Below are 70,894 nucleotides of genomic sequence, written 5' to 3' on the forward strand. Positions count from 1 at the left end.
CAAATTTCAACAAACACGGCCAAATTTCAACAAACACGACATATTTCGACGAAATTTAGACGTTTTTTACATGAATAAAATGAACGGAAAAAAACCATAAACTACGGGCCGAAGTAGGCGCTGAGCAGGGCGTAGTCGTCGTCGGCGTCGTCCTCCTGCTTCTCCTCCTTGACACGGCCGGCGCCGCTGCTCGACCCCTCGCCCCGGCGCGCTGCTTCACGGCGGCGGTGTTCGGCGATCTCCTCCAGAGCGCGGCGCTGGCGGTCCAGCTCCATGCGCGCGTAGTCCTCGCGCGCCCACTTCAAGGCGGCCTCTTCTTCGTCGGCCTCCTCGGCGAGAGCAGGCTCCGGCTTCAAGGCGGTGAGCCCCGGCTCCGGCTTCACCGTCGCCAGCCCTGGCTCCCTCTTCGGCTTGACCAGGCGAGGAGGGCCCGAGGAGGAGGAGCCACGGCCGCCGTCGTTGATGACGAGGCCAGCGTCGCGGGTGCGCCTACTGAGCGGCGTCTCGGACGGCTCTGAAGGAAATATGCCCTAGAGGCAATAATAAAGTTATTATTTATTTCCTTATAATCATGATAAATGTTTATTATTCATGCTAGAATTATATTAACCGGAAACGTAATACATGTGTGAATACATAGACAAACAAAGTGTCACTAGTATGCCTCTACTTGACTAGCTCGTTAATCAAAGATGGTTATGTTTCCTGACCATGAACAATGAGTTGTTATTTGATTAACGAGGTCACATCATTAGTTGAATGATCTGATTGACATGACCCATTCCATTAGCTTAGCACCCGATCGTTTAGTATGTTGCTATTGCTTTCTTCATGACTTATACATGTTCCTATGACTATGAGATTATGCAACTCCCGTTTACCGGAGGAACACTTTGGGTGCTACCAAACGTCACAACGTAACTGGGTGATTATAAAGGAGCATTACAGGTGTCTCCAAAGGTAGATGTTGGGTTGGCGTATTTCGAGATTAGGATTTGTCACTCCGATTGTCGGAGAGGTATCTCTGGGCCCTCTCGGTAATACACATCACATAAGCCTTGCAAGCATTACAACTAATATGTTAGTTGTGAGATGATGTATTACGGAACGAGTAAAGAGACTTGCCGGTAACGAGATTGAACTAGGTATTGGATACCGACGATCGAATCTCGGGCAAGTAACATACCGATGACAAAGGGAACAACGTATGTTGTTATGCGGTCTGACCGATAAAGATCTTCGTAGAATATGTAGGAGCCAATATGGGCATCCAGGTCCCGCTATTGGTTATTGACTGGAGACGTGTCTCGGTCATGTCTACATTGTTCTCGAACCCGTAGGGTCCGCACGCTTAAGGTTACGATGACAGTTACATTATGAGTTTATGCATTTTGATGTACCGAAGGTTGTTCAGAATCCCGGATGTGATCACGGACATGAAGAGGAGTCTCGAAATGGTCGAGACGTAAAGATTGATATATTGGAAGCCTATGTTTGGACATCGGAAGTGTTTCGGGTGAAATCGGGATTTTACCGGGTTACCGGGAGGTTACCAGAACCCCCCGGGAGCCATATGGGCCTTCATGGGCCTTAGTGGAAAGGAGAAAGGGGCAGCCCAAGGGGGCTGCGCACCTCCCCCCTCACCTAGTCCTATTAGGACTAGGAGAGGTGGCCGGCCACCCTTCTCCCCCTTTCCCCCTTGGGAATCCTAGTTGGAATAGGATTGGGGGGGGGGAGTCCTACTCCTTTCCTACTCCCGGAAGGAGTAGGACTCCTCCTGCGCCCTCTCCTTGGCCGGCGCCCCCCTCCCCCCTTGGCTCCTTTATATACTGAGGTAGAGGCACCCTAGAACACACAAGTTGATCCACGTGATCTATTCCTTAGCCATGTGCGGTGCCCCCTGCCACCATATACCTCGATAATACTGTAGCGGAGTTTAGGCGAAGCCCTGCTGCTGTAGTACATCAAGATCGTCACCACGCCATCGTGCTGACGGAACTCTTCCCCGACACTTTGCTGGATCGGAGTCCGGGGATCGTCATCGAGCTGAACGTGTGCTCGAACTCGGAGGTGCCGTAGTTTCGGTACTTGATCGGTTGGATCGTGAAGACGTACGACTACTTCCTCTACGTCGTGTCATCGCTTCCGCAGTCGGTCTGCGTTGGGTACGTAGACAACTCTCTCCCCCTCGTTGCTATGCATCACATGATCTTGCGTGTGCGTAGGAAATTTTTTGAAATTACTACGAAACCCAACAGTGGCATCCGAGCCTAGGTTATTTATGTTGATGTTATATGCACGAGTAGAACACAAGTGAGTTGTGGATGATACAAGTCATACTGCCTACCAGCATGTCATACTTTGGTTCGGCGGTATTGTTGGACGAGACGACCCGGACCAACCTTACGCGTACGCTTACGCGAGACCGGTTCCCTCGACGTGCTTTGCACATAGATGGCTTGCGGGCGACTGTCTCTCCAACTTTAGTTGAACCAAGTATGGCTACGCCCGGTCCTTGGGAAGGTTAAACCGGAGTCTATTTGACAAGCTATCGTTGTGGTTTTTGATGCGTAGGTGAGATTGGTTCTTACTTAAGCCCGTAGCAGCCACGTAAAACATGCAACAACAAAGTAGAGGACGTCTAACTTGTTTTTGCAGGGCATGTTGTGATGTGATATGGTCAAGGCATGATGCTGAATTCTATTGTATGAGATGATCATGTTTTGTAACCGAGTTATCGTCAACTGGCAGGAGCCATATGGTTGTCGCTTTATTGTATGCAATGCAATCGCGATGTAATGCTTTACTTTATTACTAAACGGTAGTGATAGTCGTGGAAGCATAAGATTGGCGAGACGACAACGATGCTACGATGGAGATCAAGGTGTCGCGCCGGTGACGATGGTGATCATGACGGTGCTTCGGAGATGGAGATCACAAGCACAAGATGATGATGGCCATATCATATCACTTATATTGATTGCATGTGATGTTTATCTTTTTATGCATCTTATCTTGTTTTGATTGACGGTAGCATTATAAGATGATCTCTCACTAAATTATCAAGAAGTGTTCTCCCTGAGTATGCACCGTTGCCAAAGTTCGTCGTGCCCAGACACCACGTGATGATCGGGTGTGATAAGCTCAACGTCCATCTACAACGGGTGCAAGCCAGTTTTGCACACGCAGAATACTCAGGTTAAACTTGACGAGCCTAGCATATGCAGATATGGCCTCGGAACACGGAGACCGAAAGGTCGAGCGTGAATCATATAGTAGATATGATCAACATAAACGATGTTCACCATTGAAAACTACTCCATCTCACGTGATGATCGGTTATGGTTTAGTTGATTTGGATCACGTAATCACTTAGAAGATTAGAGGGATGTCTATCTAAGTGGGAGTTCTTAAGTAATATGATTAATTAAACTTAAATTTATCATGAACTTAGTACCTGATAGTATCTTGCTTGTTTATGTTGATTGTAGATAGATGGCTCGTGCTGTTGTTCCGTTGAATTTTAATGCGTTCCTTGAGAAAGCAAAGTTGAAAGATGATGGTAGCAATTACACGGACTGGGTCCGTAACTTGAGGATTATCCTCATTGCTGCACAGAAGAATTACGTCCTGGAAGCACCGCTGGGTGCCAGGCCTGCTGCTGGAGCAACACCAGATGTTATGAACGTCTGGCAGAGCAAAGCTGATGACTACTCGATAGTTCAGTGTGCCATGCTTTACGGCTTAGAATCGGGACTTCAACGACGTTTTGAACGTCATGGAGCATATGAGATGTTCCAGGAGTTGAAGTTAATATTTCAAGCAAATGCCCGTATTGAGAGATATGAAGTCTCCAATAAGTTCTATAGCTGCAAGATGAAGGAGAACAGTTCTGTCAGTGAGCATATACTCAAAATGTCTGGGTATAATAATCACTTGATTCAATTGGGAGTTAATCTTCCGGATGATTGCGTCATTGACAGAATTCTCCAATCACTGCCACCAAGCTACAAGAGCTTCGTGATGAACTATAATATGCAAGGGATGAACAAGACTATTCCCGAGCTCTTCACAATGCTGAAAGCTGCGGAGGTAGAAATCAAAAAGGAGCATCAAGTGTTGATGGTTAACAAAACCACTAGTTTCAAAAAAAAGGGCAAAGGGAATAAGAAGGGGAACTTCAAGAAGAACGGCAAGCAAGTTGTTGCTCAGGAGAAGAAACCCAAGTCTGGACCTAAGCCTGAAACTGAGTGCTTCTACTGCAAGCAGACTGGTCACTGGAAGCGGAACTGCCCCAAGTATTTGGTGGATAAGAAGGATGGAAAGTTGAACAAAGGTATATGTGATATACATGTTATTGATGTGTACCTTACTAGAGCTCGCAGTAGCACCTGGGTATTTGATACTGGTTCTATTGCTAATATTTGCAACTCGAAACAAGGACTACGGAATAAGCGGGCACTGGCAAAGGACGAGGTGACGATGCGCGTGGGAAACGGTTTCAAAGTCGATGTGATCGCGGTCGGCACGCTACCTCTACATCTACCTTCGGGATTAATATTAGACCTAAATAATTGTTATTTGGTGCCAGCGTTGAGCATGAACATTATATCTGAATCTTGTTTAATGCGAGACGGTTATTCATTTATATCAGAGAATAATGGTTGTTCTATTTATATGAGTAATATCTTTTATGGTCATGCACCCTTGAAGAGTGGTCTATTCTTATTGAATCTTGATAGTAGTAATACACATATTCATAATGTTGAAGCCAAAAGATGCAGAGTTGATAATGAAAGTGCAACTTATTTGTGGCACTGTCGTTTAGGTCATATCGGTATAAAGCGCATGAAGAAACTCCATACTGATGGACTTTTGGAACCACTTGATTATGAATCACTTGGTACTTGCGAACCGTGCCTCATGGGAAAGATGACTAAAACACCGTTCTCCGGTACTATGGAGAGAGCAACAGATTTGTTGGAAATCATACATACCAATGTATGTGGTCCGATGAATATTGAGGCTCGTGGCAGATATCATTATTTTCTCACCTTCACAGATGATTTAAGCAGATATGGGTATATCTACTTAATGAAACATAAGTCTGAAACATTTGAAAAGTTCAAAGAATTTCAGAGTGAAGTTGAAAATCATCGTAACAAGAAAATAAAGTTTCTACGATCTGATCGTGGAGGAGAATATTTGAGTTACGAGTTTGGTGTACATTTGAAAAACTGTGGAATAGTTTCGCAACTCACGCCACCCGGAACACCACAGCGTAATGGTGTGTTCGAACTCGTAATCGTACTTTACTGGATATGGTGCGATCTATGATGTCTCTTACTGATTTACCGCTATCGTTTTGGGGTTATGCTTTAGAGACGGCCGCATTCACGTTAAATAGGGCACCATCAAAATCCATTGAGACGACGCCTTATGAACTGTGGTTTGGCAAGAAATCAAAGTTGTCGTTTCTTAAAGTTTGGGGCTGCGATGCTTATGTGAAAAAGCTTCAACCTGATAAGCTCGAACCCAAATCGGAGAAATGTGTCTTCATAGGATACCCAAAGGAGACTGTTGGGTACACCTTCTATCACAGATCCGAAGGCAAGACATTCGTTGCTAAGAATGGATCCTTTCTAGAGAAGGAGTTTCTCTCGAAAGAAGTGAGTGGGAGGAAAGTAGAACTTGATGAGGTAACTGTACCTGCTCCCTTACTGGAAAGTAGTACATCACAGAAAACTGTTTCAGTGACACCTACACCAGTTAGTGAGGAAGCCAATGATAATGATCATGAAACTTCAGATCAAGATACTACTGAACCTCGTAGATCAACCAGAGTAAGATCCGCACCAGAGTGGTACGGTAATCCTATTCTGCAAGTCATGCTACTAGATCATGATGAACCTACGAATTATGAAGAAGCGATGGTGAGCCCAGATTCCGCAAAGTGGCTTGAAGCCATGAAATCTGAGATGGGATCCATGTATGAAAACAAAGTATGGACTTTGGTTGACTTGCCCGATGATCGGCAAGCAATTGAGAATAAATGGATCTTTAAGAAGAAGACAGACGCTGATGGTAATGTTACTGTCTACAAAGCTCGACTTGTCGCAAAAGGTTTTCGGCAAGTTCAAGGGATTGACTACGATGAGACCTTCTCACCCGTAGCGATGCTTAAGTCCGTCCGAATCATGTTAGCGATTGCCGCATTTTATGATTATGAAATTTGGCAGATGGATGTCAAAACTGCATTCCTGAATGGATTTCTGGAAGAAGAGTTGTATATGATGCAACCGGAAGGTTTTGTCGATCCAAAGGGAGCTAACAAAGTGTGCAAGCTCCAGCGATCCATTTATGGACTGGTGCAAGCCTCTCGGAGTTGGAATAAACGTTTTGATAGTGTGATCAAAGCATTTGGTTTTATACAGACTTTCGGAGAAGCCTGTATTTACAAGAAAGTGAGTGGGAGCTCTGTAGCATTTCTGATATTATATGTGGATGACATATTGCTAATTGGAAATGATATAGAATTTCTGGATAGCATAAAGGGATACTTGAATAAAAAAATTTCAATGAAAGACCTCGGTGAAGCTGCTTACATATTAGGTATTAAGATCTATAGAGATAGATCAAGACGCTTAATTGGACTTTCACAAAGCACATACCTTGACAAAATTTTGAAGAAGTTCAAAATGGATCAAGCAAAGAAAGGGTTCTTGCCTGTGTTACAAGGTGTGAAGTTGAGTAAGACTCAATGCCCGACCACTGCAGAAGGTAGAGAGAATATGAAAGATGTTCCCTATGCATCAGCCATAGGATCTATCATGTACGCAATGCTGTGTACCAGACCTGATGTGTGCCTTGCTATAAGTTTAGCAGGGAGGTACCAAAGTAATTCAGGAGTGGATCACTGGACATCGGTCAAGAACATCCTGAAATACCTGAAAAGGACTAAGGATATGTTTCTCGTATATGGAGGTGACAAAGAGCTCACCGTAAAAGGTTACATTGATGCAAGCTTTGACACTGATCCGGACGATTCTAAATCGCAAACCGGATACGTGTTTACATTAAACGGTGGAGCTGTCAGTTGGTGCAGTTCTAAACAAAGCGTCGTAGCGGGATCTACATGTGAAGCGGAGTACATAGCTGCTTCGGAAGCAGCGAACGAAGGAGTCTGGATGAAGGAGTTCATATCCGATCTAGGTGTCATACCTAATGCATCGGGTCCAATGAAAATCTTTTGTGACAATACTGGTGCAATTGCCTTGGCAAAGGAATCCAGATTTCACCAAAGGACCAAACACATCAAGAGACGCTTCAACTCCATCCGGGATCTAGTCCTGGTGAGAGACATAGAGATTTGCAAGATACATACGGATCTGAATGTTGCAGACCCATTGACTAAGCCTCTTCCACGAGCAAAACATGATCAGCACCAAGCCTCAATGGGTGTTAGAATCATTACAATGTAATCTAGATTATTGACTCTAGTGCAAGTGGGAGACTGAAGGAAATATGCCCTAGAGGCAATAATAAAGTTATTATTTATTTCCTTATAATCATGATAAATGTTTATTATTCATGCTAGAATTATATTAACCGGAAACGTAATACATGTGTGAATACATAGACAAACAAAGTGTCACTAGTATGCCTCTACTTGACTAGCTCGTTAATCAAAGATGGTTATGTTTCCTGACCATGAACAATGAGTTGTTATTTGATTAACGAGGTCACATCATTAGTTGAATGATCTGATTGACATGACCCATTCCATTAGCTTAGCACCCGATCGTTTAGTATGTTGCTATTGCTTTCTTCATGACTTATACATGTTCCTATGACTATGAGATTATGCAACTCCCGTTTACCGGAGGAACACTTTGGGTGCTACCAAACGTCACAACGTAACTGGGTGATTATAAAGGAGCATTACAGGTGTCTCCAAAGGTAGATGTTGGGTTGGCGTATTTCGAGATTAGGATTTGTCACTCCGATTGTCGGAGAGGTATCTCTGGGCCCTCTCGGTAATACACATCACATAAGCCTTGCAAGCATTACAACTAATATGTTAGTTGTGAGATGATGTATTACGGAACGAGTAAAGAGACTTGCCGGTAACGAGATTGAACTAGGTATTGGATACCGACGATCGAATCTCGGGCAAGTAACATACCGATGACAAAGGGAACAACGTATGTTGTTATGCGGTCTGACCGATAAAGATCTTCGTAGAATATGTAGGAGCCAATATGGGCATCCAGGTCCCGCTATTGGTTATTGACCGGAGACGTGTCTCGGTCATGTCTACATTGTTCTCGAACCCGTAGGGTCCGCACGCTTAAGGTTACGATGACAGTTACATTATGAGTTTATGCATTTTGATGTATCGAAGGTTGTTCGGAGTCCCAGATGTGATCACGGACATGACGAGGAGTCTCGAAATGTTCGAGACATAAATATTGATATATTGGAAGCCTATGTTTGGACATCGGAAGTGTTCCGGGTGAAATCGGGATTTTACCGTGTTACCGGGAGGTTACCGGAACCCCCCGGGAGCCATATGGGCCATCATGGGCCTTAGTGGAAAGGAGAAAGGGGCAGCCCAAGGGGGCTGCGCACCTCCCCCCTCCCCTAGTCCTATTAGGACTAGGAGAGGTGGCCGGCCACCCTTCTCCCCCTTTCCCCCTTGGGAATCCTAGTTGGAATAGGATTGGGGGCGAGTCCTACTCCCGGAAGGAGTACGACTCCTCCTGCGCCCTCTCCTTGGCCGGCGCCCCCCTCCCCCCTTGGCTCCTTTATATACTGAGGTAGAGGCACCCTAGAATACACAAGTTGATCCACGTGATCTATTCCTTAGCCGTGTGCGGTGCCCCCTGCCACCATATACCTCGATAATACTGTAGCGGAGTTTAGGCGAAGCCCTGCTGCTGTAGTACATCAAGATCGTCACCACGCCGTCGTGCTGACGGAACTCTTCCCCGACACTTTGCTGGATCGGAGTCCGGGGATCGTCATCGAGCTGAACGTGTGCTCGAACTCGGAGGTGCCGTAGTTTCGGTACTTGATCGGTTGGATCGTGAAGACGTACGACTACTTCCTCTACGTCGTGTCATCGCTTCCGCAGTCGGTCTGCGTTGGGTACGTAGACAACTCTCTCCCCCTCGTTGCTATGCATCACATGATCTTGCGTGTGCGTAGGAAAAATTTTGAAATTACTACGAAACCCGACAGGCTCTGGCTTGACGCTGACCAACGTCGGCGCGCCGGAGGAGTGAGAGGAGGATCGGGAGGAGGAGGAGGAGGAAGAGGAGGATGATCATCCCATCATCCTCCTCAGCAGCCACGCGCCGCCGCCCCGAGCGGTCGGGTACTCGAACGGCGGGTCGTTGCCGCCCTCGAGGTGCGCGAGGACGCCGCTGAGCGTGCGGCCTGGGACGCCCCACCACAGGCGGCGGCCCTCGCTGTTGTTGCGGCCGCGCGGCGTCGGCGCGTTGTTGGTGGAGGCGAGCCGCTCCTCCTGTCGGCGTCTGAAGTACGCGGCCCACGCCTCGTAGTTGTCGGTGGCGTACTCCGGGAGCGCCCGCTCCTCGGCCGTCAGGGACGCCCGCGCACGCTCGATCTCGGCGTGGAAATAGGCGGGCGTCTCGGGGACGGGCAGAGGAGGGACAGGGACCCCGCCGGCTCTGAGCCTCCACCGCGACGGAGCGCGTACGTCGGGCGGCGCGGGGTAGTTGGCCTCGTGGAGGAGGTAGGCCTCCCACTCATGCAGCGAGCGGCGGCCGAAACCGTTGGCCGCCGCCGCGTCGCCGGGGTACCTCGCGCTCATGGTTGCCAGGGGAGAGAGAGGGGCTCGAACGGCGGAGAGAGAGAGAGAGGGGGGAGGAAGTGCGGCGGCGAGGAGGAGGAGATGGGTGCTTCACCGGCGCGACCAAGTTCGCCTTTTATAGCGGCTCGGGGGCGGCCGCGTGCGAACGCGTGGCGTCGCCGCACTTCGCCGCCCGTGAATCAATGGCAGGCTGACCGGCAGCAGCCTTGGCATTGATTCCCCGCGGGAAAACCGAGACGATGAGGACGACTAGCCTTCGTCTCGTTGACGCGCCGGTCCCGCCATTCTTTCGCGCCAAAACGTTCGCGCCGGCGCCCTCGGGCGCCGCGCCGGGTTCGGGTTGGGTGCGCCGGCACCAATTTCGGCCCAATCCGACAAAAAACAGGCTCGTGGGGGCGCGACTCGATTGATTTTTCGACACCGGCGCTAAAAAACGGCCTTGGGGGACCTGTTGGGGGCGCGGCTGGAGATGCTCTAACCTATATTTGCTTTCACCCAACTAAATCAGATTTGATCGGTAGAGCGATAGATAGGTTGGATATTGACAACGCGTGAAAAGAGGGGGTTTAGGAAAAACTGGATGAAAAATCATGAATCAAATCAAAAAGATTAAAAGACAAATATCTGCCAAATATGTCCTAATCAGTATATTTGTTTCTTCCGTTGTGGTGCACGAGCCTTTTCTACCTCGTATAAACCAAAAATGGCGTTCAATTGCAATCACATGGAGAGGTGGAGGAGCACATCGCTGACGGCGGCCGGCTGTAGCACGCCGAGGTCTGTGATCAGAAGCTCCAGGTACTTCGACTGGGTGTAGTCCCTGGCCGGCGCCTCGACGTCCACGCCGGCCGGCACAGGCACGTCGCCGAAGTCCACGTCTCGGCCACCGCCCTGCTCGATGTCTTTCTGTCCCAGCGGATACAGCCTCGCGAACTTGTAGCTCTCTGCTGCCACATAGACAGGCTTGCCCATGGCGCGAGCCACCAGGGCGACCTGGTACGTGCCAACGCCGCCGACCACGCCGCCCGTCTCGGCGACTAAGTCGGCGCCTACCAGCACCACGTCGACCTGGCCCATCGAGTAGGCCACCGCCGAGTCGAGCAGGACCCTCGCCGGCACCCCGGCCGCCGCGAGTTCCCCGGCCAGCCTCAGCCCCGCGCCGTCCGGCCTACCCTCTGCATGCAAGACGAAAACAAATTAGGCTCCAAACATTATTGGCAATGTTACGAAGTCTTGGTTATTCCGCGAGTTAATGATGCGTGCGTAGCGTACCGGTGCATAGGACTAGGAGGCGCTTGCCGCGGGTGGCGGCCAGCCGGAGAGCGTCGAGCACGGGCGGCGAGTGGCCGTGCACCAGCACGGTGCAGCCGTCCAGCAAGAAGTCCTGGCAGAGCGTCGCGATGGCCCCGCGCGCGCCTCGGCAGATGTCCCCGAATCTGGTGGCGCGGCCGACCAAACGGCGTTTGAGGGCGGGGAACTGTGCGGGCTGATCATCGGCGACGCCGCCACGACGCACGTACCGGACGAACATGTCGCAGGCCGCCGAGAGCGCGCCGTACGGCTCGCTATCCAGGCGCTGCAAGTTTTCATCCATCAGCGTGTCGTCGATCAGGCATAAAACTCGTCTACATACGGTTGGCGTGTGCAAAAATTGACTAGAAACTGGATCAGAACGTAGAGATCAAGAGCTCAAGAGCTGACCTTGAGTTCCTCCGCGGCCGCCTTGACATCGGCTTGGAGCCCGGCGATGGTCTCGGCCTTGCTGGACCGGACGGCGTCGAGGAGCGCCACGGCCTCGTCGGCCCCCTCTTTCGTCCACCGGTCCAAGCACCCAGCGATTCCTGGCGTCTCCGCCTCGGCCATTGTCGACGCGGCGGAGGTGGAAGCAGTAACGCGATCTTGCAGGGAAGCAGCGGTTATTGTTGCAGCTAAAGGACTCAGGGAGAGGAGCCATGATTGGGGTTGGGCGGACGACGGCGATCGATCCGGCTTACAGCGTCGTGGTTTCCATCGTGAGTTGCGAATCCTATTGCTCCGCTTCCGGAGGGGACACGTTTTATATATATGGACATGTGTGTGTGGGCCATATAAGGCCTGTTTGTTTGGGCCGTGATTCGAATTCCTTAGGCCCGGCCCAGCCCAAAGGAAAGAATCGTGAACTCAACCCTAATAAACGATGTGTGCCACGCAAATCCGCCGCCAGGGAACACAAACAATGGACGTTCCACTGCCGGGCGGCGGCGGCGAGGTTTCGGAGGACTACTCCCCGGCGGCCACCGTGGTGCCCTTCGACCCGCCCCTCCCTCTGCTTCGCGCGCCGGTCCCTTCCTCTTCCTCCTCCGCCTCCACCGAGCCCCCCGTCCTCGCCTTCCGCGACGCCGCGAGCTGGCGCGCCGCCTGGGAGGCCGCCGAGGCCAGCCTCTTCTCCCAGTGCGAGGTAAGCCCCTGCCCAACTGGCAATCTGTGTCTGTCTCGCATGCCTGGATCATCGGAGGCAAAGCGCGCTGTCACATACCTATCTAGGAGACGCCGATTGTGTAGGCTTACTCGACGACGGTTGTTTAGATCTGTTGGGTAGACGCTGATTGCAGATGGCAGCGCAGTTCCTAGCACCGGAAGCATTTGCCCTCTTTTTGTTCTTGCAGCTGGCCGAGCTGCCTTGCGCTAGTCAATGCCAGGCAGCAAGTTTAGCAGCTGCGTACACCAAACAGTGCAGACAAGCCCCTGACTAGTACCCAAGATCACTTACTATTCGGGGTTTTCATGACATGGCATATATTCCGCGTGCGTATTTTACTTCTGCGGTGTTGCTGCTATGCTAATTCCCAGTTGACCGAGATGTTCCTGGGTCTCGGTCGATTTCTCGGCCGACTGAGATGTCTATAGACGACCCTGTTGACCAGTTTTTTTTTTGTTCTTCCGTGTCTGGGAAGACGAGGAATGTTTACTTTTGCAGCTGGCCGAGCTGACTTGCTCTAGTACTGCTAGTCGGTAAATTTATCAGCTGCACACAATGAAGAGACAAAAACCACTTCATGGCTGCTTAGCTTTAGCTGTCTTGCTTGGTGATGTTCTACAGTTGAATGGGCAAATGAAGTGGAAGTGCACCTTTTGCATCATTAGTCTTTTGTGTCGTCGTTTTGTTTTGTGGAGAAAGTGCTAGTAATCAGATTAGGATCTTGCAAGTCTGGATCTATTATACTCCCTCTGTTCCTAAATAAAAGTCTTTTTAGAGATTCCAATGCAGGCTACATACGGAGCAAATTGAGTGAAATCTCTAAAAAGACTTAAATTTAGAAACGGATGGAGTGGATGCCAAGATTAAATTGCATGTGGGTGTATAGTTATATGGTGTATTGTGTGATTAAGCATTTGAAGTGCACCTTAGAGTTCTTACTGTCAGAATTCATTCCTGACATGACAAGAGTAAATTGGATTTAGCTGGAGCAAATCTACCGTGTATGCTGGTTAGTAGTATGCTGTGTGTTTTGTATACAAGTAGAAGCTTTGCTTCCTAAAGATCTCCAGTGGTCTCAGCCAGCCCATTTGGCTTGCTTCATCATTCCTAATTGCATGATGTACTTAACCCCCCTAACTGTGAACAATGGATCTTTTCCTGCAAATGGAATGAACAGCGGATTGGTTCATCATTTTGCAGGCTGGTGCACGCTCCGGCTGTTCAATCGCTGCAACACGAAAATGCAAGCCCCCCTGGTGGAAAGGTTTGTTTGGAGGTGCAACAACCAACTATCAAGAAAGAGAAGAATGCGAAGAACGAGAAATGGCTTCTTGTCTTGAATCAGCAAAGGAGGCTTGCATTAAGTTTTCAAAGCAAAAATGTAATGCACCATTCCAGGATGCAAGGATTGCCTCTGATGGCCTCCTTGAAAATACAGATTTTGTTGTCTGGGATGCTGGGCGTAACAAGACAGCATCAGCATCCTTGTCTGTTGCAGACAGCCGCTACTCATCCAATCCTGGGCTTGGTGGCACAAACTACAAAGGAAGTGACTTGCTAGACAGCTTAGCATCTGAAGGCAATAGCAACTCAGGGCGATGACTTATCAAAGGCACCACTGTGGTCAGCGCTCAGGAGACCGCACATATTATTTGGAGCTGGATTCATCATCAATGAAATAATGGTATGGCATTGTCGAGGCTTGTGTTATGTTATTTGGTTTTCTGTTGCTACAGTTGGCTCCGTGGCAAGAAAAATAGTGAATGGACAACTAATTGATAGAAGAAGACTGCGGCTGCGAGGCTTGAGATTGAATGGCTAGCATTCTGAAGTTTCGCGAGACCAAGAAGATTAAGAATATTTGGATATTGTTTCCTGCTACTGTCTTGGCCGTTTCTGTTGATTTTGATGCTGGGCAAAGGCGACACAAGATGCAAAAGGTGTACATCAAATGCATAAGTGGTGTAATGTGTAGCAGTAGCAGTATCAGTGAATATGTAGTATATGTTGATCATTGGTTGCTGTAAATAAATCATGCCCAGCTGAAGATGAAAACTACACTATCCAAGTGCCCATCTGGTTGTTTTATCTTTCAGAAAAGATGCCCAAATACCTAAGACAACATTATGAAACAACTGTGGCTACACTTGCCACTTGCTAGTCATTCTAAAGATGGTGAATTTCAGAAATTATCCATTTTACACATCATTTAGTGTGAGACAGAATTAGTAGGGCCGCAGTTTTATCTATGTACCAAGAAGTGTTGGCTCTAACCTGAAAGCCTAGTGGGGGTTATCAAGATATTTCCGACACCACAAATATTGAGAAGAACATGCTTCCAATTGCTCGCACGGTCGCAAGAACAGGTTAGCTTGCTAAGGGCGTCGTATCACGTGAATCTGTGCATCCCCTCATCGTCAATCGTTTGATCTAGGTCTTGTTCCTGATGTTTGTTTGCCCGCTTTTTGCACAAACACGCCCGCCTCTAGCCATGTTTGCCCTGTAAATTTTGCAAGAAAACCCCCAGCGAGGGCAGCTCTCCCAGTTCACCGCCCCCAATCGTTTTCCTCCCATCCTGATTCCTAACCTGCATCTCACCGGTGGCAACGGCCGCGGCGGCCAAGACTATGTCCAGCGACTATGGCCTGCCACGAAGACCGGTGATTGTGGGCACCACCTTGGACGCTGCGATGGAGACATGCCGGAGGCGGCCACCACATCCCAGCGACGACAGTCGGAGCGTGCGGTCGGGCGGAGATCCAAGTGGGTGGCCATCGCCTTGAATCGTGGAGTTCTCGCCGGCGGGCGCAGCGTGGTCTTGCCCGACTGCGATGTACGGAGCCCTCCGGACATGCATCTTCTCGCCATGAATTCGAGCCAGACGTGCGCCTCCGCAATAATTCTTTTTGTCCGGCTGCTGTGCTGCCGAACTGTTCGCCAAGTTCTTCAGGCAAAGCCGGCCTAGAGTTCCTTGGACCACAACCCAAGACCAGCACAACCAGATGACTGCTGCGACCATGTAGCTAGTTCTTACTATATTAGATAACTTGCTGTTGGTGATTTCAATAGGATTATAGATATTGTTTGGGTGTGCTAATCGAGCTACAAAATTCAGAAAGAGGTGGATGTAAAATTCAGGAAACAAGAGGATGCCAAGTTGTTGCTGACTGATTTAAAAAAAAAAGAAATGGCTGTTTCACTTCCTTTTCGTGAATGCTATTGTTGACGCGTATTGTCAGTCTCTAATCTGAGTTGTTCCTACACGATTCATTTTGAAAAACAGTCTCATTTGGTACTGTCATTTGTAAGCTGAGCTGTTCCTACATGATTCGTACTGTCAGTTAATGCGTACATGTTTACAAGTATCATTTGGTACCGAAAAACAGTATGGCCGGTACTTCAGCAGTGTAGAGGGAGAAAGGAAATTCAGTTCAGCATTCGCAAACCCACTGGTCGTCTTCTGAGTCGATGAGAATGGTCAATAACCGCAAGAATAGTTTCACAATTTAACCTATTGTTCAGTTCTTGCTTAATAAACAGGGAAAACTACAGAACATTTATGAAGCAGCGGCACCAAGCATTCTGAAGTATATTCAGCACATGTACTTTTCTGTGACAACAATTGATGAATAGAGTTCAGAATCAAGTGTGATATAAATAACTTAAATATTTGGACAAAGCACAAGTTGACATCCATTACATAAATTCAAATATCAATAAACCGAATAAATGAGATTCAAAATTCATCTCCTTCCTCAAAGACTTTTAGCTATGATGCTGCACCATTTGGAAGAATGGGTTGCACATTCATGGCTTCTTTTCCTTGACCTTTTTTGGTTGGACAATTGCGACTGTCATGAAAACCTATTTGGTTGCATGTCTTGCACAAGCGTTCAACCTTGGCCTTGGCTTCTTTGTTCTTCTCCTTTTGTTTTTCCCCATTCATTTCCTTTCCTCTTTTTATTCTTTTAATATCCCTACCAAATGAGCATCATTTGGCGGGTGTATGTCAACTTGAGTAGGAATGTTGCAACCAATAAACGCCTCGTATTCCTCTTGCCTAGTGCGCTTGACTGCATTAGGAACCATTTGGTTCAGAGGCTCCTCAATGCTCAGAACACTTGCTACCAAAAAGTCCATGCCTTCATCTGATTGCTTGGCTCTTTGAATTAGATCTTCCAACTTGTTTCGCACTGTTGAAATCTTCTTCCTCGCGGCTGCATCCAAGGAGTCGGCGGGCTTTTCTTCTAGAAGGTTCCCTTGTTCATCGTAAACACTCTCACTACAAAAAAATGATGTGACCATGTGATTTCGAAAAAATAAGAGTAATAATTATTATAACTTTCATACCTTTTACACCGTTTCTGCCATCTTTCCATAATATAGAAGGTTGGGAGCTCCTGTTGATTTTCAGTTCGCATCACTTGGATAATATGGCGGCATGGGATTTCATGTGACTCAAATAACTTGCACGAACAGTTAGCTATCATGGTTTTCGTGTCACATCGGACCTCCCTTACCCTACTAGCACCCGTTTTGAAGGTCACTATTTTAATTCCCTCATCTTGTGCAATTCCTTGAACACAACAGTGGTCTCTTGCATCAATAACTTGTTCCTGAAATTTCACAAACACCTCATATGTGAATACTTCACTACCTTGTCTCTCCATTGCCCACGGTGTGACTAATTGGGGGGTCCTATGGATGCTTGAATTGTCTGCAATCAACTCCTCTTGACGTTGACATTCTAAAGCCGTCTCGAATCTAAGCCAGAACTCAACAAAAGTAAGCCTGCGATGAATGAATCGGTTAAAAAAAGAATTTGCGCTTTCAGACCTTGAAGTTGTTCGCAGAATGCCTGCCAGTGATATGTGCATGAAATAGACTGGTATCCATGATTCTCTAAGGCTAAACCTTTTAGTCAACCACTCATTATCCTCCAACCCAAAGTCTGAAATTATGGAATTCCACTCTAACTCAAATTCGGTCACGGTTTCTGAACCCCATACACATGCGTTCATCCTCTTCCAAAATTCAGGTTCTTCTCTAATCACAGGTGCAATCTTCTCTGGAAGTTTTTCCATTATATGCCACATGCACAACCTGTGTACTGAGGTTGGAAAAACTTTATCAATTCCATTCTTGATGCTAGTAGCTTCATCAGTTATGATGAGTCTCGGCGCTACACCCCCCATTGCTCCCAGGAAGGTCTCAAACAACCAAACATATGACTCTTTCTTCTCATTGTCCCTGGCAGTAGAACCCGCCATGGTAGTTGGTTGCACTGTATCCAGCAAGGAGGACTTGTCCACCATGCGGATCTGGAGTTGGGAGATGGATTCCTTTGTGGTCGTCGTGGCGATTACCCGTGGCCGTGATTGATCAGGCAGATGCATGCCGCCGTGGTCGTCATTGGGATAGGGCATGCTCTGAGATTGGAAAACGATTGGGGAGTGGTGAACTAGGAGAGCTGCTCTCGCTGGGGCTTTCTTTGCAAAATTTACAGGGCAAACAAGGCTGGAGGCGGGTGTGTTTGTGCAAAAAGCGGGCAAACAAACAGCAGGCACATGATCTAGATCAAACGATTGACGATGAGGGGATGCACGGATTCACGAAGATGGTCGGATTCACGTGATACGACGCCCTTGCTAAGATGCTATGAAGATATTTATAAGTTAGTCTCATACAGAATTTGAGTTGGTTGCGAGATCTTATGGGTTTGACCTCTAGCCTACCCCAACTTGTTTGGGACTAAAGGCTTTGTTATTGTTGTTGTTGTAGTAGTCTCATACAGAATTTCTTGTTCCTAAAGTTCATATGCTAGTCATCAGTATAATATGGGCGAAACAGAGAACACACTGAGTGTCAATGATCTCCATCGTAATGTTATCTTGTAGACTTTGAATGAAGTAGTGGCACAGGCTTTGCTTTTCACCACAGTAATCAAGGAAGATTTGCTTCTGTCTTGTCAGGAGCTCGACGATCATCACACCGAAACTGTAAACATCGCTCTTCTCAGTCAGCTGGCCTGTACGGTAATACTCAGGATCCAAGTATCCAAATGTACCATGCACTGTAGTGACCACGCGATTTTCATCCATGGAAATGGATCTCGAAGCACCAAAGTCTGCAACCTTTGCAGTGAAGCTATCAGTCAAGAGTACATTGGTAGCGAATCAACTTGTGGTTGAGTTGGTTAGGTGGACAGTGGTATCCCCAACCCACCAGGGTTCAAATCCTGGTACTCGCATTATTCCTGGATTTCCGGCGATGCGCTTTCAGTGGGAGGAGACGTTCCTGTCGACGACGAGGCGCCTACGGTGACTTCGTAAATCTCAAGATGATATGCCGGCTCAATCTCTCAGAGGTGCTCATAGGGGTAGGATGTGCGTGTATACGTTCATAGGGTGAGTGTATGCGCGTGAATAGAGCGCTTGTGTCTGTACTGATGCTAAAAAAAAAGAGTACATTGACAGATTTCACATCTCTGTGAAAGATTGGTATGGACGCAGCAGAATGGAGGTACGCAAGCGCACTTGCAGCCTCACTACCAATTCTGATACAGTGATACGATCATCCCGTGTTAACAAGCATCTAGCACTCACCTGGTGACCGGATGAACTCATACACGAGCAAAGGCACCTCCGACTCAAGGCAACATCCAAAAAGTTTTACTACATTTCGATGATTGATTTGTGACAAGGTTGCAAGCTCATTGACGATTGATCAATCTCTCTTTGATCTACCATTTTGGACTTCTTTATGGCCACCACACGTTGATCTGATAAGATCCCCCTGTAAACGGTTCCATCCCCTCCATGGCCTAGAATGCACATGGGGTCGAAATTGTCCGTTGCCTTTTCTAACTCATCCAATGAAAATATTTTAGCTATGGGTGGCACTTTCATTGGATGAGAACAACTGCTCCAATAAAAGGCCTCTGTTTTTTCCAAAGTGTGCTTTCCGAACTCGCCTTTTAGTACTTCTCTTCCACTTCTGAAGCAACAAAATTGAAACCGACGCAAGAAACAGAACTCCAATTCCAGAGCTTAGTCCAATAACAACTCCTACAGAAGTGTTCATACATATTACCAGACTACACAGCAAAGATCATTTTTAGAGTCTAAAAGGGTGCATCATTGATTGTAAGATGAATAAAGCAAGGTTTTAACTTCTGGTGATTTACCTATTAAATGGTTGGTGCACGAGTTTGTTTCCTTTTCAAAATTGCTGCCAAAAGGACATGAACAATAGTACAATTCAACTGTGTTTTGGCAAGTTGCAGATTCAGGGCAGGGACTTGGACTTTGATCACACTCGTTGACATCTACAGAGAAAAAAAAATCCTTCTAAGGTAATATAATAAACAGATATGTAGATTGAAGTATGAGTAGATTAAAATAAAATGACACTTGATCTATAGTTCTTTTTCTAAGAAGGGAGTTGCAATTCTACTGGAATTAACATCAAGTCAAACTGTCAAACTGAAAAGTTAAGCACAAAGGTATTGTCTGCACCATTCTTTAATCAACGATTGAAGAGAAATAGCATTCAATATGCAAGGCAAGTCTAACAAGTATAACAATTCAACATAATATGAGTACAATAGATTGTTTGTATAATTGTTTGCTCTCCTTTTCTTTTCTTTAGGCTGTTTTTTCTATAATTGTCTTCTACAAACTATTTGTAAAGATTGATCTGTAACCCCCATTATTAAAGAGACAAGTCCACACAGTCTAACCCCTCATTTTCCTTTCTCTATTTGGATTTTTTACATGCTTGAGAGGGGGAAAATAGTATCATACACATTTGTCCACTGCAGAAATCCTTTTTATCGATTGGTGTACAAATATTCTTACGAACTAATCAGAGCTGAAGAAAAACGCCTCTGTAGGTATCATTGAACCTTGTAGTTGTTACATAATCGGAGCTGAAGAAAAACGCCTCTGTTTCCACCAAGCCGGTGTAGCTGCATGGGTTGAAGTACCAACTATTTGAAGTATTGACATAATCCACATCATAGAAATAGATGTTGTAGCCCATTAAGCCCTTGGGAACGACATTTTGGCAGCAGCCAACAGCAACGCACGAGCATTGTCAGGTCTTCTGGGCTCCCACACACCGATACACATCCTGTTGCATCCCTTGTCATGCCGTTGGTCTTGTAGATATATCCAATTGTGTTGCAACCAATGCTTATGAACTTGTTGTGCTCGTGAGAAAACCGATAAGGCAAGTTAATTCGAAATCCCAAAAGTAGACATCTATTTCTCTTGTACTGGAATTGTAGCAATATGTCGGGATGGTCAACAAAGCTCGGGATTGACCATGGGTCACCGAGATGTTTAGAATCTCCCACTTAGGAATGAATGGCATCTTGATTCCATCGGCAGTCCTGCTGCAGTTGATATCGAAGCCCTATTCGATAGCACAACCGATACCAATGCCAAATGGATAGGGGACCTCCACGTCACCGCAATGTGTTCTGCATCCATGGTGACGCCGCGTTGATGATATGAATGATAGGTTCAGCATGACTGCAACGGCGCCGAGCAGTAGCACTGACGCCATACTAATTCTTTGAAATTGGAGTCGTGAAATTAAGCAAGTATCGGATGAGCTAAAAGGAGAGGAAAAACATCACGAACGGAGTATAGAACGTTAAGCAGAGAAACCCAAGAACCCTTTTAAAAAAAAATCTGCAAGAAACCCAAGAACTTGATAAGCCAGTACTTGAATCCCGAACGGAAGCACGTACCTCCACTATACATTCGTGATCGAGTTGGCGAGCTAATTCAAGGGAGCGCCGCGGCCTTCCAACCGGGGCAGAGGACGAGGCTGTAGGTATGTATGTGGCTGACAACCTGCGCGGCTTTCAAACATGGTGGCTCCTTTTGGAAAAGGCTCGGCGTGGAGACCCCAACCGTGTCATTCGTGTCATACATATGCAACTTTGACAAAGGGCTGCGAGCTTTACTTCACAGATGTGTTGCGTGTACATTTGGTTTTAACAAATTTGAGATCTTTTTTTTGTTTGGACTTGCAGCTTTTGTCATTTTAAATACGTTTTCAATACACTATAGATTAATATACACTACTGTCAAAAACGCTTTTATATTATGAGACGGAGGGAGTAATCTGTTTTTCTCAACACGTAGTATTTTTTTGAAACGGAGGCAAAAGATTTGCCTCATTCATTAATTAAATAGAAGAGAGTTGTCTAATTAATTAATGAAAAACCGGGCGAAAATCATTGCCATCCCAAACTCTGAGAAATGACACCAACTTCGCTAAAGGCGATCATCGAACCAACCAACCAAGAATAGGGCGTGCGGAATCACATGGGGGTGTTTGGTTTCCTGGTTTGCATGTGGCTCGCACCCGCCATGTAAAATTTGGGTGGTTTGATAGGCTGCATGGGCTGGTGAGCCTGGTCCGTGGATGCAAAAGGAGGCCTCCCAGCCAGGCCGAGGGAAACGCAAGTTTCTCGCGTTTCTCGCATGCAGGCTCTGGCTCGTTCGCTTTTCTTCTACTATCTTTCATCTCTTCGCCGCTAGACCAAATGCCGCCGTTGTCGTCCTCAACCAACGATCGCCGCCGCCCTCGTCAAACTCTATTGTCCTCGTTCAACCTCCACCAAGCACTGCCATTGTCCTCGACCAAACGTCGTCGTTGTCGTCGCCGCCGCCGTGGTCCTCGACCAAGTGCTGTCGCCGTCGTCGTCCACGACCAAGTTTAGCCGCGCGCCGCCATCGTCCTCGATAAGTGTCTTCGCCGTCGTCCTCGACCAAGGGTAGCCGCTGCCGTCCTCGACCAAGTGGCGTCGCCGTCGTCGTCGTCGTCCTGGACCAAGCGTCGCCGCCGCCGCTGTCCTCGACCAAGTGCCGTCGCCATCGTCGTCGACCAAGCGTTGCAGCCACCGTCGACCTCGACCAAGCATCGTTGCTGCCGTCCTCGTCCTGCCGTCTGGAGCCGCCGAGCTCCGGGTCTCGTCGCCCGGCGCTGCTGCGTCACAGCGTTCCTCACTGAAGGAAACGATCGGTTGCATTTGCACGGTGACTCAGTGTGCGAGATAGCTGGAGCAGTGCAGTTTTGGTCATGACTGGCGGCTCGAGCGATGGATTACGTATTAGCCATCTGTCGCTGAAGTAGCTAGCAAACAATGATATGTCAAGCCCAATAAAATTCAGAAAAACCTGCTCGTAGTGCAGCAATATCATGCAAGTTCACCAAACACCCATCTCTACTCATCCTTGCATCAGCCCAACCAGGCCAGGCTCACCCAGGACGCCCCATGCAGTGCAGCCTGTAGCTACGCAAGCAACCAAACACGCCCATGAAGATCCACGCCGGACCTCAGCCACTACAACAAGACAGCACAGCTCTAACACCAAAAGAGAGCTACTAAGGAGAACCAAACAGCTGTGAAGTCAAAGCTACGGTGGCAAGGCCCAGTGGCATACGATGACAAGTAACAGGTGATCTTCCTCAACACGTAGTATGACTTCAGTGCACACGACACAATATATGCCCCCCCGGAGACCGACAACAGAACAACAGTTCCACAAGCATGAGCACACTTCAATTCAGGTGTGAGTGTGACCACTCCCTCACGTACAAAGAAGAAAACTCCCGTTTCGTACAGAAATTCCATGAGAAGCAAAATGGCGCCACGTCGTATTATTTGTATTTCTTCGTTCTACGAATCAGCAAAACCAGATCACGACTCGACACGATTCACGGTTCACGTGGAGCACCTATCTCACGCTTTTTCGACGCGGTAGCCAGGCTGCCTCTCTTTCTCATCACTTATTTCTACCATGGAGGTGGTGGTCTCACATCAGGCTGTAACTTTCTTCGACGTCACTGAGTTGCAGATGGTGGCAAAGTCCGGACCCTGCAAAACACCCAAATATTTTGCTTAGGAGATTTGAGATGATAAAGCAGAGACATGCAACAACTGAGAACACAAGGCATTAGTTTCCTAAGTTCATCTCTTTTGTCTGAATGAAAATAGATGCCAATTTCTCATACCTTCAAAGAGGCACCGCCGACAAGGAAGCCATCAATATCTTCCTTCTTTGCTAGCTCTGCACAGTTTGCTGCGTTTACAGAACCTGCAACGGAAGCATAGGGGAGATGGTCATATCATAGGATTTACGAGCCTTGTTAACCATTACCAAAGTATTGACTGTAACCTAAAAGTCTAATGCCTTGGAAGGTGAAATCAGAGGTTGGGAATTTCTCTGACTGGGGCTTCAAGATATTTCTAACACGCCAAAAAATAACAAGAAAAATATGCCTCCAGTAGCTCAGATACGATAGCAGGAAGGGGGTAGTAGCTTTGCTATGAGGCTATTAAGATATTTATGAGTCACCATGTGATACTAAATTTATGGTTCCTAAGTTCATCTTCCAGTCATCAGTTTAATATATGGGTGAAACAGGGAACATGTTGGCCCTGAATGAAGATCATTATAAGAAACTAACCTCCGTATATAATTCGAACGGTAGAAGCAACATCAGCTGATACATTGGTTTTTAACCAATCACGGACAGCGGCATGAACTTCTTGAGCTTGCTCAGGAGAAGCAACCTTTCCGGTTCCAATAGCCCACACAGGCTCATACGCAATAACAACGTTTGTCCAGTCCGTAATATTATCTGAAAGCACACATTTTGCAGATAAATCAATGCTGTTCAGGCCCATCATCACTAAACTACTAAACATGACCAAATTTCACCTGCAAAAGCCTTCATCTGCTTAAAACAGACATCGAAAGTTTTCCCAGCTTCCCTCTCTTCCAACAATTCTCCTATGCATGCCATAACCTTAAGATTTTGACTCAATGCATATGCAGCCTTCTTCCCAATAAACTGCATAGGACAAACTTGTTAGATCGCAATCCCAAACTAAGTTACTGCATCACAACAGCAACTATACATCTCAAAGTCAACTTCAGACTCTAGAGAAATGAACAAGAGTAGTACAAAATCAGTAGCATCTGTAATTACCTCATCATCTTCACCGATAACATGTCTGCGCTCAGAGTGACCAAGAATAACCCATTGGCAGCCAATGTCCACCAACTGCTCCGCACTGGAGTTTTCCAATGAGAAAATAAAACTCAGAAATGAAAGCCCAAAAGGAACAAAAATAGAAACAACATTTTGTAACCCTCATTACTTAGTACATTCCAGTAAAACAAATGCTTTTTGGTCATTAGCGTGACAGAAGAATTTTCGACCTCTTGTGTACCAGGAAAAGACAAACTCGACAAGTTCAACTAGCAGTATCCAACCTGATCTCTCCAGTGAAAGCTCCTCCTTTTCCAATCCATGTGTTTTGAGCAGACACCTCAATACGTCCAGTTAGTGAACTCTTGACCTGGTCGATATAGATGAATGGCGGTGCTACCACAACATCTGCACCATACCCACAGCTCCATATATTAATATATTGTCGAGTCAATGAGACAAGCAGCTAAATATCTTAAAATAAACTACATAATCATGTTTAGAAGGTGAAACACATTAACTTCAGAAGTGAGCAGCCATAGTAATCTGAAACTCACTGTTCTTCATAACAGTAGTCTATTAAAAGTAGTTACTGAATTGGTGCAAGCAAACTACTCGTGTCTTCCACCATGAAAATTTATCTTTTGGTGGTACCCATGGTGTAAAATTCACAGATGATAGTAAAGAATCATGCATATTGCTACTGTGGAGCATGTACAAGCTAATACACTATATGCCATTTTTTTTGGCCAACCTGGTAACCAACTAACAACCAGGAGGAAGTGCTGACATGACACTGATGCTCATACATGATGTATGTTGTCATACAACAACAACAACAACAACAACAACAACAACAAAGCCTGTAGTCCCAAACAAGTTGGGGTAGCCTGTATGTTGTCATATATGTCACTATTTTTTTTCAAGAAAACGCAAGAGAATTTTGCGTTTCATTTCATTGAACAGGAAGACATTGGGGGTACAACCTCCAGAAAGGAGGGACAAGCGCGCGCGCGCACACACACACACACACAGACACACACACACACACACACACACATACACGACCGTCCTCACCAAGCAACTACAACTAGGTGAGGAGGTGCCCTCAACTACAGACACACAACGACATTAGGCCCCGCCCAGCAGGGCAGCGTCACCGCCATTGCCAGACACTCCAGGGACGATTGCAGCTCCAGGACTGCCCAGGTAACTAAATCTTTTGCTAGACAAGGGGATCAAGACTGGCTGATAAGTAACTAGGAGCTTTGAACTAAAAAAATAATAGGCAACAGGTTGGGGCTAATATGTGGTCTAGACTTCTGGTGATAGCACTACTCTACAAGAGCAAATGTACTAGTAAATAATTTACATAGGTATAGAACATAGCTGGTAGAAGGTGCATAATATAGTCAGGAAAATGTCCATACTAAATGGAAACAGGCACCATTGACATGATGTATACCAATTAAACACGCACACCCATTGCACAGGTCATAACGAAAGGAAGCTTAGGATATGCGTAGAAGAAGCAAATGAGCTTACCTACATCGCTTTCGAGTGTGGCAGCATTCAAATCAGAGACAAGCTTGCTAATGGATTCCTTTGTTCCATTCTAGAGTGAGGGACAAGAAGAGAAATCAGATATTAATCCAGAAAATTCCAAGATACCTGACCGAAACATTAAGCAACGTAACTTTATATGGTCAACAAAAGCTCCCTATAAATATGAAGCAAAATCAGAGACATAAAAGCATAGGAAGGCTCCCCCCAATCATGTACATGCCGCCACCTGAATACATTCGGATGGCAACGACCAACACCCTAGCTGCTGCAACCCCTTGCACTGATTGATGGCCGCCCCCTGCTGAATGCCTTAATCTATGGCATCTCTTATGTCATGATTAAAACAACACAGTGACAATAATAACTAGCAGCATTCCTCTGTTCCTTAAGTCATCGAATGCCCCTCAAATCTGGACATCTTTTGGAATCTGATGAAGGCTATCAAGGGACAGCAGAGACGGAAGTTGCAAAACTAGGCGGCACGGCACGAAAAGCAACTCTAATACTGGGAGAGGACATCAGTACGGTGTATAGCACGATGTCTGCATGAACGAATAGGGACAAACGAAATCCCCCCAAGGCGACAACCACAATGCCGCCGCGAGGATTAAAAAAACGTCACGCGGGGCGCAAGGGGAATCTCCACCGCCACCGACACCGCCGTACTCGAGATTCCCCATCGCGCGGTGCCGACGCGTCAAGCCCGTGCGCGCAAAGCCGGTGGGATTGTGAGGAGAGCGGGGGGGTTACTTACGCACTTCCAGTTGCCTCCGACGAAGAACTGCAAAACGACATCAGGGGAGGGAGTTATCAGGCGCGAGCAATGACTTTCACCGGGGAAATATTACGGGTAGAGGGGAGGGCAAGAGGGCGGGGATTGGAGGCGCGCGGCGGTACCTTTCCGGATCCGGCCATGGCGACGAGGCGCTGCGCGCGGCGGCGGGAGCAGCCGAGGCGGAGCTGGTGGTTCTGGTGGTGGTGCTGCGGGGCCGGTGCGGCAGCGGCGAGGCGGGAGAGGTGGGAGGAGGCGAGGGACGACGGCGCCGCCATTCTCTTCTCCCTGAATCAAATCTCTGCGTCGCGCGCTCCTGTGGTGGTGCGGTTGGTGGGCGAGGGAGGGAGGCTCTGACGATGATGCGCGCAGCAGCCACCACACCAACCAGGGGAGGGAGAGGGCGCACGGGGGAGCAGAGGAAAAGGGGAAGGCGAGGGCGACCCGTGCGGCCACGGTGGCTTTGTGTATGGCCGGCCGCCTCCGCCCGCGCCTTATCGGCCCACGGATAGGGTGCCGAGGGCCGAGGATCCCCCTACGTTCGCAACGGCTGTACCTACCAGGGCCGGGCCGGGCCGGATGCTGAGGGCGACAGGCCACCGCGCGCCCTGGCCCCTGAAAACCCACGCAAGGGGATGAAAGGAACTGCTCTGTCCGTCCATCTCTGATGCCTACTTCTCCGGCAATGTACGAGGTAGAGGCTCAAACTTGGGTGTCAGAGAGACCATGGTTAGGGTTTTTTCTTGAAAGAAAAAGCATCCCATCAAGGGTCAAGTCTTTTGGTATTGGTGCTCGCGTTTTTCTGAATTTATTTCAGATTTTTTTGAGGATGTTCATTCAATGGAAGAGAAGGTGTCCCCGTTGACCACGGATGCAAAAAACATGGAGGTCAGAGCTTCTGTGATGATGCTGAAGTTTGGTCTGATTTCTATCTTCCTGGGCTACATCCAGATGCATGGTCACGGGATATACTTTGTGACAACCGTTTCACGGACGTATTAAGATTATATCGCTCATGTGGCCTATATGGTACTCGAGAAATAGATGGACTCACTAGGAAGAACACATGAGCACTTATACAACAATTTTGTGGGTTGTGGCTGGAGACCTCCGGAGTAAGGATGAGTCAAGATCAACTATATATGATGCTACAATCAGTTCGGAAATTAGTCGGGAGGTGTTGCCCCTTCACCATCATCTTGCTCGATGTATGGTGCAAACCCAACAAAGGTGTGATGGATCCAATAGTTGTCGAGACAATGCCTTTACGAGATGGAGTGATCTTTGCAAAACTCGGGGTTTCCACACATGTGACCTTGAGGATATCTAATATCATGGCCAAATTTGTGCTAGGTGTGCTTGCACTGATGGTTATAGAGAGTGGGATGGACTTTGAACCTCATTCCCTAATCAGCATCCAGATGTCTGACTATCCCGAAAGTACTTTTGTTGAATAAAGCTATCAAAATTTGGCACAAAAAAAAGGTACATATACAGATTTTTAGGGAGGAAATTTACAGCCTGAGGTGGAGTGGTAGGGTAAGATTTAGGGGAATCCACCATCAATGGGAGAGGACACTTACCCCATACGCTTGAGGGGTTAATGGGGTCTACTTAGGTCCCTCTGCTATGGTGCTTCAGGGTATTGACAATTCACAAACATTAGAGATGCTAGCGTGTGTTATGAGGCACTATCTTTGGATAGAGATCTACATCTAACAATAATGAGAAGAAACAATGATGCCTATCTGTTATAACCAGCCCGAAAGATGGAACTTGGGGTTAGTATGCTCATCCAGGAAATTTATGCTCGGACACTAGAGTTTGTCTCCGCACGGTTTTGTCATGAGAAGAAAGAGAGCAATGAGCAAGCCCATGACAAGGCGGATTCGCGCCCGCATCGAATGGGGGCCATGGATCCTCCCGCCAAAAGGGGCGAGGGGGCAATGCCAAGGTGCACTGGTGCGAGGCATGGGCAGAAGAAGGGAGCATGGGAGTTTTTTTTAAAACAGATACATGAGAGTAGTGACTGAAATTGGGTTAGATAGATGCTTAGCGCTAAATAGTTTTTTGGAAAGAAACATAAACTGTATTTATTAGACACCGTCATTAAGCAAAGGTACAATATTATCCATAGGCTCCTCAAACCAATCCCTTGTCACAAAAAAATTCGCTAACCTAACAAGCTCTTATTTGCTTCCCTATTACACTGTTCAAACATAGTGAGAGAGAAATCACATGACATATAAATAACAATCATCGAATATGGGGGCCTAGAGGATTGGATGGAGGCGTAAAGGTTGAAATAGTTTTGTTTCTCTACTCTTCGTGTTTTCGGAGTTTCAAAAGGCAATGAATAAAGCCATTGAATCAACTAAACAAACGGATATAAGGGGAGTAAAAGTAAAAATTGCAGGTGGGAGGAAAAAAATTGCACGTGCCGAATCCATAAAGAAGGGCAGACTTCCTCTCCAAACAATTCATGCTAAAATTGATTATTGCTGCTATCCAATTCGACCTATCTATGGAGTATTACGTGTAAAAAAATTGGATATTCGTAGAAGAGAAAATTTTTCTACAAACAATACGTACGTGCACCAAAAAATCTGATAGCACACTTGCACCATCTTGTCACGTACTTACAAAAAAGAACTGAAATGCACCAAAATCATATAATCCTCAAAAATATTACTAGTATTATACTACGTTCTTGCGTCTTGCATTATCCTCACTGAATATTATACAAGTAGACAAGAAAGATTTAGTTCTTAAGTCTCTCCCAAAAGTCCTTCAAGTAGCCCTGGACGGGAGATTCTGATCGCATCTGAAGGACGAGGACATCATAGCGGAGGCGGAGGCGGTCGCCGTCGACGTGGTCCTCCGCCCACTTCAGGAGCTCCTCCCGTTTGACGAAGTCGTGCACGTCGACGCTCCACGAGGACCGGTCAGGGTAGATCATCCCGTGAATATCGCGCGGCTCGATGAGGCGGCTGAACGCCGGCACCCCCGCGCGGTCGAGGATGCTCACCTGGCACATGGCGGTGGCAGTCTTGCCGGAGTTGTTGGTCCCGGCGAGGTGGAGGCCAGCGCCGACGCAGAGGCCGCGGGCGTGGGGATGGTAGGCGGCCTGCCAGTCGATGCCGCCGACGCGGAACTTGCGGGACTTGATGGAGGAGCCGTCGACCATCCTGTGCACGAGCTTGTAGCCGTCGATCTGGAAGAGGTGCGTCCCGGTCACCGGCTGCGCGCGGACGGAGGAGGAGGAGAAGGAGTGCACGGCGCGCTGGTAGGCGCCGCGCAGGGCCGGCAGAATCAGCTCGGTGGCGGCGGCTCCTGTCATGGCGATCGATGGTGGATACGATGTGCGTACGGGACGTGCATACCGTTCTTGTGTGTATTATATGCATGGGCTATGATGCGATCAGTGTTTCTCAAGATTTCCTTGTGATATCCACGTCAACATCCTAGGAAAGAAACCCTTTCCTAGGATTTTTCACACCGAAAAACCTAAACTTACGCTCGGGGTGGTTAGGATTTTATACAGACCCCTTTCCCTCCCTTCCTCCCTTCCTCCCTAATGTCCAACCATAATTTTACATGTTCCTCGTAAGAGTTTGGGTGTGTTTGGATTGTGGCCAAAGTGCACCTTACCAAAATTTTGGTCATGACCCAAAGATTGGTTTTTGTTTGGATGGTTGCCAATTTTTTGGCATGCCAATGAACTTTAGCCAACTCTAGTTCATTTTTCTTGCCAATGTTGATCAAATTATGAGTAACCAAAACCTCAACCAAAATTTTGTCTAGCCAATGCTTTGGTGGGGCAACCTTCGGCACAAACCAAACACATCCTTTGTTCCATGCTAAAAAAAACTCATGATATTCTGACTGTATATAGTTAGCACCTCTCTTCTGTCACAATACCAAGAGTTTTGCTACACTTACGGATTTTTTTCTTTTTTTTGCGGGGAAACTTCCAATTTATTCATTTTTGATCATGGCAGTACAACGAACATCAGAAATAAAAATTACATCCAAATCCATAGACCACCTAGCGACTAGGTTTACAGTACTACGTGGGTGGATTAGAGAAAATTTAGTGGCTTGTTAGAGGTTTTGAAAATGGCACCTTGGATTTATTTAGGCTCAATTTTGCTCTAATTATTCTCATCCCTAAGGAAAATGATGCCAAAGATATGGAAAAATTTAGAAATTGTGCTGTGAAGACTTTGACCGAAACCATGACTAATATGTTTTCTCCCATTAGCATAGACTTACCTCTCCTAATCAATCTGTCTTTATTAGGGATAGATGTATCCTGAAGAGTGTTGTCATGGCCCATGAGGTTAGACATACGATTCATAATAGGACTAGTTCTGAGGAGCTTATTTTAAAACTCGATTATAAGAAAGCCTATGACAGAGTGAGATGGGATTTCCTTTTGGGAAATGCTTTCTTGTAGAAGTTTTGGTGAGAAGTTGATTGGTTTGATATTGATGACCCGTATTTTACTGGGGGCAAAGGTCTCAAACAGGGTAACCCCCTTTCTCCTATCCTGTTTAACCTTGTGTGTGCCTGATTTCTTTTCTAAAACGTTGTACAAAGCTACCGGCCATGGTTTAGTTTCTGGGCTTTTACCCAATGTCATTCCTGGTGGTGTGTAGTTTGCAGTATGCTCATGACACTTTGCTATTTATTGATAATTCCATTGACAAGGCTAGAAATTTTGAATGGATCTTGTCCAGATTTGGAAGTTTATCTAGTATGAAAAATAACTTCCATAAGAGTGCCTTTTGACTATCCATCCTAGTGAGGTGCCCAAAATCTTTTGTTGTAAAATTGGTTCATTTTCCTTCCGAGTATTTGGGAGTGCCTTTGCACTTTGATAAACTGAGGAGAGATGACTTACAACCTATCATTTATAGGATCATTAAAATTATTTCAGGTTGGATGGGTAAGACTTTGTCTTTCAGGGGTAACTTATTTTATTATGCTCCTATATTACTAGCAATCTTGCTTATCTAATGTCTATGATTAAATCTCTCAAATGGATAATTAATGTCATTAACTTTCAAATGAAACACTTCTTCCGGGGAATATGGATGATTCTCACAAGTACCATTTGGCCTGTGGGGTTTTGGTTTCTAGGAAGAAGAAATTTGGTGGTCTAGGTGTCTCTAATCTGGGGATTTTAACATGGCTTTACTTGCCTCTTGGGTAAGAGATATTTTGAGAGTGGGGATAAAGATTGGGAAAGGATTTTGGATTTTAAATATATTACTCTACCTTTTTGTTCTCTAAACCTTGGCAATGGTTCTCCTCTTTGGAAGAGTGTTACTTGGGTTTCAATGCTTCTAGGACCTTTTAGAGCATCTCCAACCGTTGGCCCCCCAGGCGGCTCGTAAAATCGCCGCCTGGGGGCGAACCGGCGCTAAAATCGGCCTGGGGGCTTTCGGGTTCCCAGCCGCCGGCCCCAGGGTCGCCCCCAGAAGGCGTGTTTAATACTTTTTGAAAAGGAATTCGGCTAAAATCCGGCAAACGGAACAAAGTTTCAGCTAAAATTCGGCGAACATGACATTACTTAGGCCGCTTAAATAGTTTTTTACATAGGAAACTGAAAATACTAAAAAAAAAACAAAGGCCGCAACTACGGGGCGAAGAACGCGCTGAGCACGGCGAAGTCGCCACCGTCGCCACCATCGCCGTTGCCATCGTCGTCCATCTCCTCCTTCACGCAGCCACCCCTACTGGACCCCTGCCCGGGGTCGCCCTGGCAGATCGGTGGCGGCGCGTCCTCGTCGCTGTCGTCGTCGAGGACGACGACGCCCCCCTCGTTGCGGCCCCGGCGCCGAGCGGCGAACTGCTCATAAGCACGGCACTGGCGCTCCAGCTCCGTCCGCGCCCAGTCTTCACGCGCCCACTTCAAGGCCGCCTCGTCGGAGAGCCCCGGCTCCGTCTTCACGACGGCGAGCCATGGCTCTGTCTTCACGGAGGCGAGCTCGAGCTCCGTCTTCACGGCGGCCGGCTCCGTCTTCGGCTTGACGAAGCGGGGAGGGGCCGAGGAGGAGGCGCGCCCGCCCTCGTTGATGATGATGTCAGCGCTGCGGGTGCGCCGGCCGAGCGGCGTCTCCGCGGGCTCGGCCTTGACGCTGAACAGCGCCGGCGACCCAGAGGAGTGTGAGGAGGAGCGGGATGAGGAGGAAGAAGAGGACGCCGTCCTCCTCGGCATCCATTGGCCACCGCTCCGGACCGGGGCGGCAGGGTACTTGAACGGCGGGTCGTTGCCGCCCTCGAGGTGCCGGAGAACGGCGTGGAGCATGCGGCTGGGGGCGCCCCCACCACAGGCGACGCCCCTCGCTGTTCTTGGTGCCCCGCACCACCGGCCCCCCGTTGGTGGAGGCAAGCCGCTGCGCCTGCCGGTGCTGGAAGTACGCCGCCCACGCCTCGTGGTCGCCGGCGGCGTACTGCGGGAGGGCCCGCTGCTCCTCCATTAGCGATGCCCGCACCTGATTGACCTCATGGCGAAGTAGTCGGGGCGCATGTCGACGTCGGGCAGTGGGGGGATGGCGATGCCACCGGCGCTGAGCTTCCACCGCCCCGGTGCGCGCATGTTGGGAGGCGCCGGGATGTTCGCCTAGAACAGCAATTGGGCTTCCCACTCGTGCAACGTGCGGCGGCCGAAGCCATTGGCCGTCGCGCCATCTCCGGGGAAACGCTCGCCCATCGTCGCGGCTGGGCACGGGGAGAGAGAGGGACGAGCGTCAGCGGCGGCTGCACACGGGGGGAGATGCAGAGCTCGGCGGCTGTGGGCGGTGTGTGGTCACAGGCGAGTGGGAGGCGTTGCTTTATAGCGGCAGGGGGGTGGGCGCCGTGTGTACGCGGGGGCAGGAGAGGGGGGGTCGTCGCGCCGCCCGTGAGGAATCAATGGAAGGCTGACCGGCGGCAGCCTTCGCATTGATTCCCCGCGGAAACCGAGGCGATGAGGACGACAAGGCCCGGGGGTCGATGACGCGGCGGGCCTGCCGTTCTTTCGTGCCAAAAACACTTGCCCGGCGCCCCGGGCGCCCCCCAGCGCGCCGGGTTCGGCCTGGGTCCGCCGGCGCCAATTTCGGCCCAAACCGGCGAAAAACAGGCTCCTGGGGGCGCGACTGGGTCAATTTTTTGGCACCGGCGCTGAAAAATCGTCTAGGGGGCCTGTTGGGGGCGCGACTGGAGATGCTCTTACAGATGGACTATGGGTGATGGCGAAAACATTAGCTTCTAGCATGATCTTTGGGATGGGGGTTGTTCCCCTAACACCAAATTTTGGGACATGTTTATCATTTGCAACCTTATACTTTGTCCTAGGTTTGGGATGGGGTCAATATGAAGCTTACTTTGGGTAGGTGTGCGAATAAAGTGGGCATGTCCGTACTATGTCAATTGGTTGATTTTGTTAGTTATGTTCCCTTGTATGAGGGTAATGATGCTCCTATTTCGATGGTATCTTTTTCTAGATAATACACTGTCATGTTGTTTGAGACCATTAACTTTGGTGGCTTAATTTCAACTTTGAGTGATTGGTTTCGGGAAATCCTATGTCCGAAGTGAATTCATGTGTTCCTTTGGCTATTGATTAATAACACGAATCTTACATTCTTAAGAAGTTGACCCCCACTACTACAATTCTCTCAACATGCACACTATCCACATCACCATCATGCCACCTCATCATTTGGTTTGCAGCCTCACCACATCAGCATCATGCTATCTCAGCATTTTTCCCACGAATTATGTGATTAAACTCCAATAATTAATTGAAGCGGGCATGCTCCATCTTCCATTATCAATGATCCGGTGCGTTTCACGTTTAGTCTACCAAGTACCAACTGTTTGATTTCCTTCTGCCTCTTTGCCTCTCCAAATCCACGACAACCACCTCTGCCCATCCCCACCAATTTTCTTTCTTCCCATCCCCACTAATTTTCTTGGCTTAATCGGTTACAGAACTTCCCCTTCCCTCTCGAGCTCATCTTTCCCTTTCCCAATCCCTCTCCTCTGCCTGGACCGAGCCGCGGTTCCATTGCTGCCCACCAGATCGTCGAGAAGCACAACTGAATCAGTCTATGCACACGCCATTGCTCTGCTCTGGGTCCTAGCATCGGTGGCCTCAGACGCTTTGGACGTGGCGATTCCCGCCATGGCCCCCAATCTGGAGGAGTTCGGGTTCCAGTTGTAGGAGCTTGGGAAGGAGGAGCACGCCTGGAAGGTCTTCCACGAGTGCCCCGTGTTCCTCTGCTACAAGGGCCATGAGGAGTTGCCATCACACATCGAGCCCGTCGAGTCTGATCGCCTCCCCGCCTCCTCGCTGCCGCCATCAACGCCCGCAAGCCCAACCTGAAAGAAGAGCGTGAGCATCTCTTCCTCTTCTCCCTCTCCCTGAACTTGCTTTTGGATTGGCTGTATCTCCTTTTGTGATGTTGTATGCTTCTGCTATTGTAGTGTTATTTGGTTATGCTATTCTTTCTTGGAAAGTTTCAAGTTGCAGAATTGTGTAAAATTGTGTCCGAGATATTAAAACTTGACATGATATGGCTGTTGTACATCTTATGTGTATGGAGGAACATTGCTTTGCATCGGAGCTTTGCATGTAATATGAAGATAAACAAAAAATCAGTAATATTCATACAGGGTAGATCAGTGTGGTAAATATAGTGGGGAGCTCCATACACATATAGTCGATTCTAATTTGCTCTACAGTTTACGTAAATCATTCAACTGGATCCCTTTGAGAAAGCGATGTTAATATCCAGGTAAACTCATCTTCCACCATTTTTGTTAGCGGGATTGCATTAATTTTGCACAAACTGCAGTATCGTTCATTGCTAAAGAAGACTTCTGAAGAAATTACCTTGGCAAAATGCTCAAATCTCCTTTGGTGGTATGTCATACATAATCTTCTTTGTCGCTCCACACATATTCTATTTATAATTACTGGTGTGTTCTAAATGTATCTCTAAATAATCGAAACATCTTAATGTTTGTAGGTTACTTTTTGTGCAGATTCTGCAATTGCGTTTCAGTCATTATCATGTATTTATGCCACCAGTTACTTCAGCATATCGGTCAACAACTGAAGGATGGTGAACATATTTTTTCCAGTCCATTCTCATTAGTCTTGCATGGATCTGAGAATAGTAATGTGAAACAAGATACATTTTGTTCGAAAGTTGTCGAAATTACGACAGATAAGCACAAGGAGTGATCCCTCCTAAAGACGACACATCTTGGTTCAGTTATTGATTAAAAGTACCGTACATGTGAGAATAAACTGCGAGCGTCTTAGAACCTGCTGAAACCTCTGATTAGATAGAGGATAATGGTTGTGGTCTGGGCCATGGTTTGTGATATTTTTTTACTGCAAGGATGTACTGTTATGTTCAGTGATATAAGGTTACCATGATACTTCTATCTTCGATTGTGTCGAGGACCCTGCACGTGAAAAGGTAACTAACCCATTATCTTAATCCCTGATTATATTTATCTCTCTCAAATTAACCTATCTATGTAATTTATTTGCTCCCTTCATGTATGTTTCTCTCATACAAGTTATAGTGCTCTGGATAAATTTGGATTTCCCTGGGCCCGTTGTTGCCTCCATCTGATTTCATGGCATCCGGTTCATATCAGGTCGTTCTTGATATCTCAATGGACTATTCTAATGATCTACTATCATATTCTACTCACCGTATGATTCACTAATTCTTTTTTTGCCATGCCTTCTGCAAATTTGTTCATGGATGAATAAATGTTTGCATTATTTGCCATCCCAACAATGCACGTTTATTGATTGTTCTTTCCGACTGTTGTTAAATTGCGCTATTTGATTTTGTACATCATAATAATGGAACATAGATGATTATGGTACATGGAGGGTTGGATTTCCATAATTTATTTTGTCATGCACAACACCAAAACTACAAAAGTGATTACATTATAGATTGTTGACCGATTACTGAAGCCTGCATATTGTTTCCCTCGCTACATGCTATATCTTACATAGTTCATGTTTAAAATTTTCATTCCAGTTGTGCAATTAAATGTTATCTCACCGTCATGGCTCACTTTACTAGGAGATCTTTCAACTTCTACCCATCGTCAATCTTAATGGAGTGGTTATGAATAAGATATTCAGAGTAAATATGAAGAATCCATTCTCCAACTTTTCCCAATTATTTTTCCTTAAATTTATTTTCCATTTTAGATTCTTTCAAGAATCAACAATGACAAGGACAACCCATCTCCTAATTGCTACTTCCCTAGAAATAGAAAAGATAAAAGCATCTGAGTAGGAGATCTTCCGGCCAAGGTACAATATACAGTTATAAGCCTTTCAGAAATAGTTATCGTTCCATTATAAATATTTAATCTCTTTTAGTTTTGTTTTGGTACAGTACAAGTTCCTTAGCAATTTTAAGAGCTATATGGTTTTATGTTATTCATGGTGCCTTGGGATGTTTGAACATATATCTCAATTGGCAGCTCATGTCTTGCTTGAAGACATGACGTCTTTCAATGCTTTACCATTACTATCTTATGACCATAATTAATTCCTATGTGCATTATGTTTATAGTGGTTAATACTTGGCTACAAGAATTTAAACAATCATGTGATCAGATGTCTCACTTGAGGTCACTATAGGCCAGCCAAGTGTACTAGAATTGATTCAATGCTATTAGAAGCAAACGAAACTATTGAGGAGAGGAATCCATGATCGTGAGAGATTTTTTTTTGTATATTTGTGCAAAAAATGCATTTGTTCCAACATTTCAAATGTAAATATCAATATTCCATTGGTAACCTAACATCCCATTTCAAATGCAAATGTATTTATTAAACATTTTAAGCCATATTTCCTTTTCATTTATTCAATATACATTTTCCAAATAAACTACTCAGGAAAGTCAGAAAGTCCCGCAGCAACGCGCGGGGTATCATCTAGTCTAACCAAAGATAATACATCAAAATAAATACATGTACATGATCCCACCTATTAGTTTTGTACTGCAGTGAAAATTATCCAACATCTTTTCTTTAACTGTTTAGTGGCAAAAAAATATGGGCTTTTATATATAATTTCTTTGGAGTTGATGATCCTCGCTACATTTTTGAGCTTGTCTCTTTCTGGCGCCGGCATAAAACAAGAGCTATTATAAGCATGGTGTGTATATACTACATAAGAGCTTAAGTCCATCGGGAGAAGCGCTTCGGATCTTGTGCAGGAGGCTTTTCCGCCTGGGGAACTAATCGGACTATTGCAAGCTGATTCAATTTCAGTAGTTTCCCTCAAACTAGAGGTTACCAAGGAACAACGATCTATTAGATTGCATCCTTAGACAGCACGATGCCTTTCAACCCACTTTAGTAGAGGGGCGTACTATTTCGAGTGAGCTGATAATGGAATTTTTCTTTGATAAATAGGAAACTTAAGATAAGATGCTCCAGAATGGAAATGAGAGAGATATGGATTTTCTGTTTAGCTCAAATTGTGGATTGTGAATCCCCCATATGCGGGTTCAATTCCCATCGCTCGCCCATCAGTGTGGTACACATATCTGTCAATGTCAATCAAGTAAGAAAATGCATTCCCACTGTCTGAGGAAAAGGTCTGGATTCTCTTTCGGATAGACCCTGAATGGAGAAGAAAGGTTGCTTCCTTATATGCTACTTTTATACCGTCATTACATCATTTTGACACATTTTTATACAATTTTATCGGACTAACCTACAATTCTAGTGCTTAGTTCGACAAAATTGTAGGTTACTACAATTCTTCATCATTTTGACATAATATGCTACTTTTATATGCCCATCGGTGTGGTAAAAACTATTTTAGGGAGCAAATAAAATAATATAAAAATACGTCGCTTAGATTGAAGACTAGAGGGACACCATGAGCCAGAGGGCCACCAAAAGGGAGACCCTAGGCTCCCATGCGACCTAGGGCTGGGTCATGTCGTGTGGTTGCGTGCCCCTAGGGACCCCCTCCACCGCCTCTCGGTTTTCGTGTCCTTATATACCTATAAAAATCCTAAAAATAATTATCGAGGATCATTTCTGCCACCACCACCACCACACGTTCTGAAACAATCCAATTCCGAGGCCTTTTTTACCTTGCTGCTTTGATGATCACATGTGAGTAGTGCTCCTTGTACTATGGGTCCATAATAGTAGTTATGTGGCCAGAGAGGATTTGTGGGACGCAGGGGAGGAGGCTCTGACTCCATTTTTCTTTTGGCTTTTGATTTTCAAATTTTCGTATCTTTGGAATTGAAAGTCCAAATTATTTTTAATTTTCATATTGATATTTCTTGTGATGAAGGCCTTTCAAATAAGACCCATTTTGAATATCTTTTGATGATTTTTAAAAACTTTGTTAAGTTTCAAATGTTGAAACTTGATACAAAGAATGACAAAAATAGCAGGTTTCAAAAAACCAAACTTAAAATGTGGTGTGCCCTCATGCGGAACTGAATGGCTTTGTGGATCATGAGGCAATCATGCAGCCGGGCAAGGCTGTTGTGGGGCGTGGGTCCGCACATGCATGCCCCCGCGAATTTCCTGCTATGTGGCTTGCTCTCTCCCTTGTTCTTCAATAAAAATATCACATGAGCTATCCTATGTGATTTGTAATCCATCTAGTGTAATTTTCAATGTGTTTCTTGCGGTGCAACGAATCGCCATTTTATGACCAGATTATGTATGGATTTATATTTTTCTTGGGTCCCTTGCTACATGATTATGACAGACATACTCTTGGATCTACCATGCATTGTCAATGATTAGATAAACAATCTCCGAGAGGGTGTAGCATGATAGAGATGAACCCTGAACACAAAGTTTAGGGAGTGATTGTTGCAATAAACTTAGCCGATTCAGGTTCATGCCATGCCAGGGGTTTTCCATTTACATGGCAAAAGTTTATGTTTCAATAATTGTGACATGGCAAAGGTTTGCACGTTGACTACTGTCACATAGCACCGTAGAACGTCGGGACGTGAACAGATCAGCTATGACGGAGGCGGTAGCTTAGAGTCAGTTCTTTTGGGGCTTATGGGTAGCTGCCAAAATAAGCTGCTTATATGCTACTTTTATACCGTTATTACATCATTTTGGAGAAGAAAGGTTGCTTCCTTATATGCTACCTTTATACTGTTATTACATCATTTTGACACATTTTTATACAATTTTATCGGACTAACCTACAATTCTAGTGCTTAGTTCGATAAAATTGTAGGTTACTACAATTCTTCATCATTTTGACATAATATGCTACTTTTATATGCCCATCGGTGTGGTAAAAACTATTTTTAGGGAGCAAATAAAATAATATAAAAATACGTCGCTTAGATTGAAGACTAGAGGGACACCATGAGCCAGAGGGCCACCAAAAGGGAGACCCTAGGCTCCCATGCGACCTAGGGCTGGGTCATGTCGTGCGGTTACGTGCCCCTAGGGACCCCCTCCACCGCCTCTCGGTTTTCGTGTCCTTATATACCTGTAAAAATCCTAAAAATAATTATCGAGGATCATTTCTGCCACCACCACCACCACACGTTCTGAAACAATCCAATTCCGAGGCCTTTTTTGACCTTGCTGCTTTGATGATCACATGTGAGTAGTGCTCCTTGTACTATGGGTCCATAATAGTAGTTATGTGGCCAGAGAGGATTTGTGGACGCAGGGGAGGAGGCTCTAACTCCATTTTTCTTTTGGCTTTTGATTTTCAAATTTTCGTATCTTTGGAATTGAAAGTCCAAATTATTTTTAATTTTCATATTGATATTTCTTGTGACGAAGGCCTTTCAAATAAGACCCATTTTGAATATCTTTTGGTGATTTTTAAAAACTTTGCTAAGTTTCAAATGTTGAAACTTGATACAAAGAATGACAAAAATAGCAGGTTTCAAAAAACCAAACTTAAAATGTGGTGTGCCCTCATGTGGAACTGAATGGCTTTGTGGATCATGAGGCAATCATGCAGCCGGGCAAGGCTGCTGTGGGGCGTGGGTCCGCACATGCATGCCCCCGCGAATTTCCTGCTATGTGGCTTGCTCTCTCCCTTGTTCTTCAATAAAAATATCACATGAGCTATCCTATGTGATTTGTAATCCATCTAGTGTAATTTTCAATGTGTTTCTTGTGGTGCAACGAATCGCCATTTTATGACCAGATTATGTATGGATTTATATTTTTCTTGGGTCCCTTGCTACATGATTATAACAGATATACTCTTGGATCTACCATTGTCAATGATTAGATAAACGATCTCCGAGAGGGTGTAGCATGATAGAGATGAACCCTGGACACAAAGTTTAGGGAGTGATTGTTGCAATAAACTTAGCCGATTCAGGTTCATGCCATGCCAGGGGTTTTCCGTTTACATGGAAAAAGTTTATGTTTCAATAATTGTGACATGGCAAAGGTTTGCACGTTGACCACTGTCACATAGCACCGTAGAACGTCGGGACGTGAACAGATCAGCTGCGACGGAGGCGGTAGCTTAGAGTCAGTTCTTTTGGGGCTTATGGGTAGCTGGAAAACTAAGCTGCCCCCCCCCAACCCACATTATTCTGACAGGCCAATCTAAAATTATTTTGGCTGCCACGCATAAGCCTAAGAAAAAGGACATAGATAAGTGCCGACCGTTCAGCCTGGAGGAGCACCAGACTGAACGACTCGTTCGCTCGGGGATGCACCTTTTACCGAACGAAAAGGTTCGAGACGAAACCCCTCCATCCCGAACTATCTGTTGGAAATATGCCCTAGAGGCAATAATAAAATGGTTATTATTATATTTCTTTGTTCATGATAATAGTCTATTGTTCATGCTATAATTGTGTTATCCAGAAATCGTAATACATGTGTGAATACATAAACCATAACACGTCCCTAGTGAGCCTCTAGTTGACTAGCTCGTTGATCAAGAGATAGTCATGGTTTCCTGACTATGGACATTGGATGTCATTGATAATGGGATCACATCATTAGGAGAATGATGTGATGGACAAGACCCAATCCTAAGCATAGCTCAAAGATCGTGCAGTTAGTTTGCTATAGCTTTTCCGAATGTCAAGTATCATTTCCTTAGACCATGAGATTGTGCAACTCCCGGATACCGTAGGAGTTCTTTGGGTGTGCCAAACGTCACAACGTAACTGGGTGACTATAAAGGTACACTACGGGTATCTCCGAAAGTGTCTGTTGGGTTGGCACAAATCGAGACTGAGATTTGTCACTCCGTATGACGGAGAGGTATCTCTGGGCCCACTCGGTAATGCATCATCATAATGAGCTCAATGTGACCAAGTGGTTGATCACGGGATCATGCATTACGGTACGAGTAAAGTGACTTGCCGGTAACGAGATTGAACAAGGTATTGGGATACCGACGATCGAGTCTCGGGCAAGTAACGTACCGATTGACAAAGGGAATTGTATACGGGATTGATTGAATCCTCGACATCGTGGTTCATCCGATGAGATCATCGAGGAGCATGTGGGAACCAACATGGGTATCCAGATCCCGCTGTTGGTTATTGACCGGAGAGTCGTCTCGGGCATGTCTGCGTGTCTCCCGAACCCGTAGGGTCTACACACTTAAGGTTCGGTGACGCTAGGGTTGTTGAGATATTAGTATACGGTAACCCGAAAGTTGTTCGGAGTCCCGGATGAGATCCCGGACGTCACGAGGAGTTCCGGAATGGTCCGGAGGTGAAGATTTATATATAGGAAGTCAAGTTTCAGCCATCGGGAAAGTTTCGAGGGTAATCGGTATTGTACCGGGACCACCAGACGGGTCCCAGGGGTCCACCAGGTGGGGCCACCTATCCTAGAGGGCCCCATGGGCTGAAGTGGGAGGAGAACCAGCCCCTAGTGGGCTGGTGCGCCCCCCATGGGCCTCCCCTGCGCCTAGGGTTGGAAACCCTAGGGGTGGGGGCGCCCCACTTGGCTTGGGGGGCACTCCACCCCCCTTGGCCGCCGCCCCCCTTGGAGATTGCATCTCCTAGGGCCGGCGCCCCCCTAGGGGTCCTATATATAGTGGGGGGAGGGAGGGCAGCCGCACCCTAGCCCCTGGCGCCTCCGTCTCCCTCCCGTGACACTCCTCCCTCTCCCTGAGCTTGGCGAAGCCCTGCTGAGATCACCGTTGCTTCCACCACCACGCCGTCGTGCTGCTGGATCTTCATCAACCTTTCCTTTCCCCTTGCTGGATCAAGTTGGAGGAGACGTCTTCCCAACCGTACATGTGTTGAACGCGGAGGTGCCATCCGTTCGACACTAGGTCATCGGTGATTTGGATCACGACGACTACGACTCCATCAACCCCGTTCTCTTGAACGCTTCCGCGCGCGATCTACAAGGGTATGTAGATGCACTCCCCTCTCCCTCGTTGCTAGATGACTCCATAGATTGATCTTGGTGATGCGTAGAAAATTTTAAAATTCTGCTACGTTCCCCAACAGTGATGTCGTAATCGCACTCTATTGGATATGGTGTGATCCATGATGTCTCTTACCAATTTACTGCTGTCATTTTGGGGCTATGCTTTAGAGACTGTCGCATTCACTTTAAATAGGGCTCCATCAAAATCCGTTGAGACGACACCGTATGAATTATGGTTTGGGAAGAAACCTAAGGTGTCGTTTCTAAAAGTTTGGGGATGCGATGCTTATGTCAAGAAACTTCAACCTGAAAAGCTCGAACCCAAATCGGAAAAATGCGTCTTCATAGGATACCCTAAAGAAACTATTGGGTATACCTTCTACCTCAGATCCGAAGGCAAGATCTTTCTTGCCAAGAATGGATCCTTTCTAGAGAAAGAGTTTCTCTCGAAAGAAATAAGTGGGAGGAAAGTAGAACTTGATGAAGTATTACCTCTTGAACCGGGGAGTGGCGCAGCTCAGGAAATTGTTCCTGAGGTGCCTGCACCGACTAGAGAGGAAGTTAATGATGATGATCATGAAACTTCAGATCAAGTTGCTACTGAACTTCGTAGGTCCACAAGGACACGTTCCGCACCAGAGTGGTACGGCAACCCTGTCTTGGAAATCATGTTGTTAGACAACGGTGAACCTTCGAACTATGAAGAAGCGATGGCGGGCCCAGATTCCGACAAATGGCTGGAAGCCATGAAATCCGAGATAGAATCCATGTATGAAAACGAAGTATGGACTTTGACTGACTTGCCCGATGATCGGCGAGCCATACAAAATAAATGGATCTTTAAGAAGAAGGCAGACGCGGATGGTAATGTGACCATCTATAAAGCTCGGCTTGTCACTAAGGGTTATCGACAAGTTCAAGGGGTTGACTACGATGAGACTTTCTCACCCGTAGCGAAGCTGAAGTCCGTCCGAATCATGTTAGCAATTGCCGCATTCTATGATTATGAGATATGGCAAATGGACGTCAAAACGGCATTCCTTAATGGTTTCCTTAAGGAAGAATTGTATATGATGCAACCGAAAGGTTTTGTCGATCCTAAGAATGCTGACAAGGTGTGCAAGCTCCAACGCTCGATTTATGGGTTGGTGCAAGCATCACGGAGTTGGAACATTCGTTTTGATGAGATGATCAAAGCGTTTGGGTTTTTGCAGACTTATGGAGAAGCCTGCATTTACAAGAAAGTAAGTGGGAGCTCTGTAGCATTTCTCATATTGTATGTGGATGACATACTGTTGACGGGAAATGATATAGAATTCTTGGAAAGCATAAAGGCCTACTTGAACAAGTGTTTTTCAATGAAGGACCTTGGAGAAGCTGCTTATATATTAGGCATCAAGATCTATAGAGATAGATCGAGACGCCTCATTGGTCTTTCACAGAGCACGTACCTTGACAAGATATTGAAGAAGTTCAAAATGGATCAGTCAAAGAAGGGGTTCTTGCCTGTATTGCAAGGGACGAGATTGAGCACGGCTCAATGCCCGACCACGGCAGAAGATAGATAAAAGATGAGTGTCATCCCCTATGCCTCGGCCATAGGATCTATCATGTATGCTATGTTGTGTACCAGACCTGATGTAAACCTTGCCGTAAGTTTGGTAGGAAGGTACCAAAGTAATCCCGGCATGGAACACTGGACAGTGGTCAAGAATATCCTGAAGTACCTGAAGAGGACTAAGGATATGTTTCTCGTTTATGGAGGTGACGAAGAGCTCGCCGTAAAGGGTTACGTCGATGCTAGCTTCGACACAGATCTGGATGACTCTGAGTCATAAATAGGATACGTGTATATTTTGAATGGTGGGCAGTAAGCTAGTGCAGTTGCAAGCAAATCGTTGTGGCGGGATCTACATGTGAAGCGGAGTACATGGCAGCCTCGGAGGCAACACAAGAGGCAATCTGGGTGAAGGAGTTCATTACCGACCTAGGAGTCATACCCAATGTGTCGGGCCCGATGACTCTCTTCTGTGACAACACTGGAGCTATTGCCCTTGCCAAGGAGCCCAGGTTTCACAGGAAGACCAGGCATATCAAGCGTCACTTCAACTCCATTCGTGAAAGTGTTCAAAATGGAGACATAGATATTTGTAAAGTACATACGGACCTGAAGGTGGCAGATCCGTTGACTAAACCTCTCCCTAGAGAAAAACATGATCAACACCAGAACTGTATGGGTGTTCGATTCATCACAATGTAACTAGATTATTGACTCTAGTGCAAGTGGTAGACTGTTGGAAATATGCCCTAGAGGCAATAATAAAATGATTATTATTATATTTCTTTGTTCATGATAATAGTCTATTGTTCATGCTATAATTGTGTTATCCGGAAATCGTAATACATGTGTGAATACATAGACCACAACACGTCCCTAGTGAGCCTCTAGTTGACTAGCTCATTGGTCAAGAGATAGTCATGGTTTTCTGACTATGGACATTGGATGTCATCAAGGTTGTCAGAATCGCGATTTTGAATCGGATCGGAGCTCCGATGGTAGGATCGCAAATCATATAATCTTCACTATCAGGATCGTATAAACGTAGATTCTATGAACTAAAATCGTAGAATCGTAGGGGTTAGTTTGGATCGTAAAGTCGTAGAATCGTATAACAGGATCGCGATTCTGACAGCCTTGGATGTCATTGATAACAGGATCACATCATTAGGAGAATGATGTGATGGACAAGACCCAATCCTAAGCATAGCTCAAAGATCGTGTAGTTCGTTTGCTATAGCTTTTCCGAATGTCAAGTATCATTTCCTTAGACCATGAGATTGTGCAACTCCCGGATACCATAGGAGTGCTTTGGGTGTGCCAAACGTCACAACGTAACTGGGTGACTATAAAGGTACACTACGGGTATCTCCGAAAGTGTCTGTTGGGTTGGCACGAATCGAGACTGGGATTTGTCACTTCGTATGACGGAGAGGTATCTCTGGGCCCACTCGGTAATGCATCATCATAATGAGCTCAATGTGACCAAGTGGTTGATCATGGGATCATGCATTACGGTACGAGTAAAGTGACTTGCCGGTAATGAGATTGAATGAGGTATTGGGATACTGACGATTGAGTCTCGGGCAAATAACGTACCGATTGACAAAGGGAATTGTATACGGGATTGATTGAATCCTCGACATCGTGGTTCATCCGATGAGATCATCGAGGAGCATGTGGGAACCAACATGGGTATCCAGATCCCGTTGTTGGTTATTGACCAGAGAGTCGTCTGGGTCATGTCTGCGTGTCTCCCGAACCCATAGGGTCTACACACTTAAGGTTTGGTGATGCTAGGGTTGTTGAGATATTAGTATACGGTAACCCGAAAGTTGTTCAGAGTCCCGGATGAGATCCCGGACGTTACGAGGAGTTCCGGAATGGTCCGGAGGTGAAGATTTATATATAGGAAGTCAAGTTTCGGCCATCGGGAAAGTTTCGGGGGAAACGGTATTGTACCGGGACCACCGAAAGGGTCCCGGGGGTCCACCGGGTGGGGCCACCTATCCCGGAGGGCCCCATGGGCTGAACTGGGAGGGGAACCAGCCCCTAGTGGGCTGGTGCACCCCCCATGGGCCTCCCCTGCGCCTAGGGTTGGAAACCCTAGGGGTGGGGGCGCCCCATTTGGCTTGGGGGGCACTCCACCCCCCTTGGCCGCCGCCCCCCTTGAAGATTGCATATCCTAGGGCCGGCGCCCCCCCTAGGGGTCCTATATATAGTGGGGGAGGGAGGGCAGCCGCACTCTAGCCCCTGGCGCCTCCCTCTCCCTCCCGTGACACTCCTCCCTCTCCCTGAGCTTGGCGAAGCCCTGCTGAGATCACCGTTGCTTCCACCACCACGTCGTCGTGATGCTGGATCTTCATCAACCTCTCCTTCCCCCTTGCTGGATCAAGTTGGAGGAGACGTCTTCCCATTTGTACATGTGTTGAACGCGGAGGTGCCGTCCGTTCGGCACTAGGTCATCGGTGATTTGGATCACGACGAGTACGACTCAATCAACCCCGTTCTCTTGAACGCTTCCGCGCGCGATCTACAAGGATATATAGATGCACTCCCCTCTCCCTCGTTGCTAGATGACTCCATAGATTGATCTTGGTGATGCGTAGAAAATTTTAAAATTCTGCTACGTTCCCCAACACTATCCCCATCAGCACGATCTGAAAAAGGCCCCAATAGCCCATTTTGCTGGGCCTCTTCTCAGGTGTGAATAGAAAGCCCCAAAAATCAGGAAAAGTAAAACAAAAAACAAAAACAGTAAAAAAAATGAAGAAGAAAAATGAACTCCTTGCCTTCAAAACCAAAAAAAAGTTTAGTGTAAAAATGCTATGATTGCTGATCCACTTTCATTAACAAAAAGACATTAACAAATCAGTTTGCCATGGTTAACAAAGGTAAAAAATGCCATGTTTCAGACAATAAAAATGCCATGGTAGCAGGAAATAACTTTGCAATGGTTTAAAATGATTATTTGGATATGGAAAAAGATCTAAAATTGCCATGGGTGTAACATAAAAATTGCCATGTTCGAAAACAAGAAATTTGCCATGGCAAATAAGCATCTTAAGTAACCATGGTAACATTCTTCAAATAAGATATGACAATGGCACTACCACATCAAGTTGACATCACTACGAAGTCTACACTACGAAAAGTTGCCATGAAGTTTGCATATATATGGATACAACATGGGAAAAGAAATGAAGTTTACACTACGAAGTTGCCATCATGGCAACATATGAAAAAATAGATATCGTGAAAAAAAATGTTTCTCTAAACACATAGATTTTTTTAAAAAAATGGAGAAATCATCTTAACTTGTAATGATATCGTACATGTAATCGCCATGACAAGACGAATTTTAGAGGATCAAAACATTTTTCCGTGGAAAAACAAATTGGAAAGAACAAAACTTGTCGTCTTCTCAAACTAATATGTAATGGCCATGGCAAACATTCTTCGGAACCAAGGCAAAAAATGCATTTAGTTGCCATGGAGAAAACACATCTATAAAAAATACTGATTTTAGTTGCCATGGCAAGTTTGCCATGTTTTCGAACATCTTTAGTTGCCATGGCAAGTTTACCATGTTTTTTTAACAAACTTAATTAAAAGAAGTTTGCCATGTTTTTGAGCGTCTTAAGTTGCCATGGCAAGTTTACCATGTTTTTTTAACAAACTTAATTAAAAGAAGTTTGCCATGTTTTTGAGCGTCTTAAGTTGCCATGGCAAGTTTACCATGTTTTTTAACAAACTTAATTAAAAGAAGTTTGCCATGTTTTTGAGCATCTTTAGTTGCCATGGCAAGTTTGTCATGTTTGTGAACATCTTAATTTAAAAAGTTTGACATGTTTTTGAACAAACTTAATTAAAAGAAATTTGCCATGATGCGTAGATCATAGTTGTCATGGGCCGTTAACTAAATTTGTCGTGGTCCAGAAAACAAAATTTGCCATGATACATAGACTAATTCAAAAAAGTTAAATTGCCATCGTGCATGCTCTAAATTTTCCATGATGCATAGACTATAGTTGCCATGGGCCTAAATTTGTCGTGGTCTAGAAAGCAAATTTGCCATGGTCATTTTTTTAAAATGTCATGGTGCATACATAAAATTTGCCATGATGTGTAGACTATAGTTCCCATGGGTCTAAATTTGTCGTGGTCTAAAAAGGAAATTTGTCATGGCCAATTTTAAAATGAAAAAAATGCCATGGTACATGCCCTAAATTTGTCGTGGTGCATAGATAAATAGTTGCCACAGGCCATTAACTAAATTTGTCGTGGTCCAGAAAGCAAGAAATGCCATGATGCATAGACTTAATTTTAAAATAAAAATGGTCATGGTTGATACACTAAAAATTGCCATGATGCATATACTATAGTTGCCATGATTGATAAACTAAATTTACCATGGTCCCACGAAATATCCATGGGCATGTGGAAAATTAAATAATTCATGAACAATTTGTCGTGGTATAAATAGTATATTTGCCATGTTTTTGCACATCTTTAGTTTGTCGTGGCAAGTTTGCAAATGGTTTTGAGCATTTTAAAATGACATGGCAAGTTTGCCATGTTTTTGAACATCTTAAGTTGCCATGGCAAGTGACATGTTTTTGAACATCTATAAATTTGCCATGGCAAGTTTGCATGTTTTTGAACATGTTAATTAAAGAAGTTTTCCATGTTTGCCATGTTTTTGAACAAACCTAATTAAAAGAAGTTTGCCATGTTTTTGCACATAGTTAAGCTTGCAATGGCAAGTTTGCCATGTTTTTGAACATCTTAAGTGCCATGGCAACTTTGTCATGTACTATAACTTTGCCATGTTTTTAGCATCTTAAGTTGTCGTGGCAACTTTTCTGATAACTAACTTAGAATTATTTTCTCTCTACAATTTGCCATGGCAACTTTCTAATAAAAACTTAGAATTTTATTTCACTCTACAAAAATTGCCATGTCAACTTTCTGATAACAACTCAGAATTATTTTCCACTCTACAAAATTGCCATGGCAACTTTTCTGATAACAACTTAGAATTATTTTTCTCTCAACATGCTGCCCAAATCAATGACGCATATATATCAACACTCTGTTAAAAATGGCTCTGTTCATTACACATACACAACGGCAACATACAGAGATAAGAAGAATCACAACAATATGTCACTGAATGATGGATTGGGGATGCTCACCGATAGCAACGATGGTGTACGGCGGCACGCAGGATCGAATCGAAGGGGACCAAGGGGCCTGGTGATGTCCAGGAGGCGAGCACGGGCGTCGTGGCCGAAGCCCTGTCTCTGGCGCAACCCTTCCGAGCCTTTGAGTGGAGCGTCGTCACCCGGTCAGCGCTGCCCCCTGTCCCGATCCGCCTCGCCTCCCTTGAGCTCGCCTTGCCAGAGATGAAAGTGACAGAAGACGTGGGGTGACACGGCGGGGGACGCCGGTGGAGCCTCGCATGGCGCTTCTTCTCCTCCCCATCCATTCCTCTCTCCCTCCTCCATCTCCCCCAGCTTTGGGCCCTCCTCGCCGAACACCACGCCCGCCGGCCCCGGTGCAGGTCCGCCTCATCGAGCACCGCGGCCGCCGCCCCCTGTGCCGGCGCTGGGCTTGATGCGGAGGAGCAGGATCCAGCGGGGGACACCGGTGGAGCCTCGCGCGGTGCCTCTTCTCCTCCCCCTTCCATTCCTCTCTCCCCCCTCCATCTCCCCCAACTCTGGGCCCGCCTCGCCGAACACCACGCCCGTCGCCCCCTGGTGCAGGTCTGCCTCACCGAGCACCGCGGCCGCCGCCCCCCAGTGCCGGCGCTGGGCTTGATGCGGGGGAGGCGGATCTGGAGGCGCGTCGCCGTGCTGGGGTGCGGGCCGCATCGCCGGGGGTGGTCTGGAGGCGCGTCGCCGGGGCCGGTGCACGTCCATGGAGGGGAAAGTGGTGGGTGGTTTGCTTGTAAGTGGGGTGGTGGGTGAGGAGTAGTGCGGTTGTAGAAGGACGAGACGTTCGGGACGACCTGCTGTTTTTCCAAACGAAAAAAAACAATGACGTGGCTGGTCAGACATGCTTTAAGATTCGTGATTTGATCCAATGGTCCATAGGACATTTGGTCCCAAATCCTAAAATACAGGCGTTTGGGAGTTATTGATTCCGAAGAAAAATTGGCCATGTCTCGCATGCATGATTCGGCTTGTCAGTGATCTCTGTAGCCACTGAATAAAAGGAAGAGAAAGATGAAGAAAAGCCGTGTTATTGTATGCATCGTAAAGAAAACTTCTGTATGTTGTCCCCAAATCCAAAATCTCTCTCGCGTATTCCAATCCTTCCGACTGTGGCTGTTGTTTTTGATGATTATAAGAACATAATTTCTAATTAATATATTGGGTTTTGTTGGCACGGATGTTTTAGCAACAAGTAATATGGATAAGAGGGAGTAGAAATAATCAGAATAGCAAAACTCACATCATGTCCTTTTTTTTCCAAGAGAGGAGCGATATCTAGACCATAAGCCTTTCACGTAGGACGTAGCCCTGGACGAAAACATGAAAGACAAAAGCGAAAGGAAATATTATACTGTATACTACTTAAAAAGATTTACTCTACTACGAAAACATAAGCCTTTCAAGTGTCCCCCTTTCAAGACGTGAGATTCGGGGTACGGTGCATCCGGAGGACGAGGACGTCGCAGCGGAGGTGCAGGCGGTCGTCGTCGACGTGGTTCTCCACCCACTTCAGGAGTTCCTCCTTGCTAACGAAGTCGTCCGCTTCGGCGCTCCACCACAACCGGTAACTGTAAATCTGATCGCGCGGCTCGATGAGGCGGCTGAAAGCCGGCACCCCCGCGCGGTCGAGGACGCTCAGCTGGCACATGGCTGACAGGTCCTTGCCGGTGTGGTTCGGGGTGGCGAGGTGGAGGCCGGCGCCGACGAAGCGGCCATGGGCGTAGGCGTTTGGGCTGTAGGCCACCCGCCACTCGAGGCCGCCGACACGGAACTTGCGGGACATGATGGGGCCGTCGACCATCCTGTGGACGAGCTTGTAGCCGTCGATCTGGAAGAGGTGGGACCCGATCACCGGCCGAGCGCGGACGCCGGAGGAGGAGAAGGAGTGCCCCGCGCAGGGCTGGAAACATCAGCTCGGTGGCGGCGGCGCCGGTCATGGCGATCGACGGTGGATACGAATATGGTAGGAGTACGCAAAGTCCTTTTTACCGGAGCCGGTAGCTACCGGTGGTTCTCCAACCAATAAAATCTTGCCACCTCAAAAGTTGTCATAAGTTGTATCTATGTATTCCACTATTTCCTTCATTTAAGCCTCTGTATTTCATCAGCTTGGACCCACCCATGTGATTTGACCTGCTGGGCCACGCACGTGATTTCAACCAGAACACTCGCTTTACACGCAGGCCTGAGACACGTACACTTCACACATGTACAGAAGCACATACATAGCAAGGTCAGCTTATTTTGTTCAAAGGATCAACCTCTCCCACTTTAAATTAATTTAAAATCTTTTAAAACACATACTTGAATTTCAAATGAAACTTATTCCATTCAAATTACTGATTTCAATAGTTTGATAAATAGAATTTTCACTTTTTTAATCTAATTCCACACATTCAAAAAAACTAATTTATATAGTTTCATATTTCCCAAAAGAGTGAAACTATTTATTTTTCAACTTTCATAGAACTGATTTGTTTTCTTAAAAAACATTTGAATCCTTTCAAAAACACATTTCACTAAAGAGTGAAACTTGGTATTTCAAAAGAGTGTCATAAGCAATTTTAATTTTTTACTAACTGGTTTCATTTATTCGAATAATTCCAATGTCATTTTTCACAATGAGTGAAACTGTTTATTTGAACCTAAAGGTAGATTTCAATTTTTTCAAAAACAAATTTCACTACCATCTTTACGAAAGACTAAAACTTAGTATTTCAAAGAGCGGCATAAAGATTTTTAAGCTTTTACAAACTTATTTCAGTTATTAAAATTCCAAATGTCATATTTCATTGCGAGTGAAACTAATTATCTCAATCACCAAAAACTGATTTCAGTCCTTCCAAAAAACAAATTTCACTACCATGTTTGTACAAAAGACTGACACTTAGTATTTCAAAAGAGTAGCATAAACATTTTTAACTTTCTACAAACTGATTTCAGTTATTCCAATTCCAATGCCATATTTCATTGCGAGTGAAACTAATTATCTCAATCACCAAAAACTGATTTCAGTCCTTCCAAAAAACAAATTTCATTACCATATTTGTACAAAAGACTGACACTTAGTATTTCAAAAGAGTGAAATTATCATTTCAAAAAAATTAGAAGGTGATTTCAGCTTTTCCAAATTCATTTTTATTCAAAAAGAGTGAAATTTATTATTTCAGAAGTGTCACAAAAAATTCAGTTTAATTTCAAAAACTATTTCAGTACATATCACACTTAAGAACTAACTACACCCTTAAAAACTACCAGTTTCATATATTTCAGACGAGTAATTTCATATATTTTCGTTTAGATTTCGAAATACACTCCTAAAATACCTGTTTCATATATTTTAGACGAGTAATTTCATATATTTACGTTCATATTTCAAATTACACTCTTAAGAAACACCAATTTCATATATTTCAGACGAGTAGTTTCATATATTTTTGTTTATATTTCAAATTACACTCTTAAGAAATACCAGTTTATATTTCAAGAACTATTTCAGTTCAGATTACACTAAAAAACACTCTTAAGAAAAACCATTCCAATTACAATTTCATTTCACATCAAGGATATTAGTTTCACAAATCTGCATTTCACATCACATAGCAGTTCCACATATCTACATATTTATTTCAATGTCGGAACAACAATGTGACATATATCACACAATCTGCTTCAAATCTTCACATCAATTTCAATTTGACACCTTCCCTTCCATTGGTTGAATATTTTGGTGGATTCCATAACTGAAACATTTAGTATATTTCAAATTCACAAGCATGGGGAGCTGTCCATCTGATGAAGAAGCAAGGGTGGGAGCTGAAATCATGTAGCACAAATCGAAAATCAGGAAGTACAGAGAAAGAGATGTTAATACGCGGATGTGGTGGACAACCTGATCCCGGGGGGTGTGTCACACCTGTAATACGCGGATGACACACTCCTCCTTTTCGAACCCGACACACACAGTATCGCAACGGTCAAGGCCATTCTGTTGTGTTTTGAACTCATGTCGGGGCTTAAAATCAACTTCCACAAGTGTAAAGTGGTGTCCATAGGGATGGACGCGGCCGAAAGTCAGCGGGTAGCCAACTTGCTTAACTGCAAACTTGGCCAGTTTCCGTTCACTTACCTCGGCCTCCCGATCGCGGCGAAGAAATGTTCGATCGCCGATTGGGAACCTCTCACCTCCAAGGTAGCGGGCAGGGTGTGTCCGTGGAGAGGTAGATTTATGTCTTCAGGGGCTAGACTAATCTTAACCAAATCCAGCCTCTCATCCTTACCTATGTTCGCCATGGGTTTGTTCTTGCTGGCGGATGGGGTACACACTAAGTTGGATACCCCGCGGTCCCGTTTCTTTTGGGAAGGAGCGGGACCCAAACGGAAATACCATATGGTCAAATGGCAGGCCGTTTGCAGATCTAAAGCCCAGGGGGGCCTTGGGATCATCAACTCCAAGCTGATGAATATTGCACTCATGTGCAAATGGATCTGGAAGATGTCTCAGGGTGAGATTGGCCTCTGGATCGACCTCCTCCGTGCGAAATACTTCCCGAATGGGAATTTCTTCGAGGCGGCCTCTCGTGGGTCCCCCTTCTGGAACTCCATTCAAGCCCTAAAACCCTTCTTCGCCAGGGGCGCGAAGTATGGGGTTAACAACGGGCGCTCCACGCGGTTTTGGCTAGACCTTTGGATTGGCCAACAACCCCTATGGTCGGAGTTTCGCCAACTCTACTCCATTGCAGTCGAGCCCAACCAATTGGTTGATTCGGCTCTTAGCTCCTCCCCACCCTACCTCAACTTCAGAAGAGAATTATCGGGGACGGAAATGGCGGAGTGGGACCGCCTTCGGGATTTGATCGCGGATGTTCGCCTGTCGGACTCCGCGGACACGGTCTCTTGGATACTTTCGAGCTCTAGCAAATTCTCTGTCAATTCCTTATACAGAAAGCTTACCCGCGGCCAGGTCCCTTCGACTGCCATGGGGCTTTGGAAGGCTAAAATCCCTCTCAAGATCAAGGTCTTCCTCTGGCAACTCTGCCAAGATCGCCTTCCTACCTCTACCAACCTTGCTAAGCGCAACGGCCCCGCCTCCGGCCCTTGTGCTTTGTGTAGGGTTTCGGAAGATGCTAACCACGCTTTCTTCCGGTGCTCTTTGGCGCGCTTTGCTTGGAGCGCGGTCCGTGAGGCCGCGGGGGTGGATTGGGATCCCCGCTCCCGAGCCGCGCTAGTGTCTTCTTTGTCATTGGTTCATGGCCCGGCTCGTCGGGTCATGTGGACATGTGCGGCGACCATGTTATGGGCTATCTGGCATATTCGTAACAAGTTTACTATCGAGGGCGTATTTCCCTCGTATCCCGCTGACGTTATCTTCAAATGCATCATTTTCTTGCAGCAATGGGCACCGCTGGGCAGACAACAGGATTCTGATCTTCATCACCAAGCTCTTTGCCGTCTTCGCTTAGTTTACGCCGAGTCCCGCGCTCCGTCGTCCGCGCCGTCTGCTATCGCATAGGGATAGGCAGCCCCTTTTGGTTGTACTTTCAGCCGAGCCTGCGTGCTCGTTTCGCTAGGCCGGACGTGCCTTGTAACGTACTTTATTCTTTCTCCGGTTGCTGTTTCCAAGACCTGCTCGTCTTTTGTCTGATGCCGTGTGTTGGTTATGTGGTTGTCATACACTGCCTATGTTGTGGGCTTTATTAATTTAAAACCGGACGTCCCTGACGTCCATGTTCTAAAAAAAAGAGATGTTAAGGAAGTTGTGCTTACCTCGGTGGATCCTGACCTGCTTCCTCGTCCGCGTCGGCGACAACTGGATCTGGTTGACTTGGGGTGTATCCCATGATTTCCGGTTGGATCTCCAAAGTCCAGAGTGAGGACCAGGGAGGCGGTGGTGGGCACCGGGGCGCGGGGATCCGCTACCGGCGGCAACACAGAGGCACTGCACCGCGTCCTGACTGTTCGTCAGATCCGGCGAGGGAGTCCGTTTCCACGGCGGCTTGTCGAGGTAGGGGATTGGTTACTCAAGGAGGGAGACTGACTCCAGCCGGCGTAGTAGGTAGAGAGCAGCGGCCGCCGTACGACGGAGAGAGAGCAGGGGCCGGCGTTGACCAGAGAGAGAGAGAGAGATGTGGAAGAGAGCAGCGGCCGGCGTGGAACTGATGTGGGAGCGACAAACTGATGTGGGTCCATCCAGTATTCCGGTTCGTATATGCTTGTATCCTAGAAACAGACGCGAAAAGGAAAATCACGTGGGATCCACTCACACCAATCTAGAAGCAGTGACGAACGGTGGATCTCTTGCCGGTACATCCCGGCTCCGGTAAAATAACTTAGTCGGGTAGGAGTATTGCTTAGCTAGATACGTGCGTACGTGCTAAAGGGCTACTGTTCGTGTGTGTGCTATATATGCATGGGCTTGTTTCTCATGGTTTCCTTCATTCCTTGTAATATTCCTGTAAATATCGGTCCAAAAGGAAATGTAATTTTTTTCGTTGGAATATTTTCCTTTTTGTGGTGAACAAAAGAAATAACGGCAGTAGTTCTTTAGGAAAGGAATCATATCCTAATTTTTTGGCACAATACCACCGGATAACATCCGACTTGAGCTCATTTTTCGCTTATATACACCTTATGTTCCTAAATATAATATGTTTTGGCAGTTCAAATTCTTATATTTAGAAACAGAGGTACGTAGTATATACAAAGATAATTGGTCGTGGGCCCTTTACGTTAGACTGCAAATATAACAGGTGGAAATTCAACTTCCAAAGATTAATGATCGGCACAACTGGCCTGTAAACACCTCAATGATAATGGTTAACTATCATGCATTGGATGTTTTTATTTTCAATGGTGATATCTATGTCATGATGCTCAGGGCTATGTCTGAATCTAAGTGTACATTTCTACCGATGAACTCGGAATGAATGAAATCAAAATGTTCTGCTTCTCTGATGCTATTTCTTGTAAATCTCGCCTTCCGTTGCTCTCTACTAACATAATTTACCTTCTCTTTTCCTTTGAGAACTGATAATTGTTAGGTTTTGTAGAAGCGTCTGAACTCCCGTAACATGGGAGCCCGTGTATATATATTGATATGGGCGAGGCCAGCTCTCGCAGGAGGCATACATTAAGGTTGTTGGAATCACCAGAAAGATACATTGGGGATAGAGAGGATTACATCAAGAGATAAACATGAAATAAAACAAAGAGATCTCCTCTAACTACCCAAGCACCAGAGGTGGCATGTATGCGTACGTGACATAGCATGGGTGTATAATCCAATGTTTAACAGCCCCCCTTAATCGCAACTGCCTCAAGTTGAGATTACGCCTGAATTCTTGAAAGCTTCTGGTTGGTAAGGCCTTTGTAAAGCCATCTGCAAGCTGGTCTTTGGAGGGAATAAACCGACCATCAAGTTGTTTATTTGTAACTTGTTCTCTCACAAAATGAAAATTTATCTCAATATGTTTGGTTCTGACATGAAAAACTGGGTTAGCAGACAAATAGGTGGCACCAAGATTATCACACCACAAACAAGAAAGTTGAACTTGAGGTACTCCAAGTTATTTAAGCATAGATTGAACCCAAATGACTTCTGATGTGGCATTTGCTAATGCTTTATATTCTGCTTCTGTACTTGACCTGGTAACAGTGGCTTGTTTCTTGGCACACCATGAAATTAGGTTAGGACCATAAAATATAGCAAAACCCCATGTAGACCTGTTGTCATCCAAACAACCAGCCCAGTCTACATCTGCGAAAGCACTCATAAGTGTGGAAGATGACTGTCGAAATGTAAGACCTGTGGTTAAAAGTATTCTTTATGTACCTCAAAATTCTTTTGGCTGCTGTCCAATGGGCTGTGGTAGGTGCATGGAGAAACTGACACACCTTGTTAACTGCAAAAGAGATATCTGGTCTGGTAAGAGTTAAGTACTGAAGACCACCAACCAAGCTTCTGTACCCAGTAATGTCCTCTCGAGTCAAAGGTTCTCCTTCTGTTAAAGACAAAGTTTCTGAACTAGACACAGGTGTTGGTGAGGGTTTGCAATTTACCATGCCAATTCTGCTCAACAACTCTGTTGCATATTTTGCTTGTGACAAGTGAATACCATTACTGATTTTGTTTACCTCAATGCCTAGAAAGAAATGCAACTCTCCCAAATCCTTGAGAGCAAATTCTGACCCTAAGTCTCTGAGTAAAGCTGACACTGCTCCATGTTGGAAATATGCCCTAGAGGTAATAATAAAATGGTTATTATTATATTTCTTTGTTCATGATAATTGTCTATTGTTCATGCTATAATTGTGTTATCCGGAAATCGTAATACATGTGTGAATACGTAGACCACAACACGTCCCTAGTGAGCCTCTAGTTGACTAGCTCGTTGATCAAAGGATAGTCATGGTTTCCTGACTATGGACATTAGATGTCATTGATAACGGGATCACATCATTAGGAGAATGATGTGATGGACAAGACCTAAGCTTAGCTCAAAGATCGTGTAGTTCGTTTGCTGTAGCTTTTCTGAATGTCAAGTATCATTTCCTTAGACCATGAGATTGTGCAACTCCCGGATACCGTAGGAGTGCCTTGGGTGTGCCAAACGTCACAACGTAACTGGGTGACTATAAAGGTACATTACAGGTATCTCCAAAAGTGTCTGTTAGGTTGGCACGAATCGAGACTGGGATTTGTCACTCCGTATGACGGAGAGGTATCTCTAGGACCACTCAGTAATGCATCATCATAATGAGCTCAATGTGATCAAGTGGTTGATCACGGGATCATGCATTATGGTACGAGTAAAGTGACTTGCCGGTAACGAGACTGAACAAGGTATTGGGATACCGACGATCGAGTCTCGGACAAGTAACGTACCGATTGACAAAGGAAATTGTATACGGATTGATTGAATCCTCGACATCGTGGTTCATCCGATGAGATCATCATGGAGCATGTGGGAGCCAACATGGGTATCCAGATCCCGCTGTTGGTTATTGACCGGAGAGTCGTCTCGGTCATGTCTGCATGTCTCCCGAACCCGTAGGGTCTACACACTTAAGGTTCGGTGACGCTAGGGTTGTTAGGAAGACTTGTATGTGATTACTGAATGTTGTTCGGAGTCCCGGATGAGATCCCATACGTCACGAGGAGTTCCGGAATGGTCCGAAGGTAAAGATTTATATATGGGAAGTTGTCATATGGTCGCCGGAAAGTTTCGGGGGCATATCGGTATTGTACCGGGGCCACCGGAGGGGTTCCGGGGGTCCACCGGGAGGGTCCACCTCTTCCGGAGGGCCTTATGGGCTGTATGGAGAAGGGAACCAGCCCAAGTGGGCTGGGGCGCCACACCCCCCTAGGGCCCATGCGCCTAGGGTTGGGGGAAACCCTAAGGGGGGCTCCCCCTTGCTTGGGGGGGCAAGCCCCCCTCCCCTTGGCCGCCCCCCTCTAGATCTCATCTAGAGGGGGCCGGCCCCCTTCCCCTTTCCCCTATAAATAGAGGGGTGAGGGGAGGGCTGCACACAACATCCAAGGCTCAGCCCCTCCCCTCCCCAACACCTCTCCTCCTCCATAAGAGCTTGGCGAAGCCCTGCCGAAGTACTGCAGCTTCATCACCACCACACCGTCGTGCTGGTGTTGGAGCCCTCTTCCTCAACCTCTCCCTCCTCCTTGCTGGATTAAGGAGCGGGAGAAGTCCTCGCTCCGTACTTGTGTTGAACGCGGAGGTGCCGTCCGTTCGGCACTAGGATCTTTGGTGATTTGGATCACGTCGAGTACGACTCCATCAACCCTGTTCTCTTGAACGCTTCCGCTCGTGGTCTACAAGGGTATGTAGATGCACTCCTCTCTCCCTCGTTGCTAGATGACTCCATAGATTGATCTTGGTGATGCATAGAAAATTTTAAAATTCTGCTACGTTCCCCAACAGTGGCATCATGAGCTAGGTCTATGCGTAGTTACTATGCACGAGTAGAACACAAAGTAGTTGTGGGCGTCGATATTGTCAATTTACTTGCCGTTACTAGTCTTATCTTGATTCGGCGGCATCGTGGGATGAAGCGGCCTGGACCAACCTTACACGTACGCTTACGTGAGACCGGTTCCACCGACTGACATGCACTAGTTGCATAAGGTGGCTGGCGGGTGTCTGTCTCTCCCAATTTAGTCGGATCGGATTTGATGAACAGGGTCCTTATGAAGGGTAAATAGAAATTGGCAATTCACGTTGTGGTTTTGGCATAGGTAAGAAACGTTCTTGCTAGAAACCTATAGCAGCCACGTAAAAACTTGCAACAACAATTAGAGAACGTCTAACTTGTTTTTGCAGCAAGTGTTTTGTGATGTGATATGGCCAAAGGTTGTGATGAATGATGAATGATATATGTGATGTATGATATTGATCATGTTCTTTTAATAGGAATCACGACTTGCATGTCGATGAGTATGACAACCGGCAGGAGCCATAGGAGTTGTCTTAATTTATTTATGACCTGCGTGTCAACATAAACGTCATGTAATTACTTTACTTTATTGCTAAACCGTTAGCCATAGTAGTAGAAGTAATAGTTGACGTGACAACTTCAAGAAGACACGATGATGGAGATCATGGTGTCATGCCAGTGACAACGATGATCATGGAGCCCCGAAGATGGAGATTAAAGGAGCAAATGATATTGACCATATCATGTCACTATTTGATTGCATGTGATGTTTATCATGTTTTACATATTATTTACTTAGAACGACGGTAGCTTAAATAAGATGATCCCTCGTAATAATTTCAAGAAAGTGTTCCCCCTAACTGTGCACCGTTGCGAAGGTTCGTTGTTTCGAAGCACCACGTGATGATCGGGTGTGATGGATTCTAACGTTCGAATACAACGGGTGTAAGCCAGATTTACACACGCAATACACTTAGGTTGACTTGACGAGCCTAGCATGTACAGACATGGCCTCGGAACACAGAAGACCGAAAGGTCGAGCATGAGTCGTATAGAAGATACGATCAACATGAAGATGTTCACCGATGTTGACTAGTCCATCTCACGTGATGATCGGACACGGCCTAGTTAACTCGGATCATGTTATACTTAGATGACTGGAGGGATGTCTATCTGAGTGGGAGTTCATTGAATAATTTGATTAGATGAACTTAATTATCATGAACTTAGTCTAAAATCTTTACAATATGTCTTGTAGATCAAATGGCCCACGTTGACCTCAACTTCAACGCGTTCCTAGAGAAAACCAAGCTGAAAGACGATGGCAGCAACTATACGGACTGGGTCCGGAACCTGAGGATCATCCTCATAGCTGCCAAGAAAGATTATGTCCTAGAAGCACCGCTAGGTGACGCACCCGTCCCACAGAACCAAGACGTTATGAACACTTGGCAGACACGTGCTGATGATTACTCCCTCGTTCAGTGTGGCATGCTTTACAGCTTAGAACCGGGGCTCCAAAAGCGTTTTGAGAGACACGGAGCATATAAGATGTTCGAAGAGCTGAAAATGGTTTTTCAAGCTCATGCCCGGGTCGAGAGATATGAAGTCTCCGACAAGTTCTTCAGCTGTAAGATGGAGGAAAATAGTTCTGTCAGTGAGCACATACTCAAAATGTCTGGGTTGCATAACCGCTTGACTCAGCTGAGAGTTAATCTCCCAGATGACGTGGTCATTGACAGAATCCTTCAGTCGCTTCCACCGAGCTACAAGAGCTTTGTGATGAACTTCAATATGCAGGGGATGGAAAAGACCATTCCTGAAGTATTTTCAATGCTGAAATCAGCAGAGGTAGAAGTCAAAAAGGAACATCAAGTGTTGATGGTGAATAAAACCACTAAGTTCAAGAAAGGCAAGGGTAAGAAGAACTTCAAGAAGGACGGCAAGGGAGTTGCCGTGCCCGGCAAGCAAGCTGCCGGGAAGAAGCCAAAGAATGGACCCAAGCCCGAGACTGAGTGTTTTTATTGCAAGGGAAGTGGTCACTGGAAGCGGAACTGCCCCAAATACTTAGCGGACAAGAAGGCCGGCATCACGAAAGGTATATGTGATATACATGTAATTGATGTGTACCTTACTATTACTCGTAGTAGCTCCTGGGTATTTGATACCGGTGCAGTTGCTCACATTTGTAACTCAAGGCAGGAGCTGCGGAATAAACGGAGGCTGGCGAAGGACGAGGTGACGATGCGCGTCGGGAATGGTTCCAAGGTCGATGTGATCGCCGTCGGCACGCTACCTCTACATTTACCTACGGGATTAGTTTTAAACCTCAATAATTGTTATTTAGTGCCAGCTTTGAGCATGAACATTGTATCAGGATCTCGTTTAATATGAGATGTTTACTCATTTAAATCCAAGAATAATGGTTGTTCTATTTATATGAGAGATATGTTTTATGGTCATGCTCCGATGGTGAATGGTTTATTCTTAATGAATCTCGAGCGTAATGCTACACATATTCATAGTGTGAATACCAAAAGATGTAAGATTGATAATGATAGTCCCACATACTTGTGGCACTGCCGCCTTGGTCACATAGGTGTCAAACGCATGAAGAAGCTCCATGCAGATGGACTTTTAGAGTCTCTTGATTACGAATCATTTGACACGTGCGAACCATGCCTCATGGGTAAAATGACCAAGACTCCGTTCTCAGGAACAATGGAGCGAGCAACCAACTTATTGGAAATCATACATACTGATGTGTGCGGTCCAATGAGTGTTGAGGCTCGCGGTGGCTATCATTATGTTCTCACCCTCACTGATGACTTGAGTAGATATGGGTATGTCTACTTAATGAAACACAAGTCTCAGACCTTTAAAAAGTTCAAGGAATTTCAGAGTGAGGTTGAGAATCAACGTGACAGGAAAATCAAGTTCTTGCGATCAGATCGTGGGGGAGAACACTTGAGTCACGAATTTGGCACACACTTAAGAAAATGTGGAATAGTTTAACAACTAACGCCGCCTGGAACACCTTAGAGTAATGGTGTGTCCGAACGTTGTAATCGCACTCTATTAGATATGGTGCGATCTATAATGTCTCTTACCGATTTACCGCTATCATTTTGGGGCTATGCTTTAGAGACTGTCGCATTCACTTTAAATAGGGCTCCGTCAAAATCCGTTGAGATGACATCGTATGAATTATGGTTTGGGAAGAAACCTAAGCTGTCGTTTCTAAAAGTTTGGGGATGCGATGCTTATGTCAAGAAACTTCAACCTAAAAAGCTCGAACCCAAGTCGGAAAAATGCGTCTTCATAGGACACCCTAAAGAAACTGTTGGGTATACCTTCTACCTCAGATCCGAAGGCAAGATCTTTGTTGCCAAGAATGGGTCCTTTATAGAGAAAGAGTTTCTCTCGAAAGAAATAAGTGGGAGGAAGGTAGAACTTGATGAAGTATTACCTCTTGAACCGGTAAGTGGCGCAGCTCAAGAAAATGTTCCTGAGGTGCCTGCACCGACTAGAGAGGAAGTTGATGATGATCATGAAACTTCAGATCAAGTTGCTACTGAACTTCGTAGGTCCACAAGGACACGTTCCGCACCAGAGTGGTACGGCAACCCTGTCTTGGAAATCATGTTGTTAGACAACGGTGAACTTTCGAACTATGAAGAAGCGATGGCGGGCCCGGATTCCAACAAATGGCTGGAAGCCATGAAATCCGAGATAGGATCCATGTATGAAAACGAAGTATGGACTTTGACTGACTTGCCCGTTGATCGGCGAGCCATAGAAAATAAATGGATCTTTAAGAAGAAGACAGACACGGATGGTAATGTGACCATCTATAAAGCTCGGCTTGTCGCTAAGGGTTATCGACAAGTTCAAGGAGTTGACTACGATGAGACTTTCTCACCCGTAGCAAAGCTGAAGTCCGTCCGAATCATGTTAGCAATTGCCGCATTCTATGATTATGAGACATGGCAAATGGACGTCAAAACGGCATTCCTTAATGGTTTCCTTAAGGAAGAATTGTATATGATGCAGCCGGAAGGTTTTGTCGATCCTAAGAATGCTGACAAGGTGTGCAAGCTCAAACGCTCGATTTATGGGCTGGTGCAAGCATCTCGGTGTTGGAACATTCGTTTTGATGAGATGATCAAAGTGTTTGGGTTTATGCAGACTTATGGAGAAGCCTGCATTTACAAGAAAGTGAGTGGGAGCTCTGTAGCATTTCTCATATTGTATGTGGATGACATACTGTTGATGGGAAATGATATAGAATTCTTGGAAAGCATAAATGCCTACTTGAACAAGTGTTTTTCAATGAAGGACCTTGGAGAAGCTGCTTATATATTAGGCATCAAGATCTATAGAGATAGATCGAGACACCTCATTGGTCTTTCACAGAGCACGTATCTTGACAAGATATTGAAGAAGTTCAAAATGGATCAGTCAAAGAAGGGGTTCTTGCCTGTATTGCAAGGGACGAGATTGAGCACGGCTCAATGCCCGACCACGGCAGAAGATAGAGAAAAGATGAGTGTCATCCCCTATGCCTCGGCCATAGGGTCTATCATGTATGCTATGCTGTGTACCAGACCTGATGTAAACCTTGCCGTAAGTTTGGTAGGAAGGTACCAAAGTAATCCTGGCATGGAACACTGGACAACGGTCAAGAATATCCTGAAGTACCTGAATGTAATACAGAATCGTCCCCAAAGATTTCGGTCAGAGTATTGAACTTCAATCGGAACTTCTCTTGACCCAATGACGCGTTGATCCAGGTTCCATCGTAGCCACAAGGGACTATCTAAACTGATTAGTTTTTGTCTATAAGCTCCCAGTGCATCATAAGAACTAGAAAAATGGGGTTCTTTTTTTCTATTTCCCATTATTAGATAGTGGGCATAAATCTCATGATAAGTCCCCAAAGATTGGCGGGGGAAAAATTTCTTGTGATTGTGAGCAAATTGCTTGGCTTGTTTAATTAAGTTCAACTTCAAATTTACAGAAATTTTGCAAAAAAAAGTAAGGACTAAGGAAATGTTTCTCATTTATGGAGGTGACGAAGAGCTCGTCGTAAAGGGTTACATCGATGCTAGCTTCGACACAGATCTGGATGACTCGAAGTCACAAACCGGATACGTGTATATTTTGAATGGTGGGGCAGTAAGCTGGTGCAGTTGCAAGCAAAGCGTTGTGGCGGGATCTACATGTGAAGCGGAGTACATGGCAGCCTCGGAGGCAGCACAAGAAGCAGTCTGGGTGAAGGAGTTCATTACCGACCTAGGAGTCATACCCAATGCGTCGGGCCCCATGACTCTCTTCTGTGACAACACTGGAGCTATTGCCCTTGCCAAGGAGCCCAGGTTTCACAGGAAGACCAGGCATATCAAGCGTCGCTTCAACTCCATTTGTGAAAGTGTTCAAAATGGAGACATAGAGATTTGTAAAGTACATACGGACCTGAATGTAGCAGATCCGTTGAGTAAACCTCTCCCTAGAGCAAAACATGATCAACACCAGAACTGCATGGGTGTTCGATTCATCATAATGTAACTAGAATATTGACTCTAGTGCAAGTGGGAGACTATTGGAAATATGCCCTAGAGGCAATAATAAAATGGTTATTATTATATTTCTTTGTTCATGATAATTGTCTATTGTTCATGCTATAATTGTGTTATCCGAAAATCATAATACATGTGTGAATACATAGACCACAACACGTCCCTAGTGAGACTCTAGTTGACTAGCTCGTTGATCAAAGGATAGTCACGGTTTCCTGACTATGGACATTAGATGTCATTGATAATGGGATCACATCATTAGGAGAATGATGTGATGGACAAGACCCAATCCTAAGCTTAGCTCAAAGATCGTGTAGTTCGTTTGCTGTAGCTTTGCTGAATGTCAAGTATCATTTCCTTAGACCATGAGATTGTGCAACTCCCGGATACCGTAGGAGTGCCTTGGGTGTGCCAAACGTCACAACGTAACTGGGTGACTATAAAGGTACATTACAGGTATCTCCGAAAGTGTCTGTTGGGTTGGCACGAATCGAGACTGGGATTTGTCACTCCGTATGACGGAGAGGTATCTCTGGGCCCACTCGGTAATGCATCATCATAATGAGCTCAATGTGATCAAGTGGTTGATCACGGGATCATGCATTACGGTACGAGTAAAGTGACTTGTCAGTAACGAGACTGAACAAGGTATTGGGATACCGACGATCGAGTCTCGGACAAGTAACGTACCGATTGACAAAGGGAATTGTATACGGATTGATTGAATCCTCGACATCATGGTTTATCCGATGAGATCATCGTGGAGCATGTGGGAGCCAACATGGGTATCCAGATCCCGCTGTTGGTTATTGACCGGAGAGTCGTCTCGGTCATGTCTGCATCTCTCCCGAACCCGTAGGGTCTACACACTTAAGGTTCGGTGACGCTAGGGTTGTTAGGAAGACTTGTATGTGATTACCGAATGTTGTTCGGAGTCCCGGACATCACGAGGAGTTCCGGAATGGTCCGGAGGTAAAGATTTATATATGGGAAGTTGTCATATGGTCGCCGGAAAGTTTCGGGGGCATATCAGTATTGTACCGGGGCCACCGGAGGGGTTCCGGGGGTCCACCGGGAGGGTCCACCTCTTTCGGAGGGCCTTATGGGCTGTATGGAGAAGGGAACCAGCCCAAGTGGGCTGGGGCGCCACACCCCCCTAGGGCCCATGCGCCTAGGGTTGGGGGAAACCCTAAGGGGGGCTCCCCCTTGCTTGGGGGGCAAGCCCCCCTCCCCTTGACCGCCGCCCCCCCTCTAGATCTCATCTAGAGGGGGCCGGCCCCCTTCCCCTTTTCCCTATAAATAGAGGGGTGAGGGGAGGGCTGCACACAACATCCAAGGCTCAGCCCCTCCCCTCTCCAACACCTCTCCTCCTCCATAAGAGCTTGGCGAAGCCCTGCCGGAGTACTGCAGCTTCATCATCACCACGCCATCGTGCTACTATTGGAGCCCTCTTCCTCAACCTCTCCCTCCTCCTTGCTGGATCAAGGCGCGGGAGACGTCCTCGCTCCGTACGTGTGTTGAACGCGGAGGTGCCGTCCGTTCGGCACTAGGATCTTCGGTGATTTGGATCACGTCGAGTACGACTCCATCAACCCCGTTCTCTTGAACGCTTCCGCTCGTGATCTACAAGGGTATGTAGATGCACTCCTCTCTCCCTCGTTGCTAGATGACTCCATAGATTGATCTTGGTGATGCGTAGAAAATTTTAAAATTCTGCTACGTTCCCCAACACTCCATTTGAAGAATTGGTGACAATAATATCATCAACATATATGAGGACAAATATGAAGGTTTGATGCTTATTGTAGATGAACAAGGATGTGTTAGACTTTGATGGAATAAAACCAAGTGCTTGCAGTTTCATACTTAACCGTGAGTACCATGCTCTAGGTGCTTGTTTTAATCCATATAGGGCCTTATCAAGTTTACACACATGGAAAGGTGCATCTTTATCTTCAAACCCAGGAGGTTGTTTCATGTAAACTTTCTCTTCCAGAACACCATGAAGAAACGCGTTATGTACGTCTAGCTGTCGAAGGCTCCATCCCCTACACACAACAATTGACAGTACAAGGCGTATCATTGCAGCTTTAACAACTGGACTAAACGTGTCCTCGTAATCTATGCCATACCTTAATTTGCTTGAAGCCCTTGGCCACAAGTCTTGCTTTATAGCGATCTACTGTGCCATCAGATTTCTTAGATACACCCATTTGCAGTCAATCAAGTTTCTGCCTTGCCGAGGGGGAACAAGATGCCACGTCTTGTTTTTCTTCAAAGCCTTGAACTCTTCTTCAATTGCCCGTTCCCACCTGGGTTAAGAGCTTCCTTCAAGTTTTGTTAGGTTCACCAGTAGTACATAGCATGCCAAATTTAGAGAATTTTTTGTAATTCATGCGAGTGGTAACTCCCCTTTGAATTCTAGTGCACGGTGCCATAGGAGAGGCCACAGGCTGCTGTTGCACGGGTGATCCAGGAGGTGGAGATCCTCCTGCGCCAGTGTCAGGTGCTGGCGACCCCAATCCTGAGGGGATCCCGTCGCTGGCGCAAGCGACCGCGGGCTGGGCAACCGATCTACCCTGGCGGGGCCAGGCGATGCGGGACCGGATGAATCTGCTGCTAGTCCCCTCCACGTGTTCTCCTCTAGTTGGCGTGGGATGGAGGATTGCATGCATCCGCCGGTGACGCTGTTGTCCACCACCGGGCGCGCAGCCACCGAGGCAGGGTCAGGCGCTGCAGCACCAAATCTCGAAGCAGACCTGTCTGCCGCCTGCAGAAGCGATCCCGAGGCAGATCCGCCTCGTGTCTCAGTGTCTCATGCTGGGGGGCACATGAAATGATGCTCATTTGGACCCAAATTTGCTCCTGAGGATGAATCTGCAGCAATAAACTCAGGCAAAACATGATGAGTAGTCAAAGGTTGATCAGTACTATTGTGTTCCCCCGTGATCAATGCCGAAAAGGGAAGGTGGAAGAAGGAGTATTTCTTGTTTGAGAAGGGCGCCGACATTTGGATGAAGGGATTCAAAAGGGAATTTTATTTCATCGAAAACAACACCACGGGAGATGTATACACGTCCCCTGGCCACATCAAGACATTTTACTCCCTTGTGTTGGGCACTATAGCCAAGTAAACGCATTGTTTGGATCTGAAGCTAAGTTTGTGAGTATTATAAGGACGGAGATTGGGCCAACAGGCACACCCAAAGACACGGAGAGAGGTATAATCTAGCTCGGTGTGAAAGAGGCGCTCAATTGGGGTTTCATTGTTGATAACTCGACTAGGTAGGAGATTTATAAGGTGAACCGCGGTTAGGAAGGCCTCATCCCGAAACTTCAAGGGCATGGAGGCGGTGGCAAGAAGTGAAAAACCCACATCCACAATGTGTTTGTGTTTACGCTCTGCATCCATTTTTCTGGCGAGCGTGGGGGCAGGATACATGATGAGAGATTCCTATTTTTTGAAAAAATGAGTTCAGTTTTTCATACTCACCACCCCAGTCTGATTGCATGGCAATAATTTTGCTATCAAATTTTCTCTCAACTAGGGATTGGAAGTTGTGAAATACTTGGAAACATCGGAACGTTTCTTAAGCAAATAGATCCACGTATACTTGCTATAATCATCTATAAAGCTCACGTAGTATGTGTGTCTACCAACAGAGGAGGGGGCTGGACCCCATACATCGGAAAAAATTAGTTGCAAGGGTTTTGTGGACACACTGGTTGAAATAGAATAGGGCAATTGGTGACTCTTTGCCCTTTGACAAGCATCACAAATAGTTTCACGATCATGCTCACTAACAAATGGTAGCTTATGTTTACTAAGAATTTGATAAACAATGGAAAAATATGGGTGGCCTAAACGGTTGTGTCATCGTTCTTAAGAGACTTTGAAGGCTCCATGAACTTGCTTATTGAATTTGGAAAACTTGGGAATCAGCGGATAGAGACCGTGCACGCATCTACCGTGATAGAGGACCCTCCTCGTGACCTGGTCCTTGATTAAAATGAAAAATGGGTGAAATTCAATAAGGACACCACTATCAAGTGTGATACGATGAACGGACAGAAGATTTTTGGATGCACTTAGAACATGTAAGACATCTTTGAGATGAATATCACAATGTGGGGTTTTAACAATAGACTGACCAACATGACTTATCATCATACCTGCGGCGTTTTCTGCCGTGTTGATTTGCTCCTTGCCGTGGTATCTTTCATGCATGGTCAGCTTCTCAAGATCAGAAGTGATGTTCTCGTTGATGCCTGGATCAAGGTACCAGTTGGAGTCAACTCCGTAGGAGGTATCCGTTGCAGCCGCAACTCGTTTCCTCTGGGAGTTATCCTCTGCATAGCGCCATTTGCACTCTTTTGCGATGTGGTTAATTTTTTTGCAAGTCTGACATTTGTTCTCATATTCCTCATACCCGGCAAAGTGACGACCTTGGTTGTTGTTGTAGTAGGGGCGCGGCTGGCCGTTGTTGTTGTAGTAGCCGCCGCCGCCACCATGATTTTGTTGTGGTTGTTGTAGTTGCCGCCACCGCCGCCACGGTAGCCACTGCTATTTCCATGGCCGCCACCGCGCCGTGGTAGTCGCCGTTCTTGCCGCCGTCGTTGAAACCGTCGTTGCTGCTACCATTGTTGCCGCCACCCTTGGGGAAGCCGCGGTTACCCTTGGAAGGGCCACCACATCCTCGAGCGGCGGCGTTTGCAGATGACTTGAAGGCGCCCGATCCAGAGCCATGGAACATCTCCACTCTTTGATCGAAGTTCGACACCATGCCGAACATATCGTCGACGGAGAGGGTCTCAGTGCGGACGTCAAGAGCAGATATGAGGGGTTGGTAGTCCATATCAAGGCCAGCAATGAGGAAGGAGATCAGCTCTCCCTCGAGAAGAGGCTTTCCAGCCATGGCCAGTTCATCTGCGAGTGCACGCATCTGACCGAAGTAAGCAACAGTAGATTGAGAACCCTTTTGGGCATTGGAGAGGGCGGCGTGGCAGTTGTTGGCACACGACCTGTACTGGGCAACAAACATGTTTGCGAGGGCAGTCCAGATGGCGTGGGATTTTTCTAGGGAGGCGACTTGCACCAGAACTTCTTTTGAGAGATTGCGAAGCAGATAGGCTACAAGCTGTTGATCCTAGATCAACCAGGCGGAGTAGGCTGAGTTTGGAACGATCTGATCTTTGCCTTCAGCGTTCTTTGAGGTGATGGTGGCTGGTTGTTCTGGAATTGTCTGATCTAGGTATCCTAGGATGCCCGCTCCTATAATCTGAGATCGGGCTTGAGCTCGCCACAGAACATAGTTCGTGCGAGTCAGGGGTTCTGAGATGGTGTTGTTTAGGCCAGCGGAGAAGAGGGTTGAACTAGAGGAAGACATGGCGAGGTGAGGTTGGATGCGTTGGTGGAGGTTGATGACGGGAGCTAGACGAGAGGGAAGAGGGAGGCTCTGTATACCATGTTAGATTTTGTAGAAGCGTCTCAACTCCCGTAACATGGGATCCCGCGTAT

At 46.2% G+C, this 70,894-nt stretch overlaps 6 protein-coding genes and 1 long non-coding RNA gene across 7 annotated transcripts; 1 reads left to right on the plus strand and 6 right to left on the minus strand.

The window, feature by feature from the left end:
- Window positions 1-10,549: 10,549 nt before the first annotated feature.
- LOC125507242 (uncharacterized) lies at window positions 10,550-11,722 on the minus strand. Its single transcript, XM_048671888.2, has 3 exons — window positions 11,540-11,722; window positions 11,111-11,414; window positions 10,550-11,013 (listed from the first exon to the last, which is right to left on the minus strand). Exons 1-3 carry the CDS (start codon window positions 11,699-11,701, stop codon window positions 10,559-10,561), a joined length of 921 nt encoding a protein of 306 aa, XP_048527845.1. The 5' UTR covers window positions 11,702-11,722; the 3' UTR covers window positions 10,550-10,558.
- Window positions 11,723-12,022: 300 nt separating this feature from the next.
- On the plus strand, window positions 12,023-14,396 carry LOC125510139 (uncharacterized). Its single transcript, XM_048675229.2, has 2 exons — window positions 12,023-12,275; window positions 13,497-14,396. Exons 1-2 carry the CDS (start codon window positions 12,054-12,056, stop codon window positions 13,896-13,898), a joined length of 624 nt encoding a protein of 207 aa, XP_048531186.1. The 5' UTR covers window positions 12,023-12,053; the 3' UTR covers window positions 13,899-14,396.
- Window positions 14,397-22,761: 8,365 nt separating this feature from the next.
- Window positions 22,762-27,104, minus strand: TIM (triosephosphate isomerase). Its single transcript, XM_048675232.2, has 9 exons — window positions 26,778-27,104; window positions 26,635-26,661; window positions 25,860-25,929; window positions 24,599-24,722; window positions 24,312-24,396; window positions 24,041-24,173; window positions 23,787-23,960; window positions 23,331-23,413; window positions 22,762-23,193 (listed from the first exon to the last, which is right to left on the minus strand). Exons 1-9 carry the CDS (start codon window positions 26,928-26,930, stop codon window positions 23,137-23,139), a joined length of 906 nt encoding a protein of 301 aa, XP_048531189.1. The 5' UTR covers window positions 26,931-27,104; the 3' UTR covers window positions 22,762-23,136.
- A 2,309-nt stretch (window positions 27,105-29,413) lies between these two features.
- On the minus strand, window positions 29,414-29,992 carry LOC147972394 (BTB/POZ and MATH domain-containing protein 2-like). The gene has a single exon (XM_087524318.1). The coding sequence runs from the start codon at window positions 29,990-29,992 to the stop codon at window positions 29,414-29,416; it is 579 nt and encodes a 192-aa protein (XP_087380444.1).
- Window positions 29,993-51,263: 21,271 nt separating this feature from the next.
- LOC147972395 (uncharacterized) lies at window positions 51,264-51,650 on the minus strand. The gene has a single exon (XM_087524319.1). It carries the CDS (start codon window positions 51,648-51,650, stop codon window positions 51,264-51,266), a length of 387 nt encoding a protein of 128 aa, XP_087380445.1.
- Window positions 51,651-53,385: 1,735 nt separating this feature from the next.
- On the minus strand, window positions 53,386-56,027 carry LOC125556453 (uncharacterized). Its single transcript, XR_007305097.1, has 2 exons — window positions 55,616-56,027; window positions 53,386-53,665 (listed from the first exon to the last, which is right to left on the minus strand). It is a non-coding gene; the product is annotated as an uncharacterized LOC125556453 (long non-coding RNA).
- An 11,374-nt stretch (window positions 56,028-67,401) lies between these two features.
- On the minus strand, window positions 67,402-70,418 carry LOC147972396 (uncharacterized). The gene is made up of 3 exons (XM_087524321.1): window positions 69,915-70,418; window positions 69,550-69,778; window positions 67,402-67,424 (listed from the first exon to the last, which is right to left on the minus strand). Exons 1-3 carry the CDS (start codon window positions 70,416-70,418, stop codon window positions 67,402-67,404), a joined length of 756 nt encoding a protein of 251 aa, XP_087380447.1.
- Between the last annotated feature and the right edge of the window lie 476 nt (window positions 70,419-70,894).

Source organism: Triticum urartu, chromosome 5A (assembly GCF_056163025.1).
Source record: "Triticum urartu cultivar PI428250 chromosome 5A, HENAU_Tu73, whole genome shotgun sequence".
In the NCBI taxonomy this organism is placed as follows: domain Eukaryota; kingdom Viridiplantae; phylum Streptophyta; class Magnoliopsida; order Poales; family Poaceae; genus Triticum; species Triticum urartu.

Coding starts and splice junctions, on each gene's coding strand:
- LOC147972394 (XM_087524318.1), bottom strand. CDS start 29,992: ATGACAGGAGCCGCCGCCACCGAGCTGATTCTGCCGGCCCTGCGCGGC.
- LOC125510139 (XM_048675229.2), top strand. CDS start 12,054: ATGGACGTTCCACTGCCGGGCGGCGGCGGCGAGGTTTCGGAGGACTAC. Junction 12,276..13,496: donor GCCTCTTCTCCCAGTGCGAG/GTAAGCCCCTGC, acceptor ATCATTTTGCAG/GCTGGTGCACGCTCCGGCTG.
- LOC147972395 (XM_087524319.1), bottom strand. CDS start 51,650: ATGGTCGACGGCCCCATCATGTCCCGCAAGTTCCGTGTCGGCGGCCTC.
- TIM (XM_048675232.2), bottom strand. CDS start 26,930: ATGGCGGCGCCGTCGTCCCTCGCCTCCTCCCACCTCTCCCGCCTCGCC. Junction 26,662..26,777: donor CCATGGCCGGATCCGGAAAG/GTACCGCCGCGC, acceptor GTCGTTTTGCAG/TTCTTCGTCGGAGGCAACTG. Junction 23,414..23,786: donor CGTTCGAATTATATACGGAG/GTTAGTTTCTTA, acceptor CTTCCGTTGCAG/GTTCTGTAAACGCAGCAAAC.
- LOC147972396 (XM_087524321.1), bottom strand. CDS start 70,418: ATGTTTGTTGCCCAGTACAGGTCGTGTGCCAACAACTGCCACGCCGCC. Junction 69,779..69,914: donor CTACCGTGGCGGCGGTGGCG/GCAACTACAACA, acceptor AACAAATGTCAG/ACTTGCAAAAAAATTAACCA. Junction 67,425..69,549: donor CACGGCAGAAAACGCCGCAG/GTATGATGATAA, acceptor TGTTGTGTGTAG/GGGATGGAGCCTTCGACAGC.
- LOC125507242 (XM_048671888.2), bottom strand. CDS start 11,701: ATGGCCGAGGCGGAGACGCCAGGAATCGCTGGGTGCTTGGACCGGTGG. Junction 11,415..11,539: donor CGGCCGCGGAGGAACTCAAG/GTCAGCTCTTGA, acceptor GAAAACTTGCAG/CGCCTGGATAGCGAGCCGTA. Junction 11,014..11,110: donor CCTCCTAGTCCTATGCACCG/GTACGCTACGCA, acceptor TCTTGCATGCAG/AGGGTAGGCCGGACGGCGCG.